Source organism: Pinus tabuliformis, chromosome X (assembly GCF_031772625.1).
Source record: "Pinus tabuliformis cultivar Carrire ecotype Pingquan chromosome X, CPIR1, whole genome shotgun sequence".
Taxonomy (NCBI): domain Eukaryota; kingdom Viridiplantae; phylum Streptophyta; class Pinopsida; order Pinales; family Pinaceae; genus Pinus; species Pinus tabuliformis.
In genome coordinates, this window is record NC_142308.1 from 160,489,932 (window position 1) to 160,562,020 (window position 72,089).

General features: G+C 37.7%; 1 pseudogene; it reads right to left on the reverse strand.

The window, feature by feature from the left end:
* Positions 1–24,595: 24,595 nt before the first annotated feature.
* On the reverse strand, positions 24,596–57,404 carry LOC149138947 (uncharacterized; annotated as a pseudogene).
* Positions 57,405–72,089: the final 14,685 nt, after the last annotated feature.

A 72,089-nucleotide genomic window follows, 5' to 3' on the forward strand; every position in this document is an offset into this window, starting at 1 on the left:
AAGTATTTATGGAGATATGAATTTATTTTGTTTATGTAATTATTATCAAGCCGACCAGCTCTTATGTAGGCTCTAGAAGCCCAAACGTCATGTCTATTCAACATCTACACATTAGTATAAATATAAGAGGATTTGATGTCATTGAGACACACTCTTCATGTGATCTCCTTTCCACGTCTGGGTTTTTGGAAAAGGAGAAACGTTGAGAGTATATGATGCCCTAGCTGCAGTACAAACATGCCCTAGCCGCAGGTCATAAAGACAGGACATACGCTGGTCTTTGAGACACTAATACACACAGCAAGGAGCCATAATCTGTTGTCAAGTGATTCCCTAATATGCTGTCCAAGAAGTTTTATACACAGGCCCTAATCTACGCAGTCAAAGAGGCTCCCATATATACGCTGGTCATGGAGACAGTCATATGTTGTTCATGGAGACTGATATACACAGGTCATGGAAACATATCTATGCAGTTCATGAAGACATTTTGGACGTTGTTCATGAAGACATTCATACGTTGTTCTTAGAAATATTTTATACGCAGTCAAAAGGATCTTCGCATGGAGGAGAGAAGTCGTAGTCAAGAAGATCCGCATTTCGGTGAGACAGATCTAGGGTTCAGCTGAAGTAGAATCCGGGCTAGTCTACTCTCGGGATAGCTGTGATCTGAAGGTGATGTCCTCGATGGACAGAGCAGTGAAGTCTCTCTCTCATTCTAGGTATACCTCTCGAATGGATGAAGCAACAGAAACTTCGATGCAAAAGCCGCAGTCAAACGCAGTCATACATTCGGGCTATCGGCATACATGAAGGAGATTTGATGAAGCTGCAGTAGAAGAGCCGCAGTCAAACGCAGTCATACGTTCGGGCTATCGGCATACATTTGAGGAAGCTGCAGTAGAAGAGTCACAGTCAAACGCAGCATTGTCAATGAATCTTTATACTCAGCAATAAAGACTCATTTATATGCAGTCAAATAGATTAGAAGTATCCTCGGGAGGGTCTAAGGTACAGTATCCCTGTAGCAGACAGCAGTATAACTTGGCATAGGAATATATTACAATGAGAAGACCAGATCTATTATTCTCAGCATACTTGTAACTTGATGATCTCATAACAGTATACCTCAGCGTCCTTCATTCTTGCTTCAACCACACATATTTGTGATCGCTGTCTCAGTCCGGATACCCTCGTGGAAAGATACAGCAGTGAATGATCTTGGTGATACAGCTGTGAAGTTGTAACGACGATGGTTTCGGTATCAAGTAAGATCTTGTTAAAGATTGTTGTAGTAATGACAATGATAGTTACATTCTCGGCATATACAGAAGTATTTTTGTGCCCTTACTATCCTCACTGTCTGGGTCTAATGGAGATCATAGTAATGCTATCTCATTCTCAGCATTGATGTGATCATGTTGGAGAGTATTTAAGTGATGACTGTGTCTACTACACTCTAAGCATAATCTACAGTGATAGAATGGCATACCTGTAGCAGCCATATGACAATGAATAGTAGTGATAGAATGTCATCTGTTAAGGCAGCAACATGATGATGATGCACATTAGTATGGGCAGCATGAAGTTGAAAGATGATCAGGGATATGAAGGGCAGCATGATGATGGATAAGATCATGGACATGGGCAACATGATGTAGATCATGGACAGCATGATGTATGAGCAGCGTGATGTATGAGATCATGAGCATCATGATGGTGCTACACAGTAAGGTGCACCAAATGGACGAGATGCAGCACGATGATAGGTGAAGGAGTCACCTTGGAGGATCAGTTGAAGCTGAATGTCTTCAACTGATCTCATCGTTATAGAAGATGATCTATGCTCAAATCTAGACAAGTCAAAGTGTTGACTTCTGTTGTAAATGTACTCTCTCTCTCTCTCTTTCTCTGCTGAACTTTGAAGATAAAAGAAGATTTGATCAAAGGGTTTCCCCACACATTGTGGGGTTTGTCCCTGGCTCGCGCCATATCTTGTGTCCTCTTGCCTTGGCTTGTCTTCTGCATTTTATATTTATGTTCTATCTGCAGTTTATCGTAATGCTGATGTGATTGCTAACTATGAAAATTTTATAAATTGCTCTAGCATAGAACATACCTAATCTTAACAATTTCACTCACATTTTTATTTTTCCACTCATTGTCATTCATCACTCTACCATTTCTTTCATTTTTTCCACTCCTTTCCTTCAGTTTACAAGGGGACTGTGTTTTCTACAGGATCCCTTGTAAACCTACAGGATCCCTTGAAAACCTACAAGATGATCTTATAGGAATCACAGTGACCCAAAAATCCTATAGGAAGTGACCCTAAGGAAAAAAATGAGCTATTATGTCAATAAAATATCACCCCTACACCATCATTCCATGACCATACCTATGTCCACCTTCATCACCCCTACATTCACCCTTAAAAAAATATCAGTTTCAAAAAAAAAAATCACAATCTTCGAAAAAAGAAGGAAATAGAGAGAAATAGGGAGCATCACCTGAGTATTCATTCTCCACACTCCTATTCTCCCTCTCCATCCATGTCACCATCCTCAAAATCCCAACAAAGTATATGATTAAGAGTTCTAAGGGAGAAGCAGCTACAAGACATCCTATAGGAAACCCTGTAGTAGCCTATCCCAAAGAATACAAATCATAAGAACAGAAAGCTTCCAGCATGATGATCTAAGAGTATAAGGGACTCCAAAGTAGCAGCAGCACCATCATCTTCAACACCAGGTACCTGCACCACAAAAGAATCATCAGATAACAACAAAAAAGGGAAGAAGAATAGCATGCAACCAATACACACAACAAGCACCTCTGGTCTTCAACAACTGCAGCAAGGTATTAGCACCATAGGTAAGTATCCCGCTCACTCTCTCATGTGCATAATGTAGTCAAAAGATGTAAAGGTTACGAGTAAGTTGGTTTATAAGCAAAAGGTGGCCAGTTAACTTGGCCACCTTCAATCAGTCAACAAAGACAAAACAATTTGTCCTCTCACACGTGACAGCAGTCAACTCAAAAATAGAAAGGAGAAGGAAAAAGCAGTTAAGGCTATGGAAGCATGAAGTGGGAGTTGATTACGAGGAAGTGGGGAATGATGAGGTGGTAGTGGGGACCAACGGTCCAAAAATGGAAACCGTACCTCGGCTGCCAGCACACCACCTCACCCCAAATGACCATAAGAGGAAATAATTGTCGTCCCCATGCATTCATGCATTCATTTCCTTGAAGCTCGCTCTCACAAGTCGCTCTCATACCCAAGCAACCTACAGCAAGGAAGACACCATCATTTTTCTACACATTAATTCCTACAGTATTTCACAAGAAATCCTACAGGGCTGCACAGGAAATCCTATAAATTAAACACAGGATTCCTAAAAGATACACAGAGACAGTCTACAGGCTAGGCCGAGAGATGTTTCAGAGGGGAAAACAAAGGGGTTGGCCATATAAAACACTATGAAGAGGTAGGCTCTGTAATTACATCCCTCTTTCCAAGTAAATTGAACAAAAAAATCCTCTAGTTTGAGTGAATTTGGCAGTTGTGCAAGAGAATTGTCCACACAATCATTTCATTTTATACTTCTGCATTTGAAAACTGTATCAACCATCTCTTCTCCTCAAACCTCACCAACCAAGATGACAGGAGGGTTTAATAGAAGGGAGCCCATTAACACTATGAGAATCCAACAACACCCTCAAGTACTAGAAATATTCACAAGGCATAATTAGATGGGGTTTTTTGAAAACTTAAGGGGGTATGATGATGAGGTGGCCTAATATTTTGCTCTCTCCCTCATTCCACTTACCAGAGTCCATGCCACTATTGTGGTAAGAGGCCTCTCCATAGAGCTCACCATAAACTCATCAGTAGAGTTACCACACTTCCCCTAGGGGTACCATGGAGGAAGGAAGACAAAGGAGATAGCCAGATTACCAAAAGGAAATTATTTTTAGAAGGTGAGGAACCCATTGAGGACAAAAATGGAGTAAGGAGACCAAGTCTACCATATCCCTGGAATGAGGTGAGCTAACAACTTATGAATGAGGTGGATACTCTGCGTACTGGGGCCTCCACTCCTGGTGAGGTGCATTCCACTGAGGTTGTGGCTGAGTGTAGGGGTGAAATGGATGAGCAGCTGGTTGAGCATGATATTGAGGAGGATACGACCAAGGAGGGGGTGTGGACCAAGAAGGATGAGCAGGGGGACCTCAAGAAGGCATGGAAGTGGCTTGATAGGGGTTATAATAAGTCTGGGATGTCCCTTGCATTCCCTGCTGGTAAGTTATGGGTCCATGTGGCCTCCTTTGATTCATAAAGTAGAGTGGTTTAGTGACTCCTTTGGCCCTCTGATATGCAGTTTTAATTTCGGGCACTTATTCGTAGGATGGTCTCTTTCACAGAAAAAACACACTTCTATGGAGTGCAATGGACATTCGTTCCTAAGATGCTTTCTAGTGCACCTTGGACAAAATATGGCCAAATCCCTCTTGGCTTCCTCTTACTTCCTTTGGATCTGCAAGGTATCCAGTTGCATGGCAAGAAACTGCCTCATCTCGCTCTTGAAATCTTCCATCTTATTTGAAAATTCATTTTTGGATAAGGTACTGCTCCCAACATTTCTGCTTGTAGCCATTTGCTCCAGAGGAATGTTTCCTTCTTCTTTTCCCCTAAAGGTTCTTCAAATATGTCTTGATGTCCACCTAGGGGTTATTCTTACACACAGCCATCGAAGAAGGGAGAAGGTTGGCTGTGTGAAGCAGTGGTGGGTGTTGTGCAAACATTTTTCTGACTTATCTCTACTCCTACAAGGCATGAAAGGAAATATTTTTCGTTGATTTTTGTTTTTTTCTGCTTGTACCTGCAAAACTAAAATAGATTGAACTGAAACTAACTAAAATCTATCTTGCTGAAATGAAAATGCGGAATTGAAATGAAAGCAAGAAAGGACTAATCTATGTTGCTGAAACGAAATTGCAGGAATGAAATGCTAGGCTACACTTGCAGAATTCAAATTGTGGAATTGAAATTCTAATCTACGCTTGCAGAAATGAAATTACGGAATTGAAATGCTAATCTATGAAAGTGGGAAATGTCTAATCTAATTTTTCGGAAATGAAATTGCAGAATGGAAATGAAACAATCTACTCTACACTTGCTGAAATAAACTACTTAGCAGAAGGTTGTAGTAGAAAATAGAAGAAAAGCAGCAATCACCAATACTCTGACGCTTCCCCGACAACGGTGCCAAAAATATGGTGGGCCCCAGCATTGCAGCAATAATGTTGCAACTCCTGGAACTCCCTTCTTTAATTTTATCAACTCGGTAGTTCGTAACAAACTTGGAAGTGACGGTGCTATATGCACAAGTACTAGCTCTTGCCGCGGCTGTCACTTGATCCGCTGGCACAAGTCCACTAGGAGCTTAAGCCAACTTCTATGAGCTCTTAGAAGAAGCTTTTAACCGATGGATGAAAGGTAACTCAAAGGAGGCTAATCTACTTGCAGAAAGAAACTAAAAAGCTGAATTGAAATGCAAACCCTAGTTTTACCAACTAGCCCTACTAATGCAAGAAAAAGGATGAAAGCTACTGAAAAAGATGCCATTGATTCTTTGGAAGGTTAAGTGAATGTGTCTAAGCTACTTCTGAAGTGAAATCTGAAAAGAAACATCTTTTTGTATTTTTGAGTAAGTTGGCAGAATTATTATGCATGTGCTTTAACTGTTTTTGACTGTGCAGAGGTGAATTGGCGAAAGGAAATGCTTGCAGGAGGTTGAGAAGGTGAGAAGAGGGCCTAAGGGGTCCCTAGCACCCTTCCACAGAGTTTCACAGTGATCGGATCTCAAGAAACTGCTTTTGTGAGCTTCTACAGGAAGTCTGTAGGGGTTCTACAGGATGTACTGTAGCTTCTACAGGATGTTTCGAAAGGGAATTTTGAAGGGCTGATGGAGGAAAAAAGGTGAAGAAGTGGGTATGGAGGTGAGATAAGGGTGTGAGGAGGTCTAGGACTTGGTGAATGAGGATGAGGAGTGGTTAAGGCGATCGGATTGGTTCAAAGATAAGAGAAGCAATGTTGTGCAAGAATGTAGGAACTAGAGCAAAGTGAGAAAACGTGGCAAATGAGAGGCAAGAATCTGAGTTAGAGGACGAAGCAGGTTGCATTGATGGGGTAAGGGTAGGAGAGGAGGTTTCACAGGTGCTCTGCACGTTATTTTTCAAAACTAACCAACAAAGACTAAGAAAACCAAAGATCTAGCTATTTTGACCTAATTTGACCTAGAAACCATAAGCATGATGAACAGAAGTTTATTGGCAGCAACTCATGTAAAACAACCATGGAAACCAAGCAAGAATGGATCTAAGCATGTAATCACAACTGGTACCAACTTTTGCAACTAAGAATCTAACACTAGAAATTGCATGAAGGAGCAAGAACAGTGTTTTTGTGGCAACAAGGATGCCTTGGTCTCAACTCATGGTCCCAAGGAGGGAGAGGTGAGATCAAGGGTTGCTTGATGGCCTTTTCTGAAGATCTTTTCCTTTACCAAACTGTCAAATCAACCTGAAGCATGAAAAGCTACATTAAACATCAAAAACAACCTAAGTAACAAAGCAATATTTTTAATCTAAATAGCAAAAATTATTCTATGAATGCAGCAAAGACACATAAAAGTACACAAAGGAGGTACTGGGCACTTGGGTTGGGCCAAACCCTAAGAGCTACAACCTCCTAAGAGGGATTAGAGCTGGTGCAAAGCTGGATTCGTCTTCATTGATCAAAGAATAATAATTACATCCCAAAAACTGTCTACAAGAAAAGGATTGAAAATGTGCTGAAATGCAGAGCTAACCTACTGCTAAAAAAATGACTAAAAAATGACTAAAATCGAACTGCCAACTAGCTAACTGAAATGAGGCCTTAAGCCTTCTTATTTATACAAATTGAAGACCCCAACAGTCCTCCTAAACTTTAGGGACTCAGCTGCCAAAACTTGCAGTTAACAGCAACTTCACTAGCCCTTGCTCGGCTGCCCTTGTGATAATTGATGTGGTGACCCTTGAACTCTGAGCTGATGGTGGAGAATTCGAGGTAAGGGCCCATAAATGAAGGGGACACCTTCTTACATATCCTCTCCCTTGTTCTTCCACGAATTTGGCTGCCAAGTGCTCATTAAAACCTTTGATTTTGTCTCAAAATTGACTAAAAAACTGCACAAAGCACCCATTAGACTTGTTGGCATAATGACTAACCCAATTCACTCTATTAGCATAAATATAATCAAAAACATGCAATAAACTAATCGGAATGGTGGATTAAGTCGAATTAGGAGGCTAAATGAGCCCATATAATTACTCATTTCTAGGGCTCATCATCACCCCCCTATTGAAAGTGTTGCTCATCCTCTGAGCAACTAATCTATCTCTTCATCTTTGATGGCCCTAGTGGCCTCCCTGTCATGCCAAGCTTCTGAAGTGATGTCCTCTTCTTGGTCATGAAACAATTATTTTCTCTCTACTTCTTCCCACTGCCTGTGCTCCCTTCTCTTGTAGCAGTTTTGTTAGCGCCTCAACCTCAGCCTGCAGCTTGTCCTCTCTCTGTTGTTCATCAGATGTTTCCTTGTTTGCTGGAGGCCCTTCTTGCTACTGTTGTTCTGCGAAAATGGAGGGCCTATCTTCGTTATGACTTCCCTGTAGCTGTAACTGTTGTTTCAGCAGCTCATTCTCCTCCTGTAGTTTGGTCCTTTGACTGCTTTCCACATGCCTTACCATGGCCAATTCCTTTCTTAATTCCTTGAGTTGTTCTTCCAGGTGACCTATGTCTGCCACACCCTTGGACTTGGCAATCCTCATCCAAGTGTGAGTCCTCACCCTTTCCTTCTCTAGTGCAAAGAAAAGTGGTACCGCAAATTTCTGAGGAATTATCTTCCCAACTTCTAACAGGTTGTAGTATGAGCCCAAGCTAGGCTGAGGGCTTGGTTCCAATATTTTCTCTGTCTTTCCTTCTTCCTGTGATTGTTTGGCCGCATTTTCCTCCAATTTCTCGGTCTCTTTTAGCTTAGCCCAAGTTTCCTATAGAGAATTCTCAGCTTCCTGTAGAACTGTCTTTGAGTCCATCATCCTAATTCTCTCTCTCCGAGTGGAGGTTTTGGGCTTCCTCGTTCATAGGTGATGGATATCTTTGAAGGAGACTCCTCCTTTTGTTTAGCTGTTGTGTCCTTAATGACAATTGGCTCCTTTGACTGTGACTGGGGTTTGCCCACTTTGATCCGTGTGCTTCTCCTTGCTTTAAAGTACATGGAGGTTTGCCTCTTTTGCTTCCCTTTTTGTTTTGGAGGTGTTCTTAAGGTGGCAAGCACGGCTGCTGCCTCCCTTGCCAATATTTCAGGTGATTTCTCCTCTCGTTGTTCTTCTTCTCTACTTCCTATAGAAATCCCTGTGTAAACTATTTCTGTCTGTTTTGCTGGATGGGTCTTTTCCTTTTATTCCTATGTGTCTACTTTGGCTGTGACATCCTTTAGGTGGACTTTTTCAGCCCTCTCGGCTCTACTCTGCAATCGTTTTTTCCCATGGTGTTTATGTTGTTGTCTACACCTCTATTTTAGGCTCAGCGACCTGGCCCATTTCTCCTTTTTCTCTCTGTTCTTGTTGTGCCTGAGTGTCTTGCGTTTCTTCACCATTGGTCTTCTCACCTTCTTCGGTGTGTTCTCCCCTTATGAATCCTTCTGGCATGGTGAGAGTGCACTTTTTATGTTTTAATCAGAAAAGAAATTGCTCAGATGGAAGAAAAAAAACAGTCAATCACTGAAATAGAGGAGAGCTGAATTCGGTTTTTTTTTTTTTTTAGATCAAAGATGGAATTTCTCGTGTGCTCCTTACAATATCAAATGGAAATAATTCCCTGGTTTTAAGACTGCTGTCACCCAGAACTCGGCTGTCTGTTTATGAAAGGAAGAATTTTGTTTCTACAGACAGAGGACAAAGATCAAGTTTTCTTCTCAGCACACAGACATATATGCAAATTCAAAATTTCCATACACAAGCTAGCCTCCACATCTGCATATATCTTCCGTACAAGAGAATTTTTTAAAAAGAGGAAACATGGAGGAGAATTTTGATGCAGAAATAATTGGGAAACCCGGTGCAATACACAGGGAAACGTTTTTCTTCCAATTCATAGGAAGATTTTTTCTCTGATTCCCCAATCTGATGTCATTCAATTCACCACCTTTTCAAAACATACCATGCATAGAGAAGTTTTTTCGAGCCTACCTCGTTTGGAGCTCCAAATTCAACGAAAATCCTAGGATTTCCTACTCCATAGCTGTTCTGCCTTTCCTATAGAATCCTTCCTGTAGACGGCTCTTGTTTCCTGTAAAACGAAACAGTGCTTTCTGTAGAATGCCGATAAGCAGGAGGGTTTTTAAAAATGGCCGAGAAAGATTGGTTTGCTGCTATGGAGCTGGTATGGAGCTTGTTGCAGCTGCAGGGACGATGATAAAATGGAAACAACGGAGGTGAGAGTTCGATTGGCTGTTTATGGAGACTTCCGTTGATGGAGGGTGAGTTGGCCAAGTGCACATTGGCCCCATGCAGACCGTTTAAACAGCCACCACTAATCACATCCATCACATTCATCAGACTGTTTGTTCTCTGCCTGTAATCACGTTGGAGTTTAAACGGTCACCACTACCTGTTTTCAGATTTATTCTTGAGATGGCTGGGCACACGTGTCGATTGCACCCACCGAGCGCTGTTTGAACTGGATGAGGGTGGCCAGTTAGCTGGCCACCGATTTTTTTAATCACAACCATCTCATTGTTCACGCAGTTCTCAAATTACATTCATGCAATAGAGGAACGAGTTTAGTCACATACCTGGAAGTCAAATGCATTTGTTGTGAGTTGTTGTGGCCTTTCCTTCTGCTGCATGCATTTGTTTCTGTGGATGCATGCTAGTTTGGTTGCTAATACGTGGCTATTTTCCTTGTGCAGGTATCCTCTGGCTGGATCTAAGCTGCAGGAATCTGTTTCCATGTTCAGATTTGCACCCTCATGCTGCTGATGTTGGATTTTTGCAGGACAGTGACTTGTTTTCTCCATAGCTCCCAAACGCTAGATCGGATTGACCTGAAACTTTTTGAGCATGTTTCTATCATCATTATTCACCTCCCATAGCAAAATTGTGGTCAATGGATGCACGGATATCGAGAAAAACTGAAAATGGCTGAAGATTACAGGGGTCAATTTCTCGGAAACCGGGCATCGGAATCGGCTGAAACTGCTTGGGTAGGTTACTATCACCTATATGCATCTCCCCATGAAACAGGTTTTGAAATGGATGCATGGATATGGAGAAAATGCAAAAATGGCTGAAGGTGATGGAGGCTGATTTCTTGAAAATCGTGCACCAGAATTGGCTAAAATTTCTCGGGCATGTTGCCATCGTCCCTATACAACCCCCCCTGTAACAGTTTTGTAAATGGATGCATGGTTTTCAAGTTAGGTAAAAAACAAATTTCAGCACTATGTATTTTTGCTTCCAAGCATTCTCCAGTTTTTTGCATGGTAAGAAAAAATGAGCTTGGGCTATGATGCAGGCATGGAAACTATGGAGAAGAGGTTTGAGGATTGTAGGAGGACTTATGAACCCTTTAGGAAGCTTTCATGTTCGCCAAACTCCCCTTTTGAAATCCATTTCTAGCTTCCTGTAATTTCTACAGGAACTTCTTGTAGAACACAGGTTTTAGGGAAGAAGCACAATGAGATGGAAAAATAATGGAGAAGGGTGAGGGATGGAAACATGGATGTGTGTAGGCCTCATGGACATACTCCCAGCCTTCGGGTCCTCTTCAGAGATCAATTTTGGCTTGTTTGTAGGCTTCCTGTAGAAGACACAGAACTTCCCGTAAAAGGCATAGAACTTCCTCTGTCTTTGTTTTGAGCGATCCTCCTAACCTGCAATTATTCAATGGAAATTAGGTTTATTTTTCTTTTTCTTTTTCTCTTTTTTTGAAAACAACTAGGGCGCCTCATGGAGGTTTTCACCCTAATTGCCTACCCTGGGCGCCTCCAAGGGAGGTTTTCACCCAGGGATCTTATTCTTTTTTCTTTTCTCTTTTTTCCAACCCATTGACTGCCTCATGGAGGTTTTCAATCAATGAGCCAATCTGAGGCACCTCCGAGGAGGTTTTCACCTTAGATTTTATTTTCCTCTTATTTTCATTTTTTTCTTTTTCTTTTTTCTACCCTACCCTACTTGAAAAACAAAATCATTTTCAAGTATAAGAATACTTCCAATGGAGCCATGTGCACATCGAGATTAGAGACAAAATGATGTGGAGGCTTGAAATGCATGCTTTGACAGGTATCCAGATTTCAGAGACCAAATGATTTGACTTTGAAGGGATCAAGCATAGCTGAGAAAGAGAGTATTGCTGCAACTTAGTGACCGTCTGGAACCATATCTCAATATAGCTCTGATATCCTTGGTCCTTTTGCTGATCTGGATCATGTTTCATGTCACCTTCTACTATGACCTTCTCATCTTCCTATTTTTGTTGATTTTTCTCTTGAATACATGGAAGATTTGATGGTAACCATGAGGGAACTCTCTCCATCTCTGATTTTAATGCCTTCTCTTCATCAAGTGCAGCCCATGGTTCTTTGATCTCCTCTTTTGAATCTTCTTTTGCTGGATGTGATCCTTCAATGCTGTCAATATAATCTCTTTCCTCCAATACTCTTCCTGAGCTACGGTGAATATCATTGAGCTCAAGAGGAGTCGTTTGGATATGTTGTACCTCATCTTTGCAATCGGGTTGAGCTATTCCAATGTGCGGGTTTGGAAATGGTGGTTTGGGTAGTTGAGTGGGGGTGTATATTTGAGATGGATGTGGATGGGGTTGTGGTTAGGCAGGTGGTGGAGGCAAAGGAGTGGGAGGAGAGTTGTACTGGGGCCTCCACTCCTGATGAGGTGCATTCCACTGAGGCTATGGCTGAGCGTAGGGGTGAAATGGATGAGCAGCTAGTTGAGCATGATATTGAGGATACGATCAAGGAGGGGGTGTGGACCAAGAAGGATGAGCAGGGGGACCCCAAGAAGGCATGGAAGTGGCTTGATAGGGGTTATAATAGGTTCGAGATGTCCCTTGCATTCCCTGCTGGTAAGTTATGGGTCCATGTGGCCTCCTTTGATTCATATAATAGAGTAGTTCAGTGAATCCTTTGGCCCTCTGATATGCAGTTTTAATTTCGGGCAAGGAAGGGCACTGATTCGTAGGATGGTCCCTTTCACAGACAAAACACACTTCTATGGACTGCAATGGACATTCGTTCGGAGGATGCTTTCTAGTGCACCTGGGACAAAAGATGACCAAAGCCCTCTTGGCTTCCTCTTGAAATCTTCCATCTAATTTGCAAATTCATTTTTGGATAAGGTACTGCTCCCAACATTTCTGCTTGTGGCCATTTGCTCCAAAGGAATGTTTCCTTCTTCTTTTCCCCTAGAGGTTCTTCAAATATGTCTTGATGTCCACCTAGGGGTTGTTCTTACTCACAGCCATCGAAGAAGGGAGAAGGTTGGCTGTGTGAAGCAGTGGGGGGTGTTGTGCAAACATTTTTCTGACTTATCTCTACTCCTACAAGGCATGAAAGGAAATCTTTTTTGTTGATTTTTGTTTTTTTTTCTGCTTGTACCTGCAAAACTAAAATAGATTGAACTGCAACTAACTAAAATCTATCTTGCTGAAATGAAAATGCGGAATTGAAATGAAAGCAGGAAAGGACTAATCTATGTTGCTGAAATGAAATTGCAGGAATGAAATGCTAGGCTACACTTGCAGAATTGAAATTGCAGAATTGAAATGCTAATCTACGCTTGCAGAAATGAAATTGCAGAATTGAAATTCTAATCTATGAAAGCGGGAAATGTCTAATCTACTTTTGCGGAAATGAAATTGCAGAATGGAAATGAAACAATCTACTCTACACTTGCTGAAATAAACTACTTAGCAGAAGGTTGTAGTAGAAAATAGAAGAAAAGCAGCAATCACCAATACTCTGACGCTTCCCCGACAACGGTGCCAAAAATATGGTGGGCCCCAGTATTGCAGCAATAATGTTGCAACTCCTGGAACTCCCTTCTTTAATTTTATCAACCCGGTAGTTCGTAACAAATTTGGAAGCGACGGTGCTATATGCACAAGTACTAGCTCTTGTCGCAGCTGTCACTTGATCCGCTGGCACAAGTCCGCTAGGAGCTTAAGCCAACTTCTATGAGCTATTAGAAGAAGCTTTTAATTAATGGATGAAAGGTAACTCAATGGAAGCTAATCTACTTGCAGAAAGAAACTAAAAAGCTGAATGGAAATGCAAACCCTACTTTTATCAACTAGCCCTACTGATGCAAGAAAAAGGATGAAAGCTACTGAAAAAGATGTCATTGATTCTTTGGAAGGTTAAGTGCATGTGTCTAAGCTACTTCTGAAGTGAAATCTGAAAAGAAACATCTTTTTGTATTTTTGAGTAAGGTGGCAGAATTATTATGCATGTGCTTTAACTGTTTTTGACTGTGCAGAGGTGGATTGGCCAAAGGAAATGCTTGTAGGAGGTTTAGAAGGTGAGAAGAGGGCCTAAGGGGTCCCTAGCACCCTTCCACAGAGTTTCATAGTGATCGGATCTCAAGAAACCACTTTCGTGAGCTTCTACAGGAAGTCTGCAGGGGTTCTATAGGATGTACTATAGCTTCTACAGGATGTTTCTATAGGATGTTCCGAAAGGGAATTTTGAAGGGCTAATGGAGGAAAAAAGGTGAAGAAGTGGGTATGGAGGTGAGATAAGGGTGTGAGGAGGTATAGGACTTGGTGAATGAGGATGAGGAGTGGTTAAGGCAATCGGATTGGTTCGAAGATAAGAGAAGCAATGTTGTGCAAGAATGTAGGAACTAGGGCAAAGTGAGAAAACGTGGCAAATGAGAGGAAAGAATCTGAGTTAGAGGATGAAGCAGGTTGCATTGATGGGGTAAGGGTAGGAGAGGAGGTCTCACAGGCACTTTGCACGTTATTTTTCAAAACTAACCAACAAAGACTAAGAAAACCAAAGATCTAGGTATTTTGACCTAATTTGACCTAGAAACCATAAGCATGATGAACAGAAGTTTATTGGCAGCAACTCATGTAAAACAACCATGGAAACCAAGCAAGAATGGATCTAAGCATGTAATCACAACTGGTACCAACTTTTGCAACTAAGAATCTAACACTAGAAATTGCATGAAGGAGCAAGAATAGTGTTTTTGTGGCAACAAGGATGCCTTGGTCTCAGCTCATGGTCCCAAGGAGGGAGAGGTGAGATCAAGGGTTGCTTGATAGCCTTTCTGAAGATATTTTCCTTTACCAAACTGTCAAATCAACCTGAAGCATGAAAACTACTTTAACCATCAAAAACAACCTAAGTAACAAAGCAAGATTTTTAATCTAAATAGCAAAAATTATTCTATGAATGCAGCTAAGACACATAAAAGTACACAAAGGAGGTATTGGGCACTTGGGTTGGGCCCAACCCTGAGAGCTACAGCCTCCTAAGAGGGATTAGAGCTGGTGCAAAGCTGGATTCATCTTCATTGATCAAAGAATAATAGTTACATCCCAAAAACTATCTACAAGAAAAAGCTTGAAAATGTGCTGAAATGCAGAGCTAACCTACTGCTAAAAAAACGACTAAAAAATGACTAAAATCGAACTGCCAACTAGCTAACTGAAATGAGGCCTTAAGCCTTCTTATTTATACAAATTGAGGAGCCCAACAGTCCTCCTAAAATTTAGGGACTCAGCTGCCAAAACTTGCAGTTAATAGCAACTTTACTAGCCCTTGCTCGGCTGCCCTTGTGATAATTGATGTGGTGGCCCTTGAACTCCGAGATGATGGTGGAGAATTTGAGGTAAGGGCCCATAAATGAATGGGACACCTTCCTACAAATCCTCTCCCTTGTTCTTCCACGAATTTGGCTGCCAAGTGCTCATTAAAACCTTTGATTTTGTCTCAAAATTGACCAAAAAACTGCACAAAGCACCCATTAGACTTGTTGGCATAATGACTAACCCAATTCACTCTATTAGCATAAATATAATCAAAAACATGCAATAAACTAATGGGAATTGTGGATTAAGTCGAATTAGGAGGCTAAATGAGCCCATATAATTACTCATTTCTGGGGCTCATCAAGCTTCAAGATTTGTTCTATCACAATCTTGGTTGAAACTATTTTTTCTTGAAATTCAACAAATTTCATACCCACCAAATAAAATAAACCATGAATAAAGGAAGATAACCATACCATTGAAGCGAAGCCTTGCTCAAGAAAGAACAAGAACGAGCCTACAAAATGTGTCCTTCCTAAGCATTATAAGTACCAAATATTATATTCAAGATGGACCACAGTAATGTCCCAAAATAAAATAAACAGTGATATGCAAAACAAAATTGGTTTGTGACATAGGAAATATAAATAATCAGTAAATGCTCATAAAAACTCTAGAAGTAAGAACCAGTTGAGCCATTTTATTAATGAAATGGAGCAAGTACAATAATATGGAGAAATTCACCTAGGCTTGCCTCAAGGGCAAGCTTGACAGGTGCCAGGTGATAAAACAATAATCTCAAAGCTGGAAATGACTGCTCTTCTAATGCTCTTTGTTGTCCCTAGAAACTAAATTACCAACTAGAAAGGAACTACAAGAAACCCCATATATCGTGCTCATAAAATTCTGAAACTTTATATATGGGATCCTTGTCAAAAACCCAGATAAACCCAAAAATGGTTTGGGCTAAATCCAACCTCCCAAATTCGACCTCCAATATGCCCTATGCAATCCCTAGCAATTATGCACTATCTGCTGCAAATATACGGCTAAAAATCCCACCTCCGGTGCTCAGAAAATTATGAAAATTTATATTTGGGATCCTTGTCAAAAATCCAGAAAAACCTAGAAATGGTTTGGGCTGAATCCAACCTCTCAAAATTGACCTCCAATATGTCTTATGCCCTCCAAGCTACTCCAGAAAATGACCCGCAATAAACCCCAACGAAATCCTCCTCCAATCTCATGAAAATGCATAAAACCTTCCTAGAGTGGCACTCGAAGTCCCCCGAAGAAAGGGTGAGCTCTTCGCCTAAAGAACTCGTGCTAAACAGCTAGTGACTCGGTTAAGCAGCTTGAGTAACCAAAGGGAAATCGATATACCAAAAAAGATTAATGAAATGAGGAGAGCTACCTTCCTTGTACAGATTTTGTGGAGCACTTTTCCCTCCAATTTTAACTCCATCATGGGCCCTCACTTAACCACCTCCATGCAAAACTTAACCACCTTAAAATAACTTCTCCTAAGTCTAATCTCCTAATAAAATCGAATGGGCCCCACTATCTCTAAAATTGGCCCCAAAATGCAATAATTAGTCTTGTTCCAAATTAATTTAGGAAGGGACATGAAAACCACACTCACCCAAAGAACTCACATGAAATAAACAAGTGGTGAATAAATTATGTCTTACCTTTGCACAAAGGACAATGGTTGGGGCCAATTCATTCTTGTTTGATTGAATTTTCCCATGTTAATAGCTTATTGTCTAAAGCTAGCCAAAGGATGGTTTTTTATTTTGCTAGAGCATGAATTTTCCAAAACCACTCCCACCACCAACTGCATTCTTTTTTAAACTAGCTTAACACCATGATTTATATCCCAATGTTGCAATAAAGGTATCTATGGTTTGGTTTAATGACCAACTCAATGAGCCTTCTACCTTGTCATCTAGCCATATAAATCCAAAAACTAGTTTAACCACATAACATTGTCATTCCCTATTAATATCTCCCTCTAGACCAATCTTCTCTTCGAAGAGCCACCTATTCCTACCAAAAGAGTTGTGGATGAAAGAGAAGGCATCCCAAAGAGAGAAGATATTTCTCTCATGTAACCTATTTAATAGATTTCGAGTTGGCCTACAAGTTTTTGTTACTCCAAATGAAGGATCTTCCCCAAGTTTAAATTCCTTGGCGTTCATCATTTTCCACACTGTCTAATGGCCTAATAGAGGAAATGGATCTACAAATTCTTTTCAAATAATGGGTCCTTTACCGGTTGATTTCTTTGGCAATCTAAACCAATACTCAATCAATTTCCCCCTAAGTATGTCGATCACATTGCTCAACTCCATAATGACTGAATATATGTAAACCAACAAATATTCTTTGCCACTAAAGCTTTACTAAAATGAAATATATTTTTAATACTCCATACTCCTGGATTTTTTGTCTGTGCAATCCTTGTCTATTTGACCAAAGGAATCCCTTCAAAACTTACAATACCATATGAAATTGAAGTAGGATTTCCTAATTTTGGATAAGATTCCTTTAGGAACCTTTTTTTATGGAAGTCCAGTACACTAGTATGCTCTCTAGAAAAGTTTTTATTAGCACTAGAAGACTCCCACTAGAGAGCCACCTCTTAGTCCAAGAGGTGATTTTGGATTTTATTTTCTTGAAAAGCCATACCCAATCTTCAAATATATAGGCATTGGGCTTCAGGTAGAACCCAAGATGTTTCACACCTTCTTTTATCTTACACCAATGAATATGAAGAGAGAGGTCCAGGGCTATTGAATATCTGCCACTGGGAAATGATAAAGACTACATTACTTTTAGAAATTCACTTCCATACATGAGACTAAATAATAAGATTTCAGAAATTTTTTAATGCTTGAGAATTATGTTTGAGAGTTTGCACCAAATAAGAGAACATCATCAACAAATAATAGATGAGTTAGAAAATATGATGCACACACCTTGACTCCCTTAAAATCCCCTCTATATTTAACAAGAATAATCAATTCGTTGAGGCCCTTAACAATTAAGAGGAAAAGGAAGGGGGATATGGAGCAACCTAGTTGAAGGCCTCTTATAGACTGAAGAAAGGATATGGTGGCCCATTGATCAGGATTGCAAATGAATTTGTGGAAATATAATCCATAATCCAATTCATAAAATGTGGATACATTCCCATTTGTAGAATATCCATATGGATATAGACTCATGAACCATGTCACGGGCCTTCAATGGATCCAATTTGATCATGATAAAGGACAAATTCTATGTCTTAATCAAGTGCATGGCATCCTAGGCCAAAGAAACTATATCATGAATCTAAATTTTGAAAAGAAGAAGAAATCTCTCCTCCAAGATAAAATCACTAAACATAGGCTTCAGTGTATTTACTAATATTTTCATGATGATCATTGTGTATAACATTGCAACATGATATGCAGTCAAAATATTGAAAAGAAAATGCATCCTTCTTGTCGGGGATTAGGGCCAAATGTGTAGATTTGAAGGCTCCAAGGATCCTACTAGAGTGCTAGGATTCTAGAACTATTTTGAGCGTATTATCCTTTATTAGTTCATGCCTTCATAAAATTCAATCATTAAATCATTTGGAATAGGATTTCTCTTTTGCATTGAGCACATAGTTGCTTGAAATCCAACTTCAAAAATTTCTCTCTCGAGCTTCTTATTCATTTTTTTTTAGAAAACTTGAGGGAAAAGATTAAGGACATCCAATATCTCGCAAATAGGGAATCAAATAGGCTTAGAAAAGATGGAAGAGAAGAAATATTTGCTTGTTTTTTCTTTGTTTCCAAAAGGAAAAGGCCTGGCCCAAACTTTCCAAATTATATTCAAACTTTGACAATAACTAGAAAACCTATGTAAAAAAATTGTGTTATTGTCACCTTCTAAAATCTATAATGCTCTACTTTTGAGCCACTCTATCGATTCTTCTTTGGCCAGGAGAGAGTTTAGTAAATCTTATTTCTCCATTGAGAGAGGGATCAATCAGTTGTCCACTAAAATATTCTTGAGATTTTTCTTTATCTCTAGTAGGAGATCCTACAACTTTATTATGAAGTAATGTGCCCATGGGATTGAAATCACTTATATTGATATTATTTGAGAATAGTTTCATTACAAAGTCCTCTGAGAAGGGGAAAAAAGGAACCTAAGTAGAAGAAAGCAATAAAAGATAATATTCCTCCACTCACCAAACTAGACAGAACTTGAAAGGGGGGGAATCTAGCTTTAATAATATCAGTATGTGGTCCAATATACCACCCACTACCATCTATGATTTGATATTCCATGCTCTATCCATTCAACCTTCTAGAATCAGAAAGTGTGCCAGGTAGGATATAACTTAGTGAGAGTAAGATCCATTAAATGAAGAGAATTGAACAAGTGATTGAAAAACCCTTCTAGAGGATCGTAATAAGGAATCATTCCCTAGCCCTCCCTAACTGACAATGTCAAATTTAAATCAACCCTAGATGTACCCCAGGTATATATACAATACCTTAAGAAAAAAATGAATCCCAAAAGATCTTTCGATCAGATTATAGCCTGTAAATGTTAATGGGAACAAAATAACAACCTAGACCCCTATCTTCCAAGTCCATGGAGATCCCTGAAGGAATAATGAATATTAAAGATTGAATGAGTGCAAGATTCCAAGCCACCACCAATCCACCTAAGAAGTTGTTGACAACAAGATCCACATATCCCCAATCCTTCAACCAAGGAGAAAGGTTTCCCCATCAAAAATAAATCATCATGGAACTTGAGCATGGGCTTTGCCTTCTCTAAAGGATCAATTTATTGTAGTCTGCTTCCCACTTCTAATTATTCACTTGGATTTTCACTTAGCCAAAGAAAATGGGATTTGCATCCCATCTGATTGCCTTGTGGCTTGTCAAGATCCATACTGCCTTCAACCACTTCTTTATCAACACATTTTACTATAAAACAAGAAACATATACCAAAATAGAGATACTATGACAATTGTTATCAAAATTCAAGGAGGAGGATCCTTTAAGGGAGATAAGAGTCCTCGTTGCTAATGATGTAAATACAAGAGGGGTGTAATTATTTTGTTGGGTGGAATGATTAGGGGAAAAACAAGAAGAGAGGGGAGGAAGGGAGGAAGTGGAAGGGAAAGCCTTAGAATGAAGAGTTGAATCTAAATTATTTGATAATGGGGCACGATCAGGATTAACAATTGAGGAAATGACCTTAGAGACACCCAATACATGTGAAAGTGTAGAATAAGTATTTAACATACCTAACTCAAGAGCCTTTGGATACTTAATAAGATTTCTCTAAGTCTTTTCATTGATCTAGGATTGTTTCTTGCACTTGATGGGAACACCCTCTTCCTTTTTCAACATATTCTTCATTGAAGAATCTAAGAGACCATCCCTAAGCAAATCAACCTTACAGTGCCATGAATGTCTGAATGAGACCAAACTAGAGAGGGAAAAATTACATTATGCTTGAAAATGCCTCACTACATGATAGTAAAAGCATCTAAATGGAGCTCTCCAGTAGTCTAAATGTTGAATCTAGTTAAAATTTCCATTCCATATTTCAAATCTGATCCAAGATTCCTTTTGAAACATCTAATTCCATGAGCTTCTACAACCAACATCTATCTCCCATGGATTCCAATATATTATCTACTCAGATGAATTGACCTAGGAAGTTGTCTATCTTTACTATGAAAGCCTTGTTCCAAAATTATACTGGAAGGCCACGGAGAATGACCCATATCTGAAAAATTGGTAGGGGGTCCTAGAGAGGGTCAAATATCACATCCCATTTTTTTAGTAGGAGACAAGAAGGACACCAAATCTAGCTTTTGTTGAGTACCTTTTCCTTATCCTACATTGAGACAAACATGAACACAATATAACCTCATGCAAGAATTAAAAAACTTAGGAATGTACCCCAGAAGCCCAAATCATTTTTTCTACAAACAAACCTTAAATGTGGCAACCCCTAGGTTTTTCTACAAAATATGTCGATCACTTCCTTATATAAAACTCAAGGATATGTCCTAGCTGAATGTCTTTGACAATGATCATCCTAACCCCGTCTCTACACTTAGGATTGCATTTTACCTTTGACTTAGAATATTTTCCACCCATCGGCTTAACATTGATTGCAGATTATGGGGAGGGATCAATGGCCTTTAGAAGCATGGAGGAGACAGGATTAGCCAAAGGGATTAGAACTTGGACTTGAGAAGATAGTGTAGACAACAAAGTGTAGATTTCTTAAGTGTGTTTTTTGGATTATCTTGAGGCCAAAACTCTTGAGCCTTCCAAATGCATATTTGTACACTTAGGATTACCAGATTGTTGCAGGTGACTTGAATTATGTAGGTAGGAAATAAATTCTTCATTCCTCGAAAAAATTCTTTGTTGAGGATGGTGAATCATCAATAAAGTCCAAAAAAAAATGTCGCATAATTGTGTATGGAAAACCACATTAAATCAAGCTTGAATAACATGCCCACTACCTTGATGGACTGACATGTGGACTTGTGGACTTGTGGACTTGGACCTCCACCTGCAAATGTCTTGATACAACTAGAATTCCATCTCAAACATATCCTAACCTAACTCCCTATGGAAACACTAATCGCAGAGCTACCAAGCTCTCCCAACTTTAATTACTTAAAATTGAAAGATATAGGGATGGGATTTGATCTCGTAGTTAAATATTATTTATTTTAGCATATGTAGTATATTAATAATGATTTTTTTTTACAAATTTTGAAATTGGGTGTTGGATAATTCTCAAAATGTTGTGAGATGAAATAATTTGTCATCTTTGTCACGTTATTAATATTTAAAATGAAAAACCGTTTCTCTTAAACTTTCCAACATATACCCAGGTTAGGTCTGATTTTTAAAAGATCTATCCCATTACCAACCTTCCTAACCTTATAACTTAGTAATATTATGGTGATCTTGGAATGCTTCTCTTAATAATTTTCCAGCATATAGATAAAACCTTAAAAGTATCCAAGCAATCTCTTGCCTTCTTAAGATTCAATCAACCAAATTTGATATATATACAGATAGATATATAAATATGAGGTTATTTTTTTCCTCAGAGGCAAATTAGAAATTTCATATTCTTGGGGATTAGGCTCTACCTCTAATCATTAGACTAAGGCCTATCGTCTAATCCAAGATTTACTTTAGGCCTCCTATCTCAATTTTAGCAAAATAATAGTGGTGGGGAATTCCTGTATTTCACCATCTTAAGGTTGGTTCTACTACAAAGGATATAATACTAAGTATCATTTTGCACAAAATTCGAGTTTTGCTACAAAACTGGGACAAATCTTATATATTTCATGTTTTAATACAAAATAATGTAGCAACAAATCACAAGCAAATAGGGAAGCAAGATTGAATCAAGGTTTATTTGAAGTTAATGGAAGGCTCACATATTATTCTATCCCATAATGAATATAGACCCAAAGGTGATTGGAATAAGGGTACAAGCATATAGGATGCACTTATTGTGGTGCGAGGAGAAAAACATGGGGATGAGAATTATTAAACAAGGGAATTGTTAGGTAATTCACTCCTAGCTAGACCTCACTCAGTTTGGGATAGGAGTCCCATCTGGCATGTGGGCCTAGCTGCCATTATATGTGTTTCCTCTTATATTTCAAGTGAAGAGAGATTAATGTGAGAACAAATATGAAATACCTAAAGAATGAGGACGAAATCAACCCACAATTGATAAACTTGCAGAACAATGTACAAAAATATAACAAAAAAACAACAAGAAGAAGTATGCCCTAATGGGAGTCAATTAATTAAAACCATATGAAACATATATGAATAAGAAAGTACTAGAAGTTAATTACAAATTAGTTCACAATTGGTTACTAGTGTTAACATGGAATGAAAGAGTAAAGATTCAAGAAAACACATGAGAAACAAGTTATGAATTAGTTCATCGACATATAACCCATATGAAAACACACGTGCACACACAATAGAAGTACTAGATAGCCATTACAACCACCAAGAATGTGCATGGGAATCTATGCCAAGAGTGAAGAGATTCTCATTGATTATGCTACAACTTCAAATACATGTACCACAGGTCCATCAAAATCCAATAGTGGAAGGTGGGTTGCTCATATCATCTCTAAGCTAAACCCCCTACCTCACCACAACTCAACCTAAAATCACCAAGAGCAAGAATGCTTAGAGATACCTAAGTGCTAAAAATTATCTCTATGCTAATAGAACTCAAGTGCTAAAAGCCCCTATGTTAAAGCCATGAGGATACATTTATACAAACGGTTCATGTGATTGTTCACCTTCCCCGTGACCATTCGATTACCTCATGACATATGCATATTCCTAAGAACTTTTATGAGTATTACATAGTTTTGGTATTTCTCAATTTTCATAATTATGATAAAATAATAATGTTTACAATACAACAACAAAATTGTAATGAATGGAAATTTACGGTGTGTCCTGATCCCTCATGGGTGATAAATGAGGTCACCAGCTGCATTTGCTCCTCCTTTTCCATGCATTCGTAAAATGAATAAAATTTACTAGTTGAATACCCACACATCCACAGAAGAAAGGACATGATAGATTTGAGTGTATTGCAGACAAATCAGTCATTTGAGACATATACAATTTTCTTCTTTGTAATACATAGTTAAATTCACATTGTTGTTTGATACTGAAGAACAACTTGTAAGGTGTGCTTGTGAATACCTATAGAAATATGCGTCCTGATTCCAATGTTCCTCACATATTATCTAATGTGAATGAATCTTTAAAACATAAGCAGATTATGTATATCGTCCTTTCTTCCCATTTGGATTCACAAAAGTAAGTATCCATTTAGCTCGATATAATCCATCCCTTGCTAATTAGGGGGTGGTTCCACGATAAGTAAGCAACAAATTTTTGTTGGGATCCACTAACCGAGAATTTGCCTTGAACTGATCCTTCAAATTGTTTATATCATTCTAGCCAATCATAAATACCAAATGACCCCTGGATCTTCCTTTTACATATATAGTGCAAGCCAGCCTCTATGCAATTAAAGGTCCAACAAGATAGAAAAATTCAGGTTTTCACATCATACTTTGTTGAGTGAGAATGTGAAAGTGCATCCTTGACGAGGGAAGCAAACTAGTTTTCCTCTTTCATGAATTTTATTGACAATACATGTATCACATTTTTCAAATCATTGTCCATTAGCAGTCCTCTTGGTAAAATAACCATGGTGTAGATATGAAAATTTGTGCTTCTCCAATCCTTGCAACAATGAAGCCACCTTAATTTAGCTCAGCGTTTGGCCTTAAAAAAATATATTCCAAATTATATATTGTAGGTTCAATTTGATAGTCAGATTCTTCCCATAAGTATTTGAGGGTGATAAACTTACATTCCTTGTCACACTAGATGCTTTGGTTACAATGGGACTATTTTTTGACCACATAGTAAAGATATCTGAACTAGCTTGGGTTCCTACAATCTGTTCAACATGTGGATCATCCTTCCCTCTTCCTCTTTTTACCTTTGAAGTCTATCCAAAATTAATATGTGCTTATGCATGGCCAGATGCATCTCCAGGGCTAAAGTGATCAATCCTAGATCAAATCTCCCCATACTTATATTGATTTGACTAAATTACACGTTGTCAATGAACTTCTGCAATGCTGAAAAATCTGATGCATTAAACTCTTTCACGGCGGGTAACACATCCAATGCAAACTTTGAAGCAATCTCTTTACTTGGTGCTTTAATATTTAGAGGGAGAACAAGATCATGAAGAGAAAATCCCAAAAGGAACCAGTCTCCATAACCAGATACCCCAACCCCTTCGTAATTGACAGGTACCTCCTTCAAGTTGGGATATAAATCTGCAACATTTTCTAAATTTTTAAGCATCGCATCACCATAATCATGAAATGTTTCCCCAATAATGTTATGATGGTTTTGATCAATTTTAAATCTCAATTCAATTGCGACTTCTATTCCATCCAATCCTTCTATCAATTTGGTAAGAACTAAACTATCAAGCCTTTATCCTATAACTTTGGATGCAGTAAGTTTGTTCAAAAACTTAACCATGAGATATGCTCCATCGTCAATCCAATGATTTTCCTTAAGGTCATCGTCACCATTAGTCTCCATGGCTAGATGTGATTCTTCTCCAATTTTGTTTAAAAAAGTGAATGGCTTCATCAATGTCATTTTTATATCCTCTATTAAAACTGTGATGCTTTTCTCCTAGCTTGTTTTCTATGAAGGAAGTCAACCCATCTGATGTTACACTATTGGTCAAAACCGTTTTCCATGGATGTTCTTCTAGAAAAATGGATAACATCAAAGCAATTAAACTCATGACCAGTTGAATCAATAGTAGTAGACTAATCAACTTTTGTATCAAATATGATTCCTAGATCAACCTTATGGTCATGAACAACTTTAGTGATTGCTACTATTGTTGATTTATCTTCTGATTTTGGGATGTGATTAGGAAACATGTCGAGAAGAATCCTCCTGCACCACTTCTTGAATTTACAACGATAAACAATCCTTCAAGTGGTCCTTCCATATTTCCACCTGCTTCATGAATAACCTTTGATAAATATGATGTGTAACTCTTCCCGACAAGTTAGAAGCAACTTTTTTGGATGCATGCAATATATCTTCATAATGATTGTAATATCCGCTTTTCCAAGCCCACCAAAAATTGTACAAATTTAAACCCATTGTTGTGGTATGGAATATGGCTAGTTGTGATCATAATGGAGCCATTAGCAAGGCAAAGAAAATCTTCATCCTCAGTCATTGTATTGTTAAACACTACTAAAGTAGACACCGAACCATATAGAATAACATCCAAGCTAGCCCAAACAATATCATGAGCTATATCAGCCTTTTCATGACATTGTGGTCATAGAGATATCCCCATCCAACATATTATGATTAAGATAAAATTTCAGCATGGAGGATACACATTCCACTGAACTTTAACATTTCTAGCAGTCACAAAATATTGCATCATGGTGAACTTGTAAAAGGTTTTGCTTCTCTCATTGTCTCGCGCTTTAACTTAGATTTCAAATGGACCTCACTTGATCTTGTCACCATCCTTTGTAAGTCGTAATTCACATTCAGTTAATAAGGATAAAGGCAACAAGTCAATTGTTGGACATTTTCTGCATCAACAGTTGCCACATTATGTTGCAATGAATCACAAATATTTTCTAATGCCCACAACACAATATTCTTCATCAACACTGAAATATCAAGTGTGTTAGATATAATTACGTTCACATGTTCTTCTAAATCATTCTTGCTTGCAGAAATCCATGGAAACTTGCTATCACACCAATCGCTCGACATGTAGTCGATCTAACAGAGTTCACCTCATCCTTTGATGCAATATTTACCATAGGTGAAATAATGGCATTACGTTTGCTATCCTGAAAAGAAAAGACGAAAGATGATACACAGTTTCTTGATTCATGGGATCGTAATGCACGAGGGTTGGAGATAAATATCTTTCTAATGCTTCTACCCATTGACTGGTCCCAGATGATCGCCTTTCTAGCAATCTTCACCACCTTTCACTTCATATGTGGAAAGAGTTAGCAAAGACCTGATTGGTCTTGGTAACACTAATAGAAAGGGATTGGGTGGTCCATCATCCAACAAGTTATCTATTCCTTTATCCTGCTCAATTCTATAGATGCAAAAGTCTTAGCTTTGTCTTCACGATAATTCCACTTGTTTCCATTCCTTTGGTAAATTTTTTAAAAATTAACACTTGCCTCTATCATCTTTGCTAATGATGATGGATGCAACTTTATCCTTGATAAGACCCATCTAGGATTACGTTTGTGGGTATGCCTTGCATGCATATAAGAATTTTTACACATTTGAATGCCAATCTCTAGAATATTCTTCTTCTTCAATGGGCTTATGAGGTTGCTCTTATTCCTATACTTGATAGCTTCTTTATCTTCGTGAATTTCGTGCCAGAGGATTTTTAATGGGAACTTGGAGAACTTGTTTAACAATTGATCTACCAGGATTTTTCATGGGGAACTCCATGCTTTCAATCACCCAATTTGTAGTCACCCTGATTATTTCTGCAATCATGCTACCATCCTTATCCCCATGCTCTGATTTACTTAGCTAGGAAATCATGTGCTTGGTGGTGCACTCTGATAAAGAATCGATACTACACTTGGTTCCATTTGGTGCAATCTCCTGCAGTTCCCTAATTCATTCTTGAATTTGTTTCCCATCCTTGGGCCTTGGTCTGCTTCATTTGAGCAATTTGCAAGCTAAGTATCCAAGAGCCTCAAAAAGTAGAGGTTGCAAAATAATCCATTAGAGCATCATCAGTCAAAGTAAGAAATTAAATAAGCACATTTCCAAGGATGTATAATTGTTATCTTTAGCAATGTATTTATCATGCAAATTTGACTACGGCGATGGGTTATTATGGAAGCAAGCCATAACCACGATTTATCCATGGAATGTCTTTGGTGATGATTGGACCAATTTAAAGGGCATGGCTAAGTAACACAACATAGAAAATCATGAAGACTTGTAAAAGTAAGTGGGACCCGAAATTTTAAATTTATAGGGTGAAAATTTTGGGGGTGTTGTAGCTGCTACAACACATCCCATTGATACAAGGCCTATTATCATTCATATAATTCCCTCAATGAGCTTGCACAACACAAAGGGATACTCTCTTTGATGCAACAGTTCCTTGGTACTTCCCCTTTCTCAATTATTTTCATGCTTAAATCAAACAATTACTTAGCAATTCCTCACCCTGTAGCTCTGATTAGAGACTTCAACATTGATTTATATCACCAAATTAGGTGAATCATAATTACACATAGGTTGTTGTGTCTCAAAACTCTTGTGTGTCTTTGCTTTCCTTTCCACGGATTTCTTCTAATTCACACATCACACACACTTTTTTGTCTCTCTTTGCTTCCTCGATTGCTCGTTCATAGATTGCTTTTCTCCATTGCTTCTAATTGTTTTTTCCCAAACCTCATGGGTTTCTCCTTTTTCCATCTCATGTCAGATATTCCCATTTTGTGGTCATACCATAAGCTTATAGTCAAACCTCTAGAAGTATTTGTATGTAATATGCACATCCCTTGAATGAAATAGTTGGGTACAAGCCTAGCTACTTCCATAATTATGGGAGTTGTAGTTCAACTACCAACTCCTCCCCCATTGATTATTTTTTTGGGGAAATTGACAATCTTTAATATTTTGAACATTTTCCTTAGCCAGATAATTTACAAGAAGGGGTATTTCCATCGTTATATTTGTGGTCATATGATCATATCCCCCCTTGCTGGCTTCCTGATCAGTATTTAGCTCCATGGAAAATTTTACGGGCGAATTTTCACCCTTAGGCGAAATTAAGGGGTTTTAAATTTTTAGTGGGCGAATATTTTGTATCATAGTACATTTTTACAAATCGCCTCAAATTTATTTTATAAAAAAAATAGGTATGGAGGTTAGCCCACCTTATTTTAAGGGTAAAAAAGGTAAATTTAGCCCTTGAAACTAGGAGTTACAACTTTCCCTAATTTTCAAGAATAGGTTTTATTTAAGTGAATCCTATGGGCCAAATACCATATTTATAAAAGAGGTATGGTAAATTAATAAAAATATAAATAAATGAGATTAGGAGTTACAACTTTCCTTTCGCCCTAATTTTCAAGAATAGGTTTTATTTAAGTGAATCCTATGGGCCAAATACCATATTTATAAAAGAGGTATGGTAAATTAATAAAAATATAAATAAATGAGAGGTATGGTAAATAAATAAAACATTTTTTATATTTACTCCATTAGTCACCTTATATACATGCAAGGGTGTAAACAAATAAAAATATAAATAAAGTGGAGGTATGGTAAATAAATAAAACCTATTTTTATACTTACTCAAAGGTATGGTAAATAAATATAAATATAAATAAACTAGAGGTATGGTAAATAAATAAAACCTCTTTTTATATTTAGTCCATAACCCTCTTTCTATTTATGAAGGCTCAAAAAAGAAGTATGGTAAATTAATAAAAATATAAATAAATGAGAGGTATGGTAAATAAATAAAACATTTTTTTATATTTACTTCATAACTCACCTTATATTTAAGAACACTCAAAAAATGTGTTATATTTAAGTGAAACCTATGGGCAAAATACTATGGGCCAAATACCATGGGCTAGATTATTATTAATACCATGCAAAAAACATTATTAACCCTAATATTAGTATTAATAAAAATAAAAATGGCACATGGTATTGACCCATGGTATTCACGTGGAATGTAGCCTATTTAAAAGGGGGAATGGAATGTAGCCTATTTAAAAGGGGGAATTAAACCAGCATAGATCCATCTTTACTCTGGATCTACTAAGCCCCGAGAGGGATCAAATATCGTGATATGCAAACTAGCTTAGAGTGAAAAATATTTGATCCCTCTCCGGGCTTCTTAGATCAAGAGTAAAAATGGATGTTGTAATTTAATGTATGTTAAACATTTTAACTTGGTTAAAATAAAAAATAAAATAAAAATCAATTATCAATTTTATTAATTTTTATAAATTACTAATAGTAATTTTTAAGCTCTAGGTTTATGATAACCCATGGCATTGACCCATGGTAATACCATGGTATTCATGTGAGCATAGACTATTTAAAGGAGAAATTCTATCATCTTAGATCCATCTTAATTCTGGGTCTACCACATGCTCAGAGGGATAAATAGATTTCATCCCTCTAAGAGTTGTAGATGTGAAGTTAAGATGGATATAGGTTGGTTTTTATGATAATGAAGATATTAAATAGACTTAGGAAATTATATTGTAAAAAATCTTAAGGTGAATGGTTAAAGCTACATTTAGTCACTTCACAAAATTTAGTAAAAAAACCCAATATCTCCATTAATATTGGTTTTTCTTATTTAACAAAAAAAATTCAAAACAGTGAAACCTTATCACTCTTTCCGCATCACCCTCGCAGAAGATTTCCCACCATTTTTCAAACATTCTCAATATGATATCTTCGTGAAAAAGTTTAGGTACTAATGTTGGATTAGTTGTTTGAAAAATAAGTTGGTTTGTACAACCTTTCATCTTCTGCACTATTCTTAGTTTGTCCTAATGATCTATAGGGGTTGGAGCCACTGCACCATATTTTCCTAAAAGGTGGAGATTGTTCACCAAAAAGGAAATTAATCTACATGTTACAACGTTGTTAAAAAATGCGAGACGTATGAGGGTAGTGAATTATGCTAATAAGCAATTTAGATTGGGAGAGACGTAATTAAATTTTATTATTTAATTGAAGATTTACAATTAAAATAATAATAAATCTACATTTATATATTCATATATTGATTGGAAGGCTTCTCACAATGGTCACTTCTTTCAATTAGATCCCCTTCAAGCCTTTGGGATACCTAATACTTTCTTATATAATATAGTTGGGGCTTGCTATTTGTTGGCATGTTGGGGTAAACAAACTTGATGTGTTTTTTTTATCTCGCAGTTGGAGTCTATGGAATAAGAAAGAAATTTGATAACTTGAAAAAGTGGTAGCTTCACAAAAGTTGTAGAGAGAAGATTAATCTCTCCTACCTTGACAGAACTCATGGTTAATATCAACACCTACAATAAATTTGTTGTGGAATATTATCAAAACTAATAGAAGGATATGAAAGAGTGTATTGTAAGAACCTTGACAAACACAGCCACTAAAACTTGGAACATTGTTTGTAGGAAGAGAAAATTATGTTTCTTTCTTCCAAACATGTATGTTAGTATATTACAGTTTAATGAATATGTTTTCTTATTATCATATATGGTTTCATACTTTAACAAAACATTCACCAAGACTTCACAATGTTTTATTATTCAGTAAAAGATTTGCCAAGATCTTACAAGATTTTATAATTCAGTGAAAGATTCTCCATCATTGTACAAGATAATATAATCTGGTGAGAGATTCGCCAAAAAAGTTATATATACATATTATATTATTGATAAAATCACCTCCCATTTTTCCTATGTATCATGGGGATTAGCCCATTTATTATAAATATAAATTTAGGGTGCTTCTTAAAATTTTCCCTGTTTAGCTCAAAAATCAAAGTTCTCAGAATCACTCAAAACCTAAACGACCACGTCTGTCTCGGCGATATGATCCCAACGCAACTCGTTTCACTCAAAACGAAGCTCGTATGAGGAAGATATCACATTCTGTCCGCTTTGCCAAATAGAGAAATTTTGAAAAAAGAGGGTACAGACATTGCACAGTTAGTAGTCTGCAATGCCGACGTGGTAGGTGACTGTGCAGGTCAAAGGTTGGTCAATGGCCAGTGAGGTCTCACCAAGTGGTGCATTTCGATTGGTCAACAGTTTGGTGAGTTGGTGTGATTTCATTGGACAGATGAGGACTAATGAGAAGGAGACATGTGGCAAGCCTAGAGGCCACCATGTGTCCCTCCTCAAAGGCATGGGCATCGACGCATAGTGACAAAATTTTATGGCAAGTCAGCAGAGTCAAACCCGCGACCTCGCCCACACAAATCCAACGTCTTACCACTATACCATGCCTTAAGTTCTTAACATATAATGGTTTTAGTTTATATTTCATGTGATATAAGTTGGCGGTTGGGGGAGAAGAGGGCTAGCCCCCTCCCATGTGACCAAATTCAAAAAACCAGAGGCTAGTGCTAACCATAACTATGTGCAATTAAAGCGATAAGTAGGATTAACAATAATTAAAACATGTTTATCCACTAATTAATGGCGCAGTTAAGTTGGCGTAATTTTGGCAAATCTGACAAATCTAGAACAACTCCAAATTTGGCGGAGTTAATTGGAGTTTCTCCAGTTTTAGTGGAGATTTCCTAGGAGAAACTGAAGAGGCCATAATGTTTCAATTTTTCGACCAATTTGGGCACAGAAAAAGTCATTCCTAGATTATTTTAATGTTCTGAGCACATTGAAGCAGGTTTCAAGAGTAGTAGAGAATTGTAAACATCACTTTTTGCCATTTTGAGCTAATACAGAGGCCTAAGCCATGGAAGTTGGACCAAGGAGATGTAGCCCAGGAGGGGTGGACTCCTTTATCAAAACATTGTGTTAAGTGTTCATTTTGATGATTTGTTGTATATTTGTTTGTTGTTGTTCAACACTTTATTTACATGCTATTTTTCTCATGAATTTAACGTAAAACTTGACAAATTTACGTATTACATTCACAAACACCATAAAGGAAACATATGCACATAAAGCAAATGATGAGCAATTGTTTTTAATTCTGAAGTTGAAATGAGCACAGAAAAACTAACATTCAACAACAAATCAAGTTGGTATCAGAGGAAAGGTTATTTGCTTGATTGCTTGAGTTTTGCGCAAGTAGGGTTTTAATGGTTGCAAATTTGTGATGCTTACAAGGTTAAAGTTGCAGAGAGGAGAAGGGAAACTATTGGTTGCAAATCTTGAGGTAATGCCTAGAAGAAGGAGAGCCACAAGGCCACAATCTCTAACCAAAGTTTCAATCCTAGCCACACTTGAAGCACATCAACTTTTACCTTTAATTGAGATTGAGGATGTACAAGCAGTACCAGAAGTTGAGCTGAATCCAAAGCCATCATGTCCGGAGCAAGAGAGACCGAAGGTCTTTTAGAAGAGGAATCATACAATAAATCTCTCTATGATTTAACTGACATGGTTAGAGTCCTCTTCAAAGAGAGGAATACTAGAATGGTTGGAGAGAGTTCAAAGTCCCCACATGGAGAGGGAAGCTCAAAAGATAAAAAAGATGAAAAGAAGGATTCAAAGGGTAATGGAGGAAAGCCTCCTCCATCTCCACCATCTTCATCATCTTCCTCATCATATTCATCATCCTCATCATCACAAATAGCATCATCTTCCACTTCCACCACAAAAATTGTTCATACTCATTCAAAAACCCCAAAAGAAAAAACTCCCTTACTCAAATTGGACATTAAGTTTGAACTTCCCATGTATAATGGTGAGGTAAATGTAGAAAAGTTAGATAATTGGATTTAACAATTGGAGGTTTATTGCAGAATTCATAACCTTCAAGAAGATGACATAAAGATCCAGTTGGCTTCATTGAGGCTAGAAGGAGCAGCACTAGTTTGGTGGGAAGCAAAGACTCAAGAGGAAATGTGACTTCATGGTAAGATATCCATTTCTTGGGTTGAATTTGTTTCTTCAATTAAAAGACAGTTTTATCCTTTAGCCTACATGCAAACAGCCATTATGAGTTGGAAAAACTTTAGGCATCTCAAGGGCCAAACAGTTCAAGACTATACCCAGGATTTTAGGAAAAGGGCTTTGTTGTTAGGAGTAAACTTGAATTCCCAAGATACTCTCTTGAAATATATTGGGGGTTTACATTCCTACTTAAAACACACTATCCTTATGTTCAATCCAAGAAATTTAGATTAGGTATGTGTGCAAGCCACGCACCTTGAAGCAAGAGGAAAGAACATTCAGGAAGAGGGTAGCAAAAAGAAGCCATTTAGGGGTAAGGAGAAAGAGAAGGGTGGAAAATGGAAATGAAAGAATAACGCAAGTGTAAAGAAAGAAGGGGAGAAAATTATATGCAAACATTGTTCCAAAGCAGGGCATGATGACACCCACTGTTGGAAACTACATCCCAAACTAAGGCCTAAGAAACCAAACAATAAGGGGAAACAAAAGACGACCGCTACCACACAACATGATCTTGGATCTGATTCTAGTGATGAGACCAAGATTTCAGCCATGGTCACAAAGGGAAAGGAAGCTATAGCAAGCACTATTTCCTCACATGGTCACAACAACACTCCAAATGAAGAATCAAGGATAGAGTTGTTCCATGTAAGGGTAATTTCAAACCATACAAAGATTGATACATTATTTGATAGTGGGTCACAATCGAACTTAATTTCAGAAGACTTGATCAAAAATCTTAACCTTGAAATTGTACCTCATCATAAGCCATATCCCTTGGGTTGGATAGTCAATAATGAAAATTTACAGGTTACAAGGAAATGCTTATTCAGGTTGCCATTACTGAAAAATTCATTGATGAAGTTGAGTTAGATGTAGTTCCACTTGACATCTTAGGAATTATTCTGGGGAGCCCATATTTCTATGATAGGAAACCGTATTTTATCACCATGAGAACAAATATCAATTGCTCAAGGATGGAGTGGAGTATATTGTGAGATCCCATCACAAAAAGTTAAACATTTCTTTGGTTAATGCAGGGCAGATGAAGAGACTAGTAAATGCAAGTAAAAAGTTTATGCCTCTCATGATCAAGAAAAAGAATGATATAGATTAAGAATCTTTTGAAGGTTGTGATGATAAGTTAAAATCTGATTTGTTTGATGTGGTAAGCAAGCATGGCAAGATGTTTCGAGAACCAAAGGGGTTACCTCACAAGAGGGGAATTCAACATGAGATACAGTTGCAGCAGGATGTTCCACTTCGATCATGGAGAGCATGGAAATCAAGAAGCAAATGCAAGAATTATTGACCAAAGGTATCGTACGCCCATCTACTTCGCCATGTGGTTCACCAATTTTTTTGGTGCCAAAGAAGGATTGGACTTGGCGCATGTGTGTGGATTTTCGTGCATTGAATAAGATAACATTAAAGAATCGTTATCCACTCCCAAGAATTGATGATTTTCTTTGATCAATTTAGGTATGCAAAGTACTTCACTAAGTTAGACTTACGAAGTGGTTATCATCAAGTTAGAATAGCTGAAGAGGACATTTGGAAAACCACATTTAAAACTAAACAAGGATTGTTTGAGTGGCTTGTTATGCCTTTCGGTCTTACAAATTCTCCAGATACTTTCATGAGAGTTATGAATGATGTATTGAGACCATTTCTAGATGATTTTTTCACTTTTTATTTAGATGATATCTCATATTCAACAAATCCATAGATGAACATGTCATGCATGTGAACAAAGTACTTGATGTCTTGAGAAAAGAACAATTATTTTTAAAGATGTCATAGTGTGAATTTGGCAAGACTTCTTTAGTGTATTTGGGACACATTGTTGGAGGAGGTGAGATGAAGATAGACCCCTCTAAGGTTGAGGTCATTGTGAATTGGCCCAAGCCCAATACAGTTACATAGGTAAGAATATTTCTAGGGGTAGCACAATATTGGAGGAAATTTATTGCTAATTTTTCTTCCATTGCAGCTCCACTACATGCATTGACTAGTGTCAAGAAAGTCTTCCATTGGGGAGATGTACAACAAAAGTCATTTGATTCTTTAAAACAAAATATCAGTTCAGCACCAGTATTGGCTCTTCCGGATCTTAGACATCCATTTGAGATTCAAACAAATGCTAGTGATTACGCTATGGGAGCAATTCTCATGCAGCATTGTAAGCCCATTTCATTTCATTCTGAAATTTTTAATGGTGTTGTGACTAACTATCCCACTTATGACAAAGAAATTCATGCGTTGGTACAAAGTGTTAAAAAATGGAAACACTACTTGATGGGGAAGGAGATCATTATCCATACTGACCATCAACCATTGCAGTACTTACAGTCACAGTCAAAGTTGCAGCAATCACGACACTTCAGATGGATGGGTTTTTACATCAGTTTCATTTGGTTACCAAATACAAAAAGGGAATCTACAATAAGGTAGTTGATATTCTTTCTAGGCCTATTTTAAATTCATCTATTATACTCAAGCACAATTCTGTTTTACATGAAAGTTACATTGAGCAATATGCATATGATAATGTCTTTCAAGATGTGTATGCAAGCTTGAGACAAGGAAACCAAATTGAAGAGTTAGATTACCATGTACATAAAATTTTGTTGGATCAATTGGGCAAGTTATGTATTCCACAGGGAGAAAGAAACAGTATCATAAGGGAGCCACACACTTCATTGCTTGCTGGACATTTTGGTGTAGGCAAGACAATAGCGAATCTCCAAAGGTATTGTTATTGGCCATGCATGTTTGATAATGTATCTCATTTCATTAGAGGATGTTATTTTTGTGCAATAGGTAAGCCTAGCAATAGGAAACTAGGATTGTACACTCCACTTTCAGTACCTTCACATCCATGGGAGAGTATCTCAATGGATTTTGTAGGAGATCTTCCATTGTCAAGGAAAGGTCATGATTACTTGTATGTAGTTGTAGACAAGTTCAACAAGATGTGTATTCTAACACCATGTAAAAAGAAAATTACAGCTGAACAAACAACTCATCTTTTCTTTCAAAATATTTGGGTTCATTTTGGTCTCACTACTCCCATTGTAAGTGATCGATATTCTCAATTTGTTGGGAATTTTTGGTCAAATTTTTGGGACATGATGGAAACTAAGTTGAAGAAGAGTACAACCTTTCATCCGCAAACAGATGAACAAACCGAGGTGGTCAACAGGAAATTCATTCATCTTCTTAGAGGATATTTCAACAAACATCCCAAGTTGTGGGATGAACAATTGCATTACATACAACATGCATACAACAGGGCAAAGCATTCTTCCACAAACACATCGCCATTTGAGGCATGTTTTGGGTACTTGTGAAGATCACCATTGGACTTCATCTTTGAGAAAAATGTCGCTATTGATGGTCATAGCGACATCGATAAGGAAAGGAAGTTCATTGATAAAATTCAGTTGATACATCACACAGTGTAAGAACAACTTGAAAAAAGTCAAAGCAGCTACAAGGCAAGGCATGACAAACACCATGTCGATCATAAATTTCAAGTTTGAGACGAATTTGGTTATATATTAGAAAAGAGAGACTTCAAGGGGAAGGTAAAAATATGAAGCCAATCCATTATGGTCCTTTTAAAATTCTGGAAAAGATTGGTAACAACGCATTTAAGCTAGATTTTCCTCCTTGTATGAAAATATACTATGTTGTTAATGTTGAGAATTTGAGATTATTTGAGCCTCCTTTGATTGATGATCTAAGAGAGCATGTTCATCTACCATCAATAGATGATTTCTTGCCAGAATATCTTGATGAACTACAACAAGATCTCATACTTGACAGAAGAACCAGAACTTCAAAGAGAGGGAATGTCGAATACCTTCGAGTGGGACTCAAGAGACAAATTCCTTCTAAGGTCAAATGGGTGCAAATTGAGAAGGTGAAGGAGTTGTACCCTCACATGATAAAAAATTGATAGTATCTTTTGGGGTCCAAAAGGTTTCCAGTGGGGAGGAATGATCAGGTGATCGATATTTAGCTCAAAAATCAAAGTGCTCAGAATTTCTCAAAACCTGAACGACCGCGTCCATCTCGAGGATACGATCCCATTGCAACTCGTTTCACTCAAAACGGAGCTTGTATGAGAAGATATCACATTCTGTCCACTTTGCAAAACAAAGGAATTTTGAAAGAAAAAAAAGTACAGTCACTGCATAGTCAGTCGTCCGTACTGCTGACGTGGTAGGTGACTATGCAGGTCAAAGGTTGGTCAATGGCCAGTGAGGTCTCACCAAGTGGCGCATTTTGGTTGGTCGAAGGTTTGGTGATTTGGTGTGATTTCATTGGATAGATGAGGACCAATGAGAAGGAGACATGTAGTAAGCCTAGAGCCCACCACGTGTCCCTCCCCAAAGGCCTAGGCATCAGCGCGCAGTGACAAAATTTTATGGTAGGTCAGCAGAGTTGAACCCGTGACCTCACCTACACAAAGCCGACAACTTACTACTATACCGCACCTTTAGTTCTTAACATATAATGGTTTTAGTTTATATTTCATGTGATATAAGTTGGTGGTTGGGGGAGGAGAGGGCCAGCCCCCTCCCATGTGACCAACTTCAAAAAACCGGAGGCTAGCGCTAACCATAACCGCGTGTGATTAAAGCGCTAAGTGGGATTAATAATAATTAAAACATGTTTATCCATTAATTAATGGCATAGTTAAGTTGGCAATAATTTTGGCGAATCTGACAAATCGAAACAACTCCAAATTTAAAGGAATTAAGTGGAGTTTCTCCAGTTTTAGTGGAGATTTCCTAGGAGAAACTAAAGAGGCCATAACTTTTGCATTTTTCGACCAATTTGGGCTTAGAAGAAGTCATTATTAGATGACTTTGATGTTCTGAGCACATTGAAGCAGGTTTCAAGAGCAGTAGAGCATTGTAAACATCACTTTTTTCCATTTTGAGCTAATACAGAGGCCCAAGCCATGGAAGTTGGACCAAGGAGATGTAGCCCAAGAGGGGTGAACTCCTTTATCAAAACATTGTGTTAAGTGTTCATTTTGATGGTTTGTTGTATATTTGTTTGCTATTGTTCAACACTTTATTTACATGCTATTTTGCTCATGAATTTGACATAAAACTTGACAAATTTACCTATTACATTCACAAACACCATAAAGGAAACCTATGCACATAAAGAAAATGATGAGCAATTGTTTTTAATTATGAAGTTGAAATTAGCATAGCAAAACTAACATTCAACAACAACTCACCTCCACTCATGGCTTCTCATTGTCCATTTTAAGGCTCCACCTCTTCATCAATTGTTATTAAATTATAATTACAATTGTTCCTAAGTCATTTAACCCTTTTACATGTACATACCCATTTAAGCATCATTGACATAATTAATTAGAATATAAATGGGGGATTAAAGGTTGGGGTGTACATGCATGTTTGGACATCTTGTAGTCCTCATCAATGGATCTTCTTCTAGGGACTTCGCTAGGAATGCTCATTCTCACCATACTTGACCTTGTTGGTGGTAGAAGGGCTAAGTAAGATTTTGTAAGATGTTGTCACACAAAGATAGGCGAGAGGAGTCATAGTGGGGCATTCCATTGCCATCACACATTTGATATTCAATTATGACATGTTGAACTTCTTCTTTGGTGAGGAGGTATACATACTTAGGGTCATGAACTTTATTAATCTATTTATTGCACAAATAGGGATGGAAGTCAATATTACTAAGTTTTTTGTTTAATCTAATAATATAAAAAGAGAATTGGCTTACCAGTTTGGGAGTTTATGTCCATTTACAAGGAAATAATTGAATGAAGGCCTCAAATACCTTTGATACAATTAAAACCAAATAACTATTGAAAATAGGACTCGTGTTGGATTTTAGGCAAATGTGAATCAAAGGTAAACTTTTGGTGCAACAAATGGTTTTCTGGAGGGGGACATTTGGTCTTGGTAAATGCTATTTTGGAGGAAACCCCACTCTATTAGCATTTAATGGCCTCTATACCCAAATGGATTTATCAGAAAGCTTTACTTTAACTTTCGATTGAAAGGAAGTGGAGAATATCAACATAGATCCATCTTAACTTTAGATCTACCAAGCACAAAGAGGGATCAAATCTCTTAAGATGCAACCATTTTTTTTAGTACAAAACTTGAGGAATTGTTTGCACATTGAGAAATTTGATTCCTCTCATGTAGATCTAGAATTAAGATGAACCTACCCAAGCTCTTAGTAATGTTATTTATATTTATATAAATTTCACATCTCTCTCTCTCTCTCTCCCTATATATATATATATATATATATATATATATATATATATATAATGTGATATGCATAACATTGATTATATGTGTGTTTGTGTTATAGAAAAATAGTTTAGTGTAAGTATTAAGTTTTTATATGTTTATTAATTAAATTTAAATATGAAGTTCTGAAATATAATGGTTATGAATATGAATCGTTATTATTTAAATTCATTTTAATGTGATATGCATATTATAATTTTTTTCTTGAAACAATTGTTTGTAATTTTATTAAAAAACAAAATTACAACATAAATGATTGAATTGAATCGATTTATTATTTTTATTACTTTTTAATTGAGTTGACATTATGCTTTAATATTATTATTATTATTATTATTATTTGATCTAACACTTCATCGTACACACTACTACAACATCTTTCTCTGCTATGTAAAGTGGGTGTAAAGTGCCTCTCAACACAATAAAGGTTTTCATTTGGAAAGCTAGAAATATATAGTTATTCCTAAAGAATATGGAGGATGGGGGGTAAAAAATGTAATAAATTTTGGGAAATATTTGGTGGCCAAATCTCTCTGGAACCGCTTAATTGAGCCAAGTTGTACGAGGAATGAAATGAAACGTAGGAAAAGAAATGTAGCAAACAGCATAGTGTATAGTGAAAACCCAACTTCTATTGATAACTAAAATAACATAATAAAGTAGAACACAAACTAGCCACGATGGTGGTAGCTATCTCTAGAGGGAGAGAGATCGCAGTTATATGCATTCACAAAATCTATTACAAGAGGTTGAAATAATGACTTTTTAACATAAACAAAGAACCCTATAGGTCCAAAATCTTAACTAGTTGGTACATCAACTTCTCAAGGCCACAAATTTTGCATACAATGTCCATGTGGGGCACACAATAGCCTATTGGAAGGAGTTATCTAAGGATTAGAAATTTTGGTTAGCACCACTTGAATCTCCAAAAAACATCATTTAGGGCCTCAAAATGGCCTTAGAATTTTGGGACCCAAAATACCATAGAAAAAATTCCAAGAAGATAAAGAATCGTTGAGTAGATGGAAGAGGTGGGTGGCCACCAATACCCACCTAGATCACTAACAATTTCTAGATTTTGGAGTAGAATCTTGATGGGAAAGTATATTGGGCTTGGTATTTGGATTGACTAGATTAGAAAAAAGGAATAAGAGTGTATCCAATTTTTCTAATTAACGGAATGCACTCATTTTATCCTTCCCTATTATTGGAAAATATGTGTTTTGGAAGGTAAGTTGTAGTTCAGAGGCAAGGGTTGCATCATATTCGATTATGGGATACAAAGACACTATTTTTTTCTTGATGAAATATTTCACCTTTTACAGTAGATAAGCCACGCTCCCTTAGCGAGGATTGAGGATCCTTCCACTTATAGAATCAAGAATGGATTAAAACTCAATGGTTGGGGATGTCGAGGGATTGGGAAATCCCTTTAAACTATTTTGTGGATGAATTTTAAAGAGCACACATGAGAATTGTAGATAAGGAAGACAAGTTGTTTTAAGTCTTTAATGACTCAAGTGGTTGCTCAATTATTTTGCACAAGAAGCACCTAGAGAGCAACTTACTTTCTTAAGCTACCAATGATGTAAGGAAGGAGGTCATTCTCCTTGATCAGTATAGAAATTGATCCAGGTGGATATTGGTGGCCACCCACCAATTCCACTTGGACCCCCACCATTGCTTCTTTCAGTTTTTCAGTTTCCTTAATTGTAGCACAGTTTACTATTTTTAGCAGTTTTTCGGGTCCTAAACTTCCGGAGTTGTTTTGAGGCCCTAAACGACATTTTTTGGTGATTTTATGTCAAAATTCATTTTTTTTGTCTAGTCCTCGAAGAGATCTTTCCAACGGGCTATCATGCGCGTCAAACAGAGATAATATGACCAAGTCACGACCCCGGGAAGTTGGTTGTCCAACTCACCCCAACGGGGCCCATAAACTCTTGGTGTTACATCTCCTCGGGTTAGGGTTTTGGTTGTTTAGGGTTTGCTCTTATTGTTCAATAATAAAAAGGCCCTTGAGCCTCATTGTAGTTCAGTTCAGAGGCATGTAGCTACCACATCTCTTCTCAGAGATAAGCTACCATCGCCCTAGCTGGTGTATTTCCATTTCTGTTTGTAAGCATATTTCAGTGTTTTACATTAATGAAATGAAGTATTATTTCCACTACGTCTCTGTGTTTATGGTTATCTCTGTAATTTGTTACGTTCCTGTTTAAATCTGGATCAGAAATAAACATATTTTCTTTCAACCTACTAAGCGAAGGCTTGTTATAATTCATAGAATTTCCTCAATGGGTTTTCACATCACAAAGGGAGTCCTTCTTTGATCTAGTTCCATGGTATTGTTTTTCATGCTTAACAATTCATAGCTTTCTAGCTCTTGTTAAAGACTTCAACATTGATTTATCTCACCAAAGAAAGCGAATCACAGTTACACATAGGTTGTTGTGTTTCAAAACCCTCGAGTGCCTTTGCTCTCATTTCCACAGATTTATTTTGGTTCAAACCCACACACACTTTTTTATCTGTCCACTCAACTTACTTCCTTGCTTGCTCGTTCTCAGATTGATTTTCTTGATTGCTTCTAATTATTTTTCCCCAATCCTCACAAGTTTCTCTTTTTTACATCTCAAGCCAGATTTTCCCATTTCCTAGTCATACCATAACCTTATGGTTAGACCTCTAGAATTATTTGGATTTATTCTTACCATTGCTTATATGAGATAGTTGGGTACAAGCCTAACTACTTCCATAATTATGGGAGTTATATTTTAACTACCAATGCCTCCCTCATTTATTATTTTCCTGGGGAAATTGATAATCTTAGATATTTTAAATATTTCATTTAGCAAATAATTTACTAGCAGGGATATTTCCATGGTTATATTTGTGATCATATCCCCCATTGTTGTCTTCCCTCCACTCATGACTTCTCATGGTCCACATTAAGGCTCCACCTCTTCCTCAATTGTTATTAAATTACAATTACAATTGTTCCAACTCTTTTAACCCTTTTACATTACATGCCCATTTAGGCATCTTTGACATAATTAATTAGAATATTAGTGGGTGATTAAAAGTTGGGGTTTTACAACCATTTTTGAACATCTTATAGCCCTCATCAATGAATCAACTTATGGGGACTTCACTAGGAATTCCCACTCTCACCATTCTTGATCTTGTGGGTGGTAGAAGGGCTAAGTAGGATTTTGTAGGATGTTGTTGCACAAAGAAAGGTGAGAGGATTCTGTAGAAATTCTCATTGTAGATCACTTGATAATGCAATATACTAAAGCAAAATACTTGATCTACTTCTACAAACAAACTTGCGAAAGCTTAATTGATTTTGAGCAAGATAAAATAGGACACATATAACAAAGAATGAGAAATCAATCACACATGAACACAGAAGAATACTCTAGGGAAAGCCTCAGCTAAAAACCCCACTATATGTATTATCATACAAGTGGAAATATCTCAGGATTACACAAAGCTTTAGCTCATAAGCTATCCATCTCTCAGTACAATCCCTCAATGCTGCTCATAGACTAAATAGACACAACATATGCCTTCCCTCAGTCCTCCAAGCCTCCTATTTCCTTGTGCAGTTTCTCATGGGTCCTTTGGCTACCACCTATGTGAATTCACCTCTCACACAACTCACCAAACTCAGAAATAACTGCGCAATCCTGAAGGAGATAATTCCTTCTACATGGATGAGTTTCCTATATAGGAAAATTCCTCCAACTGATAGTACACTGTCCCTTCCTTGATCTCAACTGGGTCTCTAACTGAACTGACATGCATGAGTTATTTATGAGAGAATATTCAGTTATCTGAACTAGAATATTCAATTATTGGAACTAATCTAACTAGACTTAACTCAATTAATTGAGCTAACTAATTACAACTCAAAGTACAACTCATCCTAATCACTTTAATTTATTCCTCAATCAAAGGGATAATTGTTGCATGTCTTCACATAGACCTCATGTTTGATTTTCTCCAACTAATTAACTCAAGATGAATTAATTAATTATTTTTCAAATAGCTGCTAAGATCAAATTCGAATTTTAATTCTCAATTTTAGTTCAGGGACTAAATAAAATTGGAATGTATCCCGAAATGATATTTATAGCAATGTTATTTTTATCATTTCTATTTTATCATTCCTTGTTGCTATATCCAACACTGGTACCTGAAATGCTATTTATAGCATTTCTTGTTGCTATTTTCAACACTCCCTCTCAACAAGAAAGGCATTCAACTCGAACCTAATACTGAACCTTTGGAATGTTCTGCATGCAACACTTCTCCCTAGTGTTGTTGCTCCAGCAAATCTACAAACAAAAAAAATCCAACCTGAATCAGAATGATGCCTCTGTCATCAAAGTCTCTGACTACTATTTCCTCTGTCAACTGAAAACTCTGCACCTTTGTTCTCTTCAGTATCTCACTGCTCAAGCCTCTGTCACTTTGATCTCTGACTACATCAATCACACTGATTCTTCCTAGCTCCATCCGTGCTTCTACTGGTCCTATCTCCCAACAATGCATCCGCACTGCACCTCCTCTCATCCTGTTGCATGGTTCTTCCCACTGCTGCACTGCAACTCGGTTACTGAGAAGTAAGTAACTGATCTCCCAACTGACCTCCTTGTTGGGCTAGAAACATCCTCTGATGTTGAAACTTCCTCTGCTGCTCCATCCGCATCTGTCTCTACCCACTCAGCCAGTCCTGCTACTCCTCGTCAGGGCTCTCGTAGCAAGGTCTAATCAAAGAGGCTGGGTACCTCAAAGATCCTACCCCTATTTCAGCCTTCTTGGGACTATCACTTCACATCGCCCCACCTCACACCTGGAGGTATGGCTGCATGTGATTCCTCTACCCACTTGGCTCGAAATTTCCCCCTACTGGAGGTGTTTGCATGAATGGATGCCTCCACTCAATATCCTCTCGGCTTCTCCAGTTGTGGCTGCTCCACAACATCCTGAAGCTGCTTCACCAATTGTGGCTCCTCCACAATCATCTGAGACTTCTTATGGCACTGCATGTCGAGAGGTAATGTACTCTCCCTCTCAACCACCAAGTCTCCAATAGTTGCCTTGCTCCTCAAGGCTTTGCATGCATCTTGAACCTCAAGAGCATACAGGTTCTTGACTCGTGAACCGATCTTCCTCACCTGTCTCATGGTGATATGTCTAAGGAAAACGTTTCCCTTACTGAAGACTACATCATAGCCTTTGTCTTCCAGCATCACGATTGATACCAAGTTTTTCTTCAATCCTTGCACATACTTCACATCTGTTAAGGTAATGTGAGCTCCATGCTCCCTCTGAAAAGAAACCTTGCCCACACTTGAAACACTATACTTTTCATCATTACCCATCGCTATGAGCATCTGAAGGTATTTCTCCTCCAAGGTACTAAACAAACTCTTATCGTCGGTCATGTGGAATGAGGCTTCACTGTCAAGAAACCAACCACAACCCATCATCGATGAAACCATGCATGCGATGAGGGTAAAATCCAATTCGAACTGAGAGGTCAATGCCTCACCTTCAGATCCTTCCTTGGATCCCATCTTAGATTTCCTCAATGGACAATTTGTTGCATAATGGCCCACCTCATGACAATGAAAGCATCGCACTTTCGATTTGTTAATCTTCTTCCCACCATGGGAAGAACTTGATTTGGGATGAGAATCCTTCTCCTTCCCTTTCTTTGCCTTAATCACTAAGGCGCAATTTTCTCATCCTCCTTGGATGAAGAACCATCTCTGGTGCTTCTCCTGATCTCCTCCCGCATCAGATCCAACCACAGTCATTCCTAATATGGTAGTTTCTCTCTTCTATTTACCGAGTCTTGGTAGCTATGCTAGCTCTTAGGAAGACTGGGGAGAGCAAGACTCACCATGTCATCATTGGTTTTCATGATACCTACACTTCCAAGCTCATCCCTGCAGGTGGTGAGCTTGTTCAGATATGTATAGATCGTGTCGCCCTTTTCACACTTGATTTTTCGAAGCTTGTCTTTCAGCGCCAACTTCCTCTAATCACTGCTATTCTGATATAGATCCTTCAATGTTTTCCACATTGAAAACGGTGTCTCCTTCCCATGGAGACTTGAGACTATGTGGTCTTGAACTCCCTCCAGAAGAATCCTCCTTGCTCTAGCCACACATTTCTTCCATTCCGCCAATTCTTGGGCATTAGCAGCTACTGGCTTGGGGACTTCTTGATCAATGAAGTCCTTCAAACCATTGTCCTCTAATACTGCTTCCATGCGATCCTTCTAGGCTATATAATTTGAGCTGCCATCAAGGGCATACTTGAGTCTTAAACCGTTGAACGCCATTGGTGAAATTTGAGATGTGATAAGAATTCGAATTCTATAATCAGGAACTTCAACCTTCGAACTTCTCCCTTCTTTGTATATTGTTCTTCGCTTTGATCACCTTTGCTCCGATACCATGTAGAAATTCTCACTGTAGATCACCTGATAATGCAATATACTTGATCTACTTCTACAAACAAACTTTCAAAAGCTTAATCAATTTTGAACAAGATCAAATAGAACACATATAATAGAGAATGAGAAATCAATCACACATGAACACAAAGAATACTCTGGGAAAAGCCTCAACTAAAAACCCCACTATCTGTATGATCATAGAAGTGGAAATATCTCAAGATTGCACAAATCTTTAGCTCACAAGATATCCAGCTCTCAGTACAATCCCTCAATGCTGCTCATAGACTGAATAGACACAACATATCCCTTCCCTTAGTCCTCCAAGCCTCCTATTTCCTTGCGCAATTTCTCCTAGGTCCTTTGGCTGCCACCTGTGTGAATTCACCTCTCACGCCACTCACCAAACTCAGAAATAACTGCGCAATCCTGAAGGAGATAATTCCTTCTACATGGATGAGTTTCCTATATAAGAAAATTCCTCCAACTAATAGTACATTGTCCCTTCCTCTGATCTCAACTGGGTCTCTGACTGAATTGACATGCATGAGTTATTTATGAGAGAATATTCAGTATCTGAAGTGCAGTAGTTACATGCATGCATGCATTATCTAACTGAACTCACAATCAGTTCCACAAACTGTCGGAACTAATCTAACTGGACTTAACTTAGTTAACTGAGCTAACTAATTACAACTCAAAGTACAACTCATCCTGATCACTTTAATTAAGGGATAACTTCCTCAATCAAAGGGATAACTGTTGCATGTCTTCACATAGACTTCATGTTTGATTTTCTCCAACTAATTAACTCAAGATGAATTAATTATTTTTTTTCAAATAGCTGCTAAGATCAAATAAGAATTTTAATTCTCAATTTTAGTTCAAGGACTAACTGAAATTGGAATGTATCCCGAAATGCTATTTATAGCAATGCTATTTTAGCATTTCTATTTTATCATTCCTTGTTGCTATATCCAACACTTGTACCTGAAATGCTACTTATAGCATTTCTATTTTTAGCATTTCTTGTTACTATTTTCAACATATTCATAGTGGGGTGTTCCATGGCCATCACACATTTGATATTATTTAATGATATATTGAACTTTTTCTTTGGTGAGGAGGTATACATACTCAGGGTCATGAATTTCTCAATCTATGTAGTGAAAGAATAGGGATGGAAGACAAAATTAAGAAGTTTGATGTTTTTAAACTAGATAATCTAAACAGAGTCCTAGATAACATGTTGAGGAGTTTGTGTCCATTTACAAGGAAATACTTCAATGAAGGCCTCAAATACCTTAGCTACAACTAAAACTAAATAAATATTGTAAATAGGATTGGTCTTGGCTTTTAGGCAAGGTGGAATAGAAGTTAAACTTTGGTGCAACAAGTGGTGGTCTGGAAGTGGATGTTTGGTCTTGGTAAAAATTGTTTTGGTGGTAATCCCACAACATTGGTACTTAATGGCCTCTATACCCAAATGGATTTTGGATTGAATCAACAAGATTTACTTTAACTTCCCATGGAGAGGATGTGGAGAATATCAACATAGATCCATCTTAACTCTAGATCTACTAAGCATAGAGAAGGATCAAATATCTCAAGATGAAAACATATTTTTGTGTGCAAAACTTAAGGAAATGTTTACACCTTGAGAGATTTGATTCCTTTCGACGATTGGTAGATTTGGATTTAAGATGGACCTATGCAGGTTCTTAATAATATTATTTATATTTATATAAATTTCACATCTATCTATATATATATATATATATATATATATATATATAGAAATATTTTTATGTTTTATAATTTTTTTTTAATTTTTTTTTTTAATGTGATATGCATAGCATTGGTTATATGTGTGTGTGTTAGAAAAAGAGTTTATTGTAAGTATTAAATTTTTATGTTTATTAATTAAATTTAAATATGAAGTTCAAAATATAATGGTTATGAACATGAATCATTATTAATAAATTCATTTTAATGTGATATGCATATTATGATTTTTTTCTTGAAAAAATTGTTTGTAATTTTAGTAATAAAAACAAATTAAAATGCCCACGGGATGTAGAATAGACCATGATGGGATGTACTATTAAGGAACTCCGTGATGTGAAGGTCATCGGTTCAAAACTCTGTGGGGGAAAATTCCAACCATGTTAAGGGTTGGTGTGGCCTAGCCCGGGTGGGGTCCCTAAGTGACTTTGATGGCTTAGATGCCTTTGGGTCGCAATTTATCAAGCTAAATGTTAACCATGTAGTCATCTCAAGACTCACACAACTTAGCAAACAAATAAAAAAACAAAATTACAATATAAAAACTTGAATTGAAATGATTTATTATTTTTATTACCTTTTAATTGAGTTGACATTATGTTTTATTATTAGTATTTGTTATTTAACACTTCATCTTACACACCACTATAACATCTCCCCCATACTGGGTTGTAAAGTGCCTCTCGACACAATAAAGGTTTTCATTTTGTAGGTTGGATAAATATAGTTATTCCCAAAGAATATGGAGGATGAGGTTTTAAAAAATGTAATAACTTTTGGGAAAGCTTTGGCGGATATATCTCTTTGGAACGGCTTAACTGATTTGAGTTGTATGAGGAATGAAATGAATGCTAGGAAAGGAAATGGAACACACTTAGAGATATAACAAAGAGCATAGTAATATTGCGAAAACCCTACTTATATTGACATATAAAATCACAGAATATTGTAGACACAAACTGATCATAATGGTGGTAACTATCTCTTAAGGAAGAGAGATGGTGGCTACACACATTCGCAAAAAGCTATTACAAGAGGCTAAAATAATGGCCTTCTAACATAAAGAAAGAACCCTAGAGGTCCAAAAACCTAACCCTAGAAGATGAAGTGCCAAAAGGTTTGTGGGCCCCGATGTGGTTAGTTGGTACATCAACTTTCTAGGGGCACATATTTTACGTACAATGTTCATTTGGGGCGCATAGTAGCATGTTGGAAAGAGTTACCTAAGGATTACAACTTTTGGCTAGGACCACCAAAATTGCCAAAAAAAAACATCATTTAAGGCCTCAAAATGGCCTCAAAATTTTGGGACCTGAAAAACCATAGAAAAGTTTCTAAGAAAATAGAGAACTGTTAAGTTAGTGGAAAAGGTGGGTGGCCACTGATATCCACCTAGATCATTAAAAGTTTCCATCTTTTGGAGTATAATCTTGATGGAGAAGTATATTGGGCTTGATACTCGGATTGACTAGATTAGAAAGCGAATTAATAATGTATTCAGTTGTTCTAATTAGTAGAAGGCACTCACTTTATCTTTCCACACTATTTCATAATATCTATCTCGAAAGGTAGGTTGTGGTTCAAAGGTAAGGGTTGGATCACATGTGATTATGGGATACAAAGACATTGTCTTTTTCCCAAGGAAATAGTTCACTTTTTACAACAAATAGGATGAGTGACCTTTGCGAGGATTGGGGATCCTTCCACTTAGGGAATCAATAATGGATTACAACTCAATGGTTGGGTATGTTGAGGGATTGGGAAATCCCTTAGAAATATTATGTGGATGAATTGTAAAGAACATACATCAAAATTGTAGATTAGGAATACCAATTGATTTAGGTCTTTAATGAATCAGGGGGTTCATATTCAACCATTATGGAGGAAGCGTTTGAAAATAAGAGAACCACCCAAGAGCTCTTTACTGATGTGGCTCATCCTAAAGAAAACGGTTTGACCTGGGAAGCATGACAAAAGAGATTTTTCCAAGGGTCTTGGAATATGTATTCTTTGCTATAAGATAGGGAAGACTCATCTCATTTATTCTTGTCTTTTCATTACAAGAAATTTTAGCCTAAAAGTGCCCATGAAATTTTCGTGTACTTTCCATGTCATAATATGTAAACCAATCAAAAACATTTAAATTTAAAAAGAGGTACATGTAAATATTTTGGAGGGAAAAGAAGAAAAACTACTTTTTTAAATTGTATTTTTGGCTTATCTCCTTATAGGTTTACTCAAATTTCAAGTGTAGACACTCGTTGGATGCAGAATTAAATTCTGCATCCAACGACTAGCCATCATTCATGCTTTTGAGAAGATCCACATTGATAAAAATTGAAGATATATTAAAAAACGTGTTCAACGCATTTTTTTAATGTATATTTATTTTTTATCAATGTGTGTCTTCTCAAAAGTATGCATGATGGGTACTCGTTGGATGCAGAATTTAATTCTACATCCAACGAGTGTATGCACTTGAATTTTAGTAAACATATAAGGAGATAAGCCAAAAATACAATTTAAAAAGTAGTTTTCTTTTTTCCCTCCAAAATTCAGAACTCTTTTTTTTTGTAAGCTTAGCAATACCTTTCATTAATTCATCTATAAACAGAGAGGTTACAAATATATGGGTTGTTTGGTGGCCCCAACTTGCCTAGTGGGAAACTAGGTCTGTTGACCACCGAATTGCATTATAAGCCATCCAAAACATAAATAGTTCAAGTCTTTTTAGCCAAGCCTTATAAGGCTGATAGTATGGAAACCAACTAATAAACATCAGACTGAAAACATAAATGCTACCCAACATAAACAACAAAAATAAACCAAAATTAAAAGTGATAACTTTGACCCATTAATCATCCGACGATTCCCCCGAAGCATGATCTTTATCACTTGATCTTGGTAATTCAGATTGTGGAAGATTTTATTTTTTTTGTAAGCTTAGCAATACCTTTCATTAATTCATCTATAAACAAAGAGGTTACAAATATATGGGTCGTTCGGTAGCCTCAACTTGCCCAGTGGGAAACTAGGTCTGTTGACCACTGAATCGCATTATAAGTCATCCAAAACATAAATAGTTTGAGTCTTTTTAGCCGATCCTTATAAGGTTGATGGTGGAAACCAACTAATAAACATCAAACTGAAAACATAAATGCTATCCGACATAAACAACAAAAATAAGCCAAAATTAACAACCATAGCTTCGACCCATTAATCATCCGACGATTCCACCAAATTAGGATCTTTAGCACTTGATCCCGTTAATTCAGATTGTGGAAGACATGTGATATGTCACTCAATGCGACCCAGACGGGCATTCTGATTCTACAAATCACGTTGGATAAGTTGGAGCTTGTTTTGAATGTCTTGTAGACTTGGCTCGGCCTCACTGTGCGTCATTGTGTTGGTGGTCGAAACCATTGCTTTGGCCACTATGCACTGCATTAACCAGTAAAGATGAAATGGATTGTCTGAACAGGGTGAGACGACCGCACATGTACCCAAGGTCTGTGATTAGTTACCCCCAATCTTCGACTAGCTGTTCAGGCTTAGCTTGTGAATTCAACTCTGCCTCCCAGTTCGCAATCAATTGTTTGACCTCCATCGAGGTCCCTTTGCAGTAAGCCTTGACCGTGGCCTGAAGATTCTCTTAATTTTTTTTGACCCATCTATCACGCAACCCTCTGTCGTGCAGTCCCCTATTGCGCATTCTCCTTCCGCATAGTACCCATCTGTGTTGTCCCCTGTCGCACAGTCACTTGTCACGCAGTCGTCGGGCGCGTAGTCTCCTGCCACTTAGTCCTTTGCCGCCTAGTCCGACTGGAAGATGGATTTACATCTTTTCCTTTATCTTACTGGTGTCTTCTGCCTCTTTTGCCTTGACCTGAGGCTCCACTGCGGGGCTGAGACTTCACCATATCTTCCAAGGTCGAGCACCCTTTCTTCACCCTTCTCCCACTTTCCCATGCTCATGACCCAACCCATTGTACAGAGGCCAGAAGAGAAGACAACGTAGGTGGACCTGGAATATAATTTGTACAAAAAAACACCTGAAAAATAAGCATTAACTTAATGAATGACCAGAAAGACAAATGCAATGCCGGACAACATTGTGTCCCTTCATAATTCCACCCGAGCCAGTAAGCATATACAATTAATAACCCTCTGGAAGTGGGAGGTATCACCAGAATAAGAATGATGTCCCCCATACCCCCCTAATCCCTGAGTCCGTAGACTTGGCCCTAATGATTTTCCAAAACCCTTGCTCTCCATAGGGCTTGCCCCAACAATTCAGGCTTAAATTGGGAAACCCAATTATCAACATGCAGAGAAAACATCATGATAAAAAACTGGAAACTAGTAAACATGCCCATGCAAGAAAGAATATTGCCAAAAAATATAGAAATCAACATTACATAATCGAGAAGGCCTATATTGCCATTCATAGAAACTGCTAATTTAACTAATGTTTCCTTTCCCCTCCAGGTGCAAAGATTATCCCAAGTAGCCACCCCCACCCGTGATACAAAGATAGCATTATAACATACCAAAATTTATACGCCAACCTCGAGCAGAGACCAACAACAGCTAGGTATTCCTCTCGTGTTCCTAGTGCTGCGAACCTATAACCAACAAACTTAGGCACCTTGAGAAGCTGAGGACCCAAGTTTATATGTCGGATATACTGTCTTAACTCCACCTTCGCTCCCACTACCTGTAGGCACCAAGGATTATCAACTTTCACGTTGTGGATCTTCCAAGATCTGCGACGCTTCATATTATCACAATGAATATGCGTGTGAGGGCATGGAGGATACCACCCATGGTCCCAAAACATTAAAAGCTTTTTCATGTCAATCAAGCCCAAGCGGGCCTCAAGCTGTCTCACACCTCGATCAAGGGTTGTGATTAGGAGCTAGGTCCTGGTTCAGTCCATTCCTGCTTCCCCCATCTCCCTTATCCAATGCTTATCTATATTCACTCCCAAGTGAAGACAACCCTAGTTTGTTAAGGAATCTGCAGCTTTGTTTCCATTTGCAGGGGACATGTGAGGGGATGATATATTTGAAATCTTGAATAAGTTCACTAATATTTTGGATCAAGCGATAATTCCTCCAACTTTTACTAATCTTTTCCCACTAGGACCCCTAGTTAAGATTTTTAATAGTATCAATGATCAAAGAAGAGTCGTCTTCCACCACCATTTTTCTCAGCCCTTCCCTTCTGGCTATTATCAAGCAATGTTTAACAACATTGAATTATGCTTTGTTGTTACTTGCAATGCCACAATCCGAAGCATATATTCGGACATCCCAACCCTGCGATCCCTGATGACCCCTCCAAAGCTTGCATCCCTAGGTTACCTTTGGATGCCCCATCAAAGTTTAGCTTGAGAAAACCTTCAGGGGGGCATGAGAAGCAAGAAGGAGATTGGCTGGGAGGCAAATTTAATTTCCAAGATGAGGGTGTGAGCATTTGTGGGGATAATTTGAGAGTAGATAGTATTCACGCTTGTTGGGGGTTGGCCTTCCAATCATCAGAATGCCATTTCTCTGCAAGTATAGATTCTCTTAAATTTTGGAGTATTCCTTTCTAGATTTCTAAGTGTGACTGTTTTTGGTCCTTGAAAATCCTTTTGTTCCTTTCCTTCCATACTGCCCATAAAAGAAAGTTGAGAGATAGACACCAGGCTCGATTTACCACAAGACTGGAAGAGATTCCTTTCCTCCAACTCCCAATGGTGGATCAAATACTAGTATTATCCCAGTCTAGATGACCAAAAAGAGTATCTATATTTTGCCAGAGTCAGGCTACAAAGGGGCATAAATTTAGGAGATGCTTTATGGTTTTAGTCTGAGAGGCACACATACTGCAGAAAGAGGGCCCATGGATTCCTCTCTTTTGTAATTAGTCCCAGTAAGAATCATGCCACTGCACACTGGCCACAGGAAATACATTACTTTCGGCCAAAATTATCCCATCCATATTTTCCTCCAGAGTGGATTGTTTTGATCTGGATGCTCCTCTATTGCCAGTCGGTAAGCTTCTTTTATGGTGAACATACCTTTAGTTGTATATCCCCACCTAAGAATGTCTTGTCCTTCTAACGATGCAATTCTTTTAGTGCACAACTCAAAATCAAATGCATCCCATTGGTTTGAGTCAGGAGGTTTGTGCCATTCTTGTTTCATTTTCCACTATCTCCATTGATTCCTGGGGCTCGCGTCCCAAAACTGATTAACCGTTAAGTTGTGGGGTCTATTAGTGAAAAGGAAGATCTTCACCAAATCCTAGCAGTTCAAAATTTTTTCCTGCTGTTGCCATGAATCTGGCAAAAAAATAACTCTCTTCCCATCTCTCATTTCCCATAATGTATGGTTGCGAATTAACTCTTTATTCTCAGAAGCTAAGTTCCAAATTGATGATCCTCTTGGAGTTCCCTGCAGTCTCAATTTTTCCTCTATAGTTGAAGGCATGTTATATTTCTGCCCCAGATGACCTTCTAGAGATCAGTACCACCTTGAATCCATCACCACCAGAGTTTTTCCCCCATTGCTTGGTTTAGTAGAAAGGGATCCCGAAGACCTAACCCCCCTACCATTTTAGGTTTATTCAACCGATCCCATAAAAGGAGTGCCCATTTTTTAGCTTCCTAAGCTCCCTGCCATAGAATTTTTTTGTCGTTGTCATATCAGAGCAAGAATTTTTAGGAGCAGCTAAAACTAAGAGTTGATATATTGGGATCGATTAGAGCACGACCTTCAGTAAAACCACCCTCCCAACAATGTTCAAGGATCGGAAATACTATTTTTGAAGCCAGGATTCGATTCGCTCAAGGAGGGTTTTCCAAAAGGAGGTCCTAAGAGAGTTAGTCACTAGGGGAATTCCTAGGTATTTGGACAGAAGGGAGCCAATGCGAAATCCCAGAGTCCTAGCCAAGAAAGATTGGGAAGGAACCAAGGTGTTGAAGAAAAAGATATTAGATTTCTCATTATTGATAAGAGTACCAGAAGCTTGCATAAAGTCTTGTAATATGTTTTTTAGAGCCCTGGATTCCTGAAGGGAGACTTGACATAAAAAAATTATATCATCCACAAATTGCTAGTTGGATAAGGGAAGGTCATTGCCCCATAGACGAATTCCTTTTAAATGGCCAATTTAAACAATTGATTTTATATATCTTCCCAGCCCTTCCGCAGCCAAAATGAAGAGGAAGGGTGAAATAGGGTCACCTTGATGGAGGCCTCTAGATGCATTGAAGGTGTGGGAGGGAAAGCCATTTATGAGGATCGAGAATACTGAGGAGGAGATGAGAGAAGAAATCCATTGGATCCATCGCTGGTCAAAGACAAAGGCTTTCAATATGTTCTTCAAAAAGGACCAACTCAGGCGATCATAGGCTTTGGATAAGTCCAATTTTATCATCATAGACTTTGATTTAAGGCTCTTGAGAGAGTGAATTTCCTCCTGGGCAGTGACAATGGCATCCATAATATGGCGGCCTTGGACAAAACTAGTTTTCTTAGGAGAAATCAAGGCAGGAAAAAGGGGTTTAAGACGTTTGACCATAATGGTGGAGACAATTTTATATATGAAATTACATAGAGAAACAAGTCTGAAACCCTGAGGGTCTTCAGAATGAGTTGTTTTTGGACTCAGGGATATAAAAGTAGAGTTAAGAGCCAGATGTACCTACCGGGATAGCCGAGATTCTTCAACCACTTCCAAGATATCCTTACCCAAAATAGGTCAGGCCGCCTTAAATAATTTTGCAGTGAAGCCGTTAGGTCTTATGGATTTGTTCTTCACCAAGCCTTTTACTACCTCCTCAACTTCCTCCATAGTGATGGCTCTCATCAGTGCCATGTTTTGGTCTCTGCTGACCAATTGTGGGATGTGTCTTGTAATGCGCTTGATTGCTTCTAATCTATCCTGATCCAATTCTAACAGGAGGTTATGAAAATGGTCAACCATAAGGTTTTCCATGTCTTCATGTTGTACCAGTTGGTTCCCCTCTACATCAAGCAATGAAACAATACAGTTTTGCTACCTATGCTCAATCATAACTTTGTGAAAGAAATGTGTGTTTCTCTCCCCTTCCCGCAGCGATTGAATCCTAGATTTTTGTTTCCAAAGTAGCTCCTCTTGCATTCTTCGTTCCTCAATATGAGTTAGGATTTGTCCTTCTTCTACTATTAGGGGCCCTGAACGCCCTTGGTTGATCATCTATTGTTGTACCTTTTGCATGAGCACTTGTAGGATTTCCTGATCTTTCTGAATGTGACCAAATTTTGATTTATTCCATTTTTTTATCTGTTGCTTCAAATCCTTCAAGCGAAATTGAAAGGTGTGCATACAGTTACGTCCCTGAACTATACTGGAGGTCCACCAATCCTTTACTTTGTCTAGAAAGGATGTGTCCCCTAACCAAAAGGACTCGAACATGAAGGTTCGATTACGTTGGACCAACTTAAGGTTGATTTCCAGCCAGATTGGCCAATGGTATGATCCTAGACAGGGAAAAATGGAGGCTTTAAAGAAAATGTCCTTACTGATAAGTTCTTTAGAGACCAGGGATCTATCTAACTTGGAAGCGACTTGGTGGGTTTCGCCTCTCCAGTTGTTCCATGTGAATATCCCGTTGATGGTTGGAATATCTACTACTTTCAAATCCATTATCCAAGTTTGGAAGAGCTCCATTTCTAGCTCCCGCCATCTTATCCCACTCTTTTTATCTTCTATCAAGGTTATGAGGTTAAAATCTCCCCCAATCACCCAAAGTTTTTCCTCACTCATTGTGCAAAGCTTTCCTAAATGTTGGAGGAAATCTTATTTCTCCCCTGGAATATGAGGACTATAGACTGCCAATAATAATACCCACTCTTTAGCCCCAATATGTATGAATCTTTCAGATAAAATACAGGTCATATTGATCCAATGGTCAAAAGGGATCTCGCTAGGGTTCTAGAGTATGGCAATGCCCCCTGCACTACCCCTTGCATCTAAAGCTATTACTTTGTACCTGGGACGCATCCAACTAAGCATTGCTTCAATTCTTTCTCCTATAACCTTAGTTTCCTGGAGAAGCACTATTTGGGGTTTATCCTTTTTTAGGTGATCCTACAGATATCTCTCTTTACCTCGGCTGTTGAGGCCCCTCACATTCCAGGAGATAACAATCATTGAGAAACTTTGTTAATTTGGTGGAAAGCCATCGATAGTGGTACCACCCGTCCAGAGTTGACTAATGAATCTCCTACCATTTGGATCGATTCTTGAAGATTTTTCCTTCCATGTTTCTTACCTCCTTTGTTTTGACTTCCAGATTCTTGTGAGCCTCCCAATTGGGAACCGATGATGTATGGCAGATCTGGTGGTTTTTGACTCTGCTTCGCCTGATATTGCTGGAACGTGTCCCGGTAAAGCTTCTTTTGATCCTTTAGAATGAACCTCTCATCTAGATTCCTCCATTCATGCAATAGTTTCTTCAAAATTTGTTCTTTGGTGCTCAAATCCTCCTTTGATGTATCAATATCCATGATATTGAGTTCCGTGGGCTTCTCTTGTTCTGCCTTGTCTGAAGGTTCCATTTGGGCTTTTCGTTTTGGCTTAGGATTTGTTTTGGTTGGTTCTCTCCCTCATGCTGCTTCATTCGGCTGATCTTTTTACTTTGGAACTTTCCCCCATATCCTGCAGAACCCCAAAACGATTTTGATTCTCTGGATTTTGTTGCTTTGCTATCGAATGTGTTTGGGCCTATTTCGCATTCTTCTTCTTGTGTGAGACCTCTTGAAAACCTTCATTATCCTCTTGCAATGGAGTATGCTCTTTGGCTTGAGACCCAACTTCGGCATTTGCTTGATTAAATGGGAAGGCTTTATACAAGTGGCCATACTCATGACAATGGGGACAATGAAAAGAGATGTGCTCGTAATCTAGAGGTTGTTGCTAGATATCATCTTGGTATTCTAGTTCTGCCAATTTAGGGAGGGGTTTAGTGATATTCATGTAAACATAGATGCGAGCATACAAAGCGTATCTCCCCTGACTGGTCGATTCAACTACTTTCACGAATCTTCCAATGGAGTTGCCTATCCCTTCCAGGATTTCCAGACCCTAGAAATCTACCAGTAGATCGAAGAGGTGAACCCAATAAGGGCGTGTTTTGGGAAGCTTTAGTGTCTACAGATAAATGCTTAAACCCCTAGACTAGTAGCTAAGTCTAGAACAACAGTGCAAAGCATTCTCTACTTTTTCTATAACTAATAGATTAAATAAGACAATAAAGAAGCCTACCTAAAGCTTTCGCTTTTTCCTTATCTCCCTTGACCAATTATGTCGCTCCTTTCTGCACTTAATCCGCTTGAAAAGTACCTTCACACAGACAGAAGACAAAAATCGATCAAAGCATATGATAATGATCTATTGATTAAAAATAAAATGGAAACAAGTGCATAATACACATATGAAAGCATCAATGAACAATACAAACATATGGAAAACGCTTTGAACACTTTATTAGTAAAAGGAAGAGTTACAATCCAATTTGCTTGATTCAGTGCCACTCCTCCATTTCAATCCCATCCTCTCCTCGTAACAAGCAAGACATTTTGACATCATTACAATACTTAAAACCAACTCAAATCTCATACTAACAACATCTCCCTATAATTCAATGATTTCCAACCCCTAATCACTTAGATCAGTGGTTTTTTTATAGGTGAATGAAGGAAGTTATGCCATAAATGGTAACAATGAATGCCCTCCCAAACTTAGGATTTAATTCCATGGAGGAAGGGATAAAGGGATTAATGTTCCTTAACTTCCTCCCTCATCCAATTTCGAGCCCAAAGGAGTAGATAGCCTTGGGAAACTTCTAGAGGCATCCTATGGATAAGAATATTCCAAACCCCAATGCATATTTCGCTCAAATTCGCCCAGTGCAAGCCAAAGAGGGCTCAAGTGTGCTGCAATGCACCTTGGCAATGTACTGGGCTGCACTGCAGTGCACCCTGATAAAAGCCTGCCTGCGCTGATCTTCTTAGAGGCAGTTTTTGGATGATTTCAATCATGGAATCTCTTGGGAAGGAAGCATTCTAATGGTTGACTACATTAGGGCATGTAACAATTGAATTAGGGTTTGATGGGCCCTAATAGTACTAATCTGTAAGTCGGGGTTGATGTGCCCAAATGGATTTGTAACAGTTGCCCCCTAAAGTATGAAGTCGTAAATATGTATGTCGAGTGAAGTACTTTACTATGTGGAGAGGAGGTTTCGAAGTGGAAGGTGACCTGCATCAATTACAATACATATATCATGATAATTGATTTTTTCTCATGAACTTTCTGAGGGAATGCATACCCATGCTCAGCTTATAAACTTTCATTACATGTACAAATATAGTTGTTTACAGATATAGACCCATGAATGGATTACCATGAATGTAAGGCCATTGTACATTTGATTTAGTACTCCTGAAAATATCATATCCCGGATGGATGGAACTAGATCCGGGGTCTTCAATCTCGTTTAATATTTTGCTAAAGTACAATTATAACCATGTGAATAGATGATCTGAAGTTGAACATCGTAAGACATCATCTGATTACCAGCGAATGATGTAAGCCATTAACAGACACAAGAGGAATCACCGATAATGATCATGACCCTCAAGGTACTATAGTACATTTCGCATGGTGTGAATAAATGATTTGATGTCGAACACCATACGAAGTCTTTCGGTCAAAGGCCAGTGATGTCAACCTATCACTGGAAGCGAGAAACCTGCCATTGATATATGCAAGCCTCAAGGTACTAAAGGGGTGTTTTTAAGTCAACTTCTTGGATAATGTGCTAATTTCAACAAGAAGCGACTCGTCGTAGGAGGGCCTTGATGTATCCCACATCAACGACACAAAACGAAGTAAATGATTTTGGAGATGAAAATCGACTGACGACAAAAGGTTCAGGAATGGCGGTCATGAAAATGAAGGTTTACGGTATTGCAAAGGATGAAGTTTGAACTGAATGACTTCTCTTGAACATGTCGACAACGCTAAAATGAATTGGTAGCATTAAACCAAAACAAAGTAATGGATGGTGTGATAGACCAATAGTGTGATAACCATCAAGCTGAATGACCCAACCCACATAGTCACAGTGATGAGGTGAAAGTGTCATGTTCAAGAGCGACTTGCTACCGTAAAGTGTTCTCCCCCTTTTCCCATTTTCCCTAGTCATTGCTAACCAGTACCTCTTTATTTTTATCAAGCTTGAGGAGGATAACATATGCTTGTTGTATAATTCCACCCTTCGGGTGAATCCATCGCTATTTGATGCTTTAACGAGTCTAGCAAAGGTGAAACTCGGTCTTGTCTAGATGGACAAGTTTGTCACTATTTGATGTTTTTAACGAGTTTAACGAAAAAGATAACTCGGTCCTTTTCATGTTTAGAGAGTTTGAAAAGGGACAAAAAGAAAACTCCACAAGTTCTTTTTCGTAAATTAATCTCTCAAGCCCGAAAAAGCGTAAAATAATACAAGAGAGATATCGTTTCCAATCTGTTAACGAGCTAGAAAGGACAAGCGTTCGACAATATTTTCATATTTAGAGAGTCTGAAAAGAGCTTAAAGAGGACTCCACTTTGAGGAATGAGTGGTGTCTAGGATAGCAATTGGTTCCGATGATGTTGGAACTTCTCAAAACATGTTGACTTATGTGAAGAGGCTAGCTAATAAGACCACTCATTGCAACTATTCCTCAAAAAGGGTAAAACAACCAAGTGAAAGCGTATGATCGGCCAAAGGATGGTGGCGATGGGATGAAAACAACCAAGGCTCATTTGAAGAAAAAGGCTGATAGAATGGCAATCACGAGGGTTAAAAATGGAAATGGGTTCATTTTTACACAAGCTTGAACCATAGGGAACTATGCTTGGATTCCATTTCATGTTTACACAAGCTTGAAATGAACAACTATGCTTGGATTCAATTTCATTTTTACACAAGCTTAAAACGAAAAACTATGCTTGAATTCAGTTTCATTTTTACACAAGCTTGAATCATGAAAAACTATGCTTGAAATTGGTTTACATGCCCCCAACATGATGAAAGGGAGAGTCTCATGTAACCAGATGGAAGTCATTGCAGTGAAGCAGGATGGCTATCCAACACCTTTTTGGCTTCGCTAGATAGGGACAAAGGTGAATGGGGTGATTCCCTTCACATAACCTACGTGGAAACTTATCTTTACCATTAGGTGCATGCCCCCAAGCTTCATTACATTCAACTAAGTAGACTACTCGTGGCTATCGGGTGGATGGAATGAAGGTTCATTTATGAGATCAAGTGAAAGACTCGACTGGGATTTTACGAGATCTAATCAAAGACTCGAATTGGAACTTTGCTCCAGGGGTCCTTGTTTCATTTTTTAACGAGCATAACACAAGACAAGGAACTATGCTCAGATTCCTTGTTTCATTTTTTAATGAGGTTGACACAAGACAAGGAACTATCCTCATGGGCCTGCTTACAACTCATAAGAAGTCATGAAGGAGAGATCTGGTTCCAATGCCCCCAGTACATGATGTACAACATCACTGAATTGATCGTTAGTTGATGTAGGTATGGAACGGGTTGCCACATAATTAACCCGTGGCAGGGATGATACCATTGGTACGAAAGGACAATTTAGGGAAGATGGTTGACTAGGAGCCATATTTGGACCAGGAAATGAAAGCTGGTCAACGGTGACAATTCTGCCTTCATACGGAAAACAAATCACTCGAAAGAGTTTTGAAACAATAGCTCCCATGTCATAAACATAGTCGCACCCTAGAAGTAAATTATAATCTAATGGGCCTGGGACTACCATCACATTCAGATAAACGATTTTCCTCCAAAATTAATAGGTAACTGAGGGAGGATCCCTAATGGTTGACTGGTTCCTCTGTTAAAATCCAACAAATTCTCGGTAACTAGCACAAACGGCGGCGAACAGAGTGCTTGCCAAGCAGTTGAGGAAAGGATACTCATAGATGCACCTTCATCTATAATAGTGCCCGATACAATCATATTACAAACTTGTACTATGATCTGGAAAGGCACATAAGAAGGAAGACAAAATCCAACGAGTCAATTCCAATCAAAGGAAGTGACCAGACTACTTGGAGGGGTTACCGTAGAAATAGGATAAGTAACCCCTTGAGTTACGAGAGTGGGAGGATTTTCCTCCTGTCTTGATGGAATAGGAGCACTGCCCCCAAGCTCATTAGAATCTAAAGAAACAAAAAGAACTTGAGTGGTATCATATTCACTCTCTTCGGGAAAGGTACGATTTACTGAAGGTGAAATCGGGTCAACTGTTACCTTGACCTATTGATTTGGGTCAGGTATAGACTCATAGGATTCACTTTTAGAGAGAGTGGCTTTGACCGACGGTTGATTTTGGTCAGCCAATTCATCAACTAGTGAAGGATTTAGGGGGAGTTTCCTGTAACCAGATGGAAGTCTTTGCGATGAAGCAGGACGGTTATCCAACACTTTTTTGGCTTCATCTAGATAGGGACAAAGGTGAATGGGGTGATTCCCTTCACATAATCTACAGGGAAACTTAACTCTGCCCTTCTGTCCATGAACTTTACTACCACTAGTTGATGGTGTGTCACCAACATGATCTCCCAAAGTTGATGACATAGGATGATGTGAACGGAAGACCATTCTTCTAAGATCTGAGGAATATCAGGACAATTTCGAAGAAGATGGTCTTCCGCACAAAGTTTGCTTGGATATCGAACTTTATGAGGCTTAACGGAAGGTTTCTCATCAGATGTTGCATTCAAAGCAATGGTTGCTTGGTTGGCCTCTGCTGAATTTGCTTCTTCTTCTTCTTCTTCCCTTTCTTCTTCTTCTTAGCCACCTGGTTACTAGTACCAATACTTTCACCAGGCGAATATGAAGAAGGGGAGGAAGAAACAACCGAGGAATAAGGCAAAGGGTCAACTTTAGGATCAACTGGAGGTTGATTTTGTCCAGTTAGAGGTGTACTCGATTGCAGAGAAATCACGACATTTTTAACCAAAGAGGTTGAAAACAACCATACTGGCAAGCCAATGGTAAATCTCGGAAGGGACAATGTAGCCATATAAGGAGCACCAATATTTCTAACAGGAGGAAAAGGACTAAGATTCCCATCAAAAGGAATTCCTTGATCGGTGGACGCCGAATTTGTCGCCATATGTTTCAACCTAAGATCAACTAAGGAGTGAGCGTGGAGGATGTTTTCTGCGGTCAATTAATTTTATTTTAATCAAAGCAACATAACAAAACAAAAGAGGGATAATCTAGGCAAAAGGTTTACCAAGCAACTGTGAATTGCGGAATACCTCCTGGTGAACCAAGAAGTACGGGCAGGAAATCTCTCTAAATGTTGTGTTTGGTGTATCACAGTGTACAAGGCAGCCAACTCGGTTACCTAACGATGGATAGCAACCTAGAGTTGTCCTCCCATATATACCCGAAAGTACGTGGAGGCCCAATCCATATAAGCGCTGTCTAATGCAAAACCGCACAGTGAGAGCATTCCCATATACTTTACATACTATAACACCGCCCTATATACCCAAAGGTACGTGGACAAGCTATGATATACTTACGTACGTGGAATGAGGTATCACACTCAGGATGTATTGCATACAAGTTAGCGACAACTGCTTTGTTTTATGATGCCGGAACACGTCTCTAGCCTAGACCTCTAAATGTTTTTCGTTAGGTGACAATGCTCCATTAGGTAAATTCAGATAAATTTTAAGTTGACCTTGTTTAGAATTTTCCTTTCAAGGTTCACCACATGATGTATGTTCGCAATTCCTAAAATGAAACTAATATGATAAGCATTCTTTCCATTCAATTGAACAATGAAAATCCTTAGCTAGTAGGGATAGAGCAATCAGATTTTTGACAAAGAGCAAAGAGCACATCTAATGCAATTTCCCTAGCTATTCCTTTCAAGCATTCACAAACTACAATATCTATAATGAAAAATGCATGTATTTCTTTTCGATTTCCCTTAATGTGAATGAACAAAAAGGAAAACTAATGCACAATCGATCAATAAACTCTTTTCATAAAAATGACGATTTTGCGACAATTTCTTTTCAAGGAAAGGAAGACTTTACGACACTTTCGTTTTCAAAGAAATGAGGAATTACGACACTTTCAATGAAAAGACTAATCATATGCACACATCAATCAATCGATATTTCATGAATGAAGACTTTACGACAATTCAATTTTCGAAGGAAAAGACGATTTTACGACACTTTCTTTCGACAAAGATCAATCGACCAAAAAACTAACTTTCGACTATAGATTGAAAATGACAAAGTAAATACATAAGAAACATTTATCAATCCTAGTCTAAGTAGGGCCATCTAAGGAGATGAAAAACTATTTTCAGAGACAAGACATCATTGACATTCAGCAAATCATTCAAACAAGAGAAAATTGGCAAAAAACTTCAGCTCCTAGATGGGAAACTGACCCTCAAGGGATCAGCACAGGCTACAGTGAGAGACAATGCACTTCAGTGCACTAGATCTATGCGGGAAGTGCATTGCAGTGCACTGTGTCCTTCATTGGGCTGCACTGGTGACAATAAGCCATTTTTGAAGGCAATTTGACACAGTTTTGACTCAATTTTCAATGAAATAAGACTGAAATTCAACCAACGACCACAAGTACAGTATGTAAAAGTGTCTTAAGAGGTTGATAAGCTACTAAGATGGATAATCGTTCCCCAACGGGGTTGCCAATTTGTTTGGGAAGTTTTAGTGTCTACGAATAAATGCTTAAACCCCTAGACTGGTAGCTAAGTCTAGAACAACAGTGCAAAGCATTTTCTACTTTTTCTATAACCAATAGATTAAATAAGACAGTAAAGAAGCCTACCTGAAGCTTTCACTTACTCCTTATCTCCCTTGACCAATTCTGTCACTCCTTTCCATACTTAATCTGCTTGAAAAGTACCTGCACACAAATAGAAGACAAAAACCAATAAAATCATATGATAATGATCTATTGATTAAACATAAAATGGAATCAAGTGCATAATACACATATGAAAGCATCAATGAACAATACAAACATATGGAAAAAGCTTTGAACACTTTATTAGTAAAAGGAAGAGTTACAACCCAATTTGCTTGATTCAGTGCCACTCCTCCAGTTCAATACCATCCTCTCCTCATAACAAGCAAGACATTTTGACATCATTACAATACTTAAAACCAACTCAAGTCTCATACTAACAGCATCTCCTTATAATTCAATGATTTCTAGCCCCTGATCACTTAGATGAGTGGTCTTTTTATAGGTGAATGAAGGAAGTTATGCCATAAATGGTAACAATGAATGCCCTCCAAAACTTAGGATTTAGTTCCATGGAGGAAGGGATAAAGGGATTGATGTTCCTTAACTCCTTCCCTCATCCAATTTTGATCCCAAAGGAGTGGATAGCCTTGGGAAACTTCTAGAGGAATCCTATGGATAAGAATATTCCAAACCTCAATCCATATTTCACTCAAATTCGGCCAGCGCAGGCCAAAGAGGGCTCAAGTGTGCTACAATGCACCCTGGCAATGTACTAGGCTGCACTGCAGTGCACCCTGATAAAGGCCTGCCTGTGCTGATCTTCTTAGAGGCAGTTTTTGGATGATTTCAATCATGGAATCTCTTGGGAAGGAGACATTCTGATAGTTGACTTAATTAGGGCATGTAACAACTAAATTAGGGTTTGATGGGCCCTAATAGCACTAATCTGTAAGTCGGGTTGATGTGCCCAAATGGATCTGTAACAGGGCAACCATAAACTGTTCCCAATCCGGGTTGTAGCATTCCTACCAATATCTCATAAAAAGCCCTGCATTGTAGTAAATGTATGATCCATTTTCAAAAACCATCGAGCTCCAAGCTTTCGATCTATATGGCCTTTGGGTTGCATTTTTAGCTGGATCCACTTGATCAAGTCCTTTTCTAATGGCCAAGTCCCAATAAATTAGCAGATCGGGGCATGATCCTTCATGTACTTGTGGTAATTCTCCAGTTTGTTGGAGGGTATCATGAATTTGGGTTTCTTGGTTGCGCTTGAGAGGCATTGCCCACAGATTCGTTCTTTCCATTGGGCTCTGATTACATGTCCCTCATTAGGGGTGGCTCCTTGGCCATGCAACGTACCTTTTTTTCCACTAGTTTCACCTGCTGCTACACTTCGATAGGAGGGGATCTCTCCCCCCTCAACTGGGGCACTCATATCCCCTTATCAGAGCCTTCCAGTACAAAAAAATTAAATAAAATGCAGATCTAACATTGTCGGATGCTTCAGTATTTGTCGTAACCTTAGCAGAGCTCATTTGCTCGTATATAACTCTTATTTTATTATTTTAACTATTATTTTATTATTTTTCCTTAGGAGGCAACTTTTAGGCTGAAATTTCTTCTAATGTATTTCATAAAAATTGTTTGGTTGAAGACAAGGAAGAAGTTTGACTACCAAACATTTGGTATACGGAAACAATTGTAAAAGGCTTTATGGATTTTCTCACACAATGACATTTAAAATAATGGAGGGTCATTCCTTTGATCCATTGGCTGAGCATATGGATATCTAGAAATTCAACTCTTTTTTAAGAGAGGTTCATTCCTCTAGAGATAATGTTGGCTATGGCTTAGGCAAGAATAAATGAATATTTATGTGTTCAGGCTACAAAGTTGGTCTGAGAGCTGGGTAGTCTTATTTATGAAAAGGACAAATCATGGGCCTTCTTTGATGGAGTGTGTTAAGGATAGGTGAGGCAATTTGATATGGGTTTCATTCTTCACCTATATTCATCGAGTCACTTCTTTCTCAGGGAAAAATTTAGCGAAGGGAACCAATAATAGGGTCGAGCTACTATTTATGTTTATTTATTAAAATTAGCAAAAAAGAAAGATTTTGAGACTTTCAAAATATTTGGAGATTCTATTTTAGTATCAAAGTTCCTTGTGGGGACTTATGGGATCAAAAATATAAATCTTATTCCTTTGTCACAACAAATATAGGATATACTATATTCCTTTGCAAAAGTTACCCCTACGCATGTTTTCCAAGAGAACAATATTGAGGTTTATTGATTTCCAAATATGAGGCTATGGATTTCTAAAGGCTCTTTCATTATGGTTTGCAAAGATGAGTCATTTGAGTCTTAAAGTCAAGGGGCCTAATAGAGTTATGAGGGAAGTAAGTTGATTGCGCTATATGGTACCTTTGATGATTTTACACAATTGTTGTTTATGTATACTAAATTTTGAAAGGGATTTAATGGGACCTTTAATTCCTTTTAGGATCATTTGCGGTAGACAAAGTATCAGGTAGTTATTTCTTGTTGTTGCAAGGGGTTAAGACCCTAGTATTTTGTATGTAATGATATCCTCTTTTGGAATGGTTGTTGATGCTTTATGGTAGACCATATATAGGTGATTTAGTGTCAGAGAACTCCAAGTTGGTGGAAGAGGGCAAGACCTTGGTATTTTTTATGTAGTGCTACACACTTAAGGATTGTACTTTTTTTCAAATTGAAATAAATTATGTTTTTTTCCTGGAAAAAAATTACACCTTATGAAATTTGATCCCTCTTAGTTCTTGATCAATCCAGGGTTAAGATGGATCTATATTGGTCTATTTTTTTTTAATTTAAAAGCTTAGGTATGATTTAAATTCCATCAAATAATATAAATCTAAATTTACTCATAAATTTACTTGTATGTATTTTACTCTAAAGTCAACTTATTTTTTAAAGTATTTTTTCTTTGTTTTTTAATGCAAATTACTTAACAACATCTCACTACATATTATATTTTAAAACACGTTAGTACTCTCCATAGAAGTGAGTTGAGAGGCACTTTACAACCTGCATGGGAGATGTTCATGTCAAATTGTTAGATTTTAAAAAAAAAAAGGTATTATTCACTCAATTAAAAAGTAATAAAAATAATAAATTGATTCAAGAGTCAATTTGTTAAGTTGTAGCTTTTTCAAGGAAAAATCATAATATGCGCATCACATTAAAATGAATTTAAATAAAAATAATTCTTATTCATAACCATAATATTTCAAAACATATAATTAATAAACATATAAAACTTAGTAAATTTAATTAATAACATATATAATTAAAAGTAAGAATATTTCTATATATAGAAATGTAAAATATACATAAAATATAAATAATAATTTTAAATTAAGATATATTTTTCCACGGAAACTAAAATAAGGGTTCATATTCTCAGAATTTCATATTTAAATTTAATTAATAAATATAGAAAACTTAACATTTACAATAAACTAAATTTTGCTAGAAGAGGTATTGGATGGAGCTTTGTGGGCTTGCTCCATTATGGATAGGGTTTCCCTAGCCACCTGACACTGCGATATTATGCTCCACTGATATCTAGTACATCACCAACAAGCAAATCCATGTGGCCATTTGAATTTGTGATCTGTGGGAAAGTTAAGTGGATTAGTGGATAACAAATCAACCATAGGACATTTAAACCTTGAAGCTACTGGACGGTCCCTAAGCGTTGATGTCATTGTAGTCCCCTTCAAACGATTTTGTGAGGTTGTATGTTTCAGTGATCTATAAGAGCCATCCAATTGGTGGATAATGTCGATGATCCTTAGTTGATGCTAATTCACAACCATGCAATTTTCTTAATGGAAGCTCCCTTCTATAAACGCCAGATATTTTACTATAAGTTTGATCTCAAAATTTGAGAATAAAGTTGTTGCCATCTTGCTTCAAGTGACAAATCCAAGCTCCTATTGAAGTCGTCACCATTGCCTCTGTGTTCAGGTTTTCTTTCCAGATCTTGAATGGTTGAGAATATTTCTAGTCCAATGGATTTACCATGTGGATCATTGCTCATGGATAACCTTTGAGGGATATCAAGCAAGTGTTGTGTTTGTTGTGTGGTTTAATGCATGCACAGTGAGTGCCCCAAACAAATTTTTGAAGCAGGAATAATCAAATCCTTCTTTGTATTAGAAATTGGTAGCTTCGGTCGGTATTTTCATGGTCAAAATCAAAAAAGAAATTAATTATTTTCTAGTTGTCCAAGTTGGCCTCAAATGTACAAGTCGACCCCACCACTTAAACGAGTTTGACCCTAAGGTCAATACCCACCTCTTCACTCACATGTATACGAGCATTTGATTGACCTCATTTGGCATCACATCACACTCACTCATTCGACCAATCACAAGGATATTTATTCACATGAGTGAAGAAGAGGAAGATTATTTACTTCTACATTAACCAACTTATTTGACTTTTGTTGACCAATGTTGACTTGATTCATTTCTCTGTTATTTGACCAAATTTTTCACTGAGGTTCGAAGGCCAAATTCTTTGTGCTTTGTTGACTATTTGTTGACCGAAGGTCTACTTCTGTTCTCGATCGTTAACCGAGATTTGGCCACAGGTCAACTATTGAAATTTGACCGAAGTTGACTGTGGAAATTGTAGGTTGGATTTTAGCCCTTTAACCAACATCCTCAAGCCAAAATTCGGCCTTCTTATGTAGACTTTGACTGTGAGCAAGCGTTGACATTTTCTCTCTCATTTGACTAGTTTTGACTTGGAAATTTTTGAAGCCATAGATTGGCACTTTGACTAGATTATTCAGATGTACAATTGGTGAATTGAATTATCTCTCATAAGGAAATATTACTAGGTTTTCCCACTTGTGGGGTTTTGTCCCAAGAAATTTTGGTGTCTCTTGTTTCATTGTCTTATTGTGATCTTTATTGCTCTACTAAAGTTAATGGCTGAAATTTTCAAGTATAACTGCTTAATGATTGGAATGCTCTAAAGAAGCCAAATGGTATCATTGGAAGTGGTTATCAGTTTGAAAATTGTTATCGTCTTGTTTGAAACTAGAAAATCAACATGGTATCAAAGATTTAGTGAAGGAAAATAGCATTGAGATAACCTTGAAGAGCATTGAAACACCTTAAAGAGCATTGAGATCCTACATCTTTTGTTTTGATTAATCATCTTCATCATGAATTCCTTCATGGAGACAAAAAATAAGCTTGAAGGAGTTGAAAACTTTAGAGCATGGAAGACTAGAATTGACCTTGTTCTTGTCAGGAATAAGGTCTTAAGTATTGTGAAAGGAAAATTCACTGAACCAATTGAGTAAGTAGGAAAATACAAATTCCAAGAAGATGACATCATTTCCATGAGCATCATTGTGGAATTTGTTCTAGTTCTTTATATTTTTTATCTTAATTCTTCTAAGGAAATGCATGACACTCTCACTGGATTATACACCATCAACAATATTAGTCAATCTATAAGTTTAAGGAATCAACTTCATGGTGTTAAGATGACAAATAATGATACAGTTGCATCATACTTTGTAAGAATATCTCAATTGAGAGATCGACTCAAAGGTATTGAATAAAAGGTACTTGTTAAATAACTAGTAGTTGTAGAAATCAATGGTCTGCTTGACTCTTTGGATTCTTTTGCATCAAGAATTAGTGGTATAGAAATTGCTCCTACCTTTGATAAATTATGGGCTTCTTGCACTCAAGAAGAATCTAGGCTCACATCCAAAGGCAAGGTTCCAAACCCAAGTTAAGTTTCTCAAGCTTTTGAATCCCACTCAAAGAATATCAAGGGAAGAAGAAATTTTGGAAGATTTTAAAGAAGTACAAGTAGAAGACCTACTTCAAGATATTCTCCAATACTTTCTCAAGGAAGAGGACTTTCTCTATAAAGAAGACCTCCTCCTCCCTCTCAAGATAGAAGGGACATGTCAATTGTTCATGTTTTTGTTTCCAATCATATGGTCACTATTAAAATAGGTGTTCTCAAAGGAATGATGATTGAAAAAGGAAAGGGAAGCAACATGCTTTTGCAGCTGATCTTAATGAACCGTCATTCAAGAGGAAGCCTAGGAATAAAGATTCTGATAATGTTGAACATTCCTTTTTATTCTGCTTTTACAAGTTCCATTGCAGGTCATGATGAAATTTTCTTGGTGGATAGTGGTGCCTCTAGGAACATGAGTGGAAGTCATGATAATCTCTCTAAATTGGCTGAAAAGAAGACGACTCAAGGGTGGAGCTTGGAGACAATGGAAAGTACAAAGTCAAAGGCATTGGTTCATCATCAGGAGGTGATGTCTCTATTAACAATATTTTATGTGTTCCTGGTTTGAAGAAGAATTTGTTGTCCATTTCAACTCTTAAAGACAAAGGATATAGAATTTCCTCCATTGATGGTCAAGTTCTAGTATGGAAGAAAGACTCCTCCTTTGAATCTGCCAAGGTCATTGGTGTACGAATAGGAGGCCTATATTGTCTCCTTGGTCACTTAATTCAATCCTTGATATGCAACACATCTAATTTTTTTGAACTATGGCATTGAAGGTATGCTCATGCTCATTATAAATATTTGACTAAAATGAGGGATTTCGTTAGAGGTGTACTTGAAATTAAGATTGAATATGACAAAGTTTGCAAATGATGTGCTCTTGGGAAAAATGTCAAAGGACGATGTACTAGCACTGATATTAGATCCAAAGGAATGTTGGATCTTATACATTCTGATGTTTGTGGATCTATGTCTGACAAATCCTTGGGTGGTCATTTATACTGTGTCAATTTCATTCATGACTACTCTCATAAAACATGGATTTATTTCTTCAAAATTCAAAGATGAAGTGTTTGAAAAGTTTCGAGAATTCAAAGCACTCGTTGAAAATGCTATAGGAAAAAGGATCAATATTTTAAGATCTGACAATGGAGGAGAATACATATCTAAGGAGCTCATTGCCTTCTGTAAGGGTGTTGGAATTAAGAATTAGTTGATAGTTCCCTACTATCCTCAATAAATGGAATTTTCGAAAGGAAGAATAGAACTATTATGGAAGTTGCTAAAGCCATTCTTCATGATCAAGAGTTGTCGATGTTTCTATGGGGAGAAGCATCAAAGACATTTGTTTATGTTCAAAACAGATGTCCACATTGAATATAGGATTATAAGACTCCTGAAGAAGTCTTCACTTATGAGAAGCCTAATGTTGAACATTTAAGAATTTTTGGTTGTCTTGTTTATGTTCGTGTGCCTAAGGAGAAAAGAACAAATTTAGAGCCTTTGAGGAAGAAGGGAACTTTTGTTGGCTATAATGAAAATTCAAAAGCTTTCAGAGTTTATGTACCAAGACA